This window comes from Camarhynchus parvulus, chromosome 2, assembly GCF_901933205.1.
Source record: "Camarhynchus parvulus chromosome 2, STF_HiC, whole genome shotgun sequence".
NCBI lineage: Eukaryota > Metazoa > Chordata > Aves > Passeriformes > Thraupidae > Camarhynchus > Camarhynchus parvulus.
The window spans coordinates 25770558-25831505 of NC_044572.1; the positions used below are offsets into that span (position 1 = coordinate 25770558).

General features: G+C 36.1%; 1 protein-coding gene across 1 annotated transcript; it reads right to left on the reverse strand.

Moving 5' to 3' along the window:
• Positions 1 to 808: 808 nt before the first annotated feature.
• Positions 809 to 57721, reverse strand: COL28A1 (collagen type XXVIII alpha 1 chain). The gene is given in 36 exon segments (XM_030943571.1): positions 809 to 978; positions 1411 to 1627; positions 3699 to 3886; positions 5093 to 5647; positions 5949 to 5983; positions 6158 to 6201; positions 6292 to 6372; positions 8314 to 8376; positions 12201 to 12269; positions 14441 to 14509; positions 21603 to 21671; positions 23125 to 23196; positions 26992 to 27060; positions 29843 to 29911; positions 30542 to 30613; positions 31177 to 31245; positions 33145 to 33216; positions 34178 to 34246; positions 35554 to 35622; positions 36145 to 36213; positions 36977 to 37045; positions 37974 to 38042; positions 38967 to 39035; positions 40249 to 40317; positions 48521 to 48573; position 48712; positions 48869 to 48913; positions 51506 to 51550; positions 52644 to 52670; positions 53329 to 53370; positions 53864 to 53917; positions 55158 to 55214; positions 55866 to 55886; positions 56552 to 56879; positions 56881 to 57108; positions 57588 to 57721. Coding segments are annotated over 36 exon segments (3501 nt in total).
• Between the last annotated feature and the right edge of the window lie 3227 nt (positions 57722 to 60948).

A 60948-nucleotide genomic window follows, 5' to 3' on the forward strand; every position in this document is an offset into this window, starting at 1 on the left:
ATGCAGCAATCTGGTTAATGTGCAGGCAGTAGTGGGGAAAGCAATAAAGCACAGCAGTAATAATTTCAAGCCAACACATTATTTTGGATTCTTCTCAGTCAGTTCTTCCTCAGCACATATGAACTTCCAGCTTCAAGAGTTCCCAACAGAAGTAATTTCTAGAATAAATAAGAAATTGTTTAATTTTGCTGAAAAGTTTTGAAAAACACGCTCTGCAGCTCAATAAAATTTTCCTATACTGGAAGTTGAAATAGAGTATTTAATGCAAGTTATTTGGCATAAGTTATATGGCTTTTGTAAAGGCAGTTATGCACTACTGATAAGAAACCTCTCTGAAGGCCATGCCTTGCTCACTAAACAGATGTATGAAAGATAGCCAGTGTAGTCTGACTGGATTTCCAAAATGTAATGTCCCTCCCCAAGGGAAAGTCATAGATTTGACAGGGACAGCCTTGTAAGTTGTGAAAAGAATAAAACTAAAATTGGGATAAAGAGTCAGTGGAGAGATGTCACTGGAAGATGAATGCCACAGTCTGTCCTACTCAAGATAATTGATCTAGAGAAGTGAGTAAATAGGGTGGTGACAAAGTTGGAGTTGGTGACAATATTGTGTCCCTCTAAAGTAGTTAAGTACCAGTAGTAAAGTAGTAAAGAAAAGGAGCAACTGAATTGCAGAAGGACCTTGTGATATTGACTGTACAGGCTATGAGTTGAAAAGGAAAACTGAGTTTTGATTAATGTAAAATAAAACATAAGCAAGAAAAGAGGTGATTGAGGGAGGACCAGAAGGAGACGACTTACTTATTCATCAATCAACACAGGTTTCTCGACATTCTTTCTCTGTTTCAAATCTATTGTTGGTACCATTACAACCTCCATACCAGAACTGGCCACAAGAATTGCCAGCCTTGTCATAATACCTTTTCACCACATAGTTCCAACAATCTCCTGGTTTCATAGGTTCCAAGCACCTTGGATCTGAAAGTGCATCAGTAAAAGTTAGCTTGGATTCTGGGAATAAGTTATATTATCTTAAAAGTGCCTCCTTCAGTAAGAAAAGCACCCCTTTTGTTTTCTTTCTTGTAGTGCCTGGCCAAATTCCACTTCCATTAATGACTTACCTGAACAGGCCTAAAAAAATAAAGGATTAGTTGGAAGCAAGACTGCCTAAATCCTGATGCAAGAATCAAGCTGCTATTTAAATACCTAAGCAGGCAGTTGGTACACAAGGGTATCATCTGAGTCCAAAAATCTGTGTCTGACTGCGTGTGATGTCTGTAGACAGAGCACCCAGAAATACAAAAAAGTAATAAAATCTAAATTATACTGGAAGGAGTGAGGTTTGCTCATCTTTTTTTCTTTTGGTACAGACTTGCTACCCAGAACTTGCAGACAGAATTTATTACTCACTTTTTTGGGTTCTTGCTATTTCTGCTTGCCATGCAGCTGGCTGGTGATCTTCAGTAGCAATTCCACCAACAAAAGGATTGACAACTGGACTCAGGGGTCTGATTTCAGATATGTTATAAACTGGGGGAAGTATTGATTGACTGTGAGGAGAGGTGGTCCCTTTGTGGTCCTGAGCAGATGGCAGAGGTTCAGTGTATGTGGATCGCGATGGACTATGCTGCAAAAGGAGTCAAAATCTTAAAATTCTGTCTGGCATTATGCTATGACAAAAAAAAAAAAGATAGAATTATGCAGGAAACTTTTGCTAAGCAACATGTGAAAAAACACTATTAAAAGCTGATTGGTTACTGTGATGATTTAGTATGGAGCCATAATTTTCTGACCATGAGAACGTAATGAAAAGGGAAAGTAATGCCTCTGATTTAGCCACTAAGCTGAATTCATTCAATTTAAGCTAAATTCCAATCCCTTCTTAGTCTGCAATACAAATAAAACAAAAAATGGGAGGAATTTTTGGGGAAGTCACTGCTGCTTAACATCTATTACATTCATTGGGCATGATCTGACATCTTCAATTTGTCCTATTTCTGGTCAACAGCCAGTTGCCAATCATTAGAATTTTAGAATTTACCTTGATAGAAGTGTTAGCAGTCAACCCTGCTCTTCAAATTGCAAATACTATCTAAAGATTTGCCTAATATTTTGGGATATTCAAGAAGATTTGCAAGATCCCTAGTACAGTATAGTACAAACAACTGCCTTAATCAGACATTGATTACCGACTGAGAGCAGAAAGGAATCTGATACTATTCAATATCTTCCCATTTACAGGTCACCACTGACAAAGTCAATTTAAGAAAACTTTTCAGAGTGATTGGAACTCAGTCTAGGTGGAATGTAAAGATGCAGACAATTCATCCAGCCATTTGAATTTTGCATTTCTTCTCTAGGTCTACAAAAAGATTGTGTTTATTATAGTAATTCAACACTTTGAAGATTTATCCATAACAACAGCCAGCCAGAATCAAGTGTGTGAGCATCTAATCCTATCTGATATATCTATGAACCTACCTAAGAATCCTTTCTGATTCTTATCGCATTTTATAAAATCCGCATCTATCTAGGCTCACATTTATTTTTCTTATTAATACAGAATGTCAAAACTGACCCTCAGTGTCTCACAGATCTGTCTAGATGTATTTTAAGCCCAAAACCTAAATTAATCACATTTACCAAAGGAGTTCTTATTCTTGGAAATTAACCTAGATTTTGAAAGTGAACTATTTAATTACTAATATTATATAAACAATACTACAAGGATTGATAGTGGATAATCCATTGGCTCCTCCACAGTAAGACAGGAATACTTAATTATCTGTAATCTGTATTCAATTAATATTTGAATATTAGTATCATGGTCTGCTATATCCATTCCATGCAGCTACAGAGGTTTGTATATCATATATTTCAACCCGTTTATCTGTCTGGTTATAAGAGCAAGCAAAGCTCATTTTGCACAGCTCCAAGTTTTTCTTGACTATTTTAGGTAAAGCAATAAAAATGCCCTAAAGAGTTGACAAATATCCTAAACTGATGCTCCAACAGTGGCTGAAAAATACTGGAGACTTAATAAGGGAGCTAATAAGGTGATCCACACCTGCAGAAAATATCATCTATTGCATTAAAGTTCTCCCTGTCCTGTCTGTGTAGCAGCACTGTTTTGGAGGGAAGAACCTCAATGCAGGTCAGGAGAAATGTAAAGCCAGAGAACAAAGACTAACAAATAATGACTCCTAGAAGTACAGCCCAATGTGGAAAGTGAAAGAACACCAAAGGCTTAATAACTGGGAAATATGGCTGGGAACAACCTGGAAAGTGTGTGACCATGACAAGGATTGTACTAACTAATCTCATCAGCTTGCATATAAATAAATGTGTTATCTACTGTGCACCTGCCACAAAAGAAATGTAAGAGTTTTAACTCACTTCTAAGATGAATAAGACCTATTAAAAACATGTGGATTCTCAGCATTTATTATAACCAAGAGGCAGCATTGCCCTGTTTCTTTTGTAAACATTTGTTCCCAACAAATAAGTTCACTCTAACTTGAAAAGTTTTTTTTAAACACTTTGGTCTAGTCAAATGACATGTTATTTGCATATTAAAAGATGAATGGTGAAATAAAGATGGCAAAATATTAGAATTCAAATAAAGCTGGCAAAAAATTAGAATTCAAATAAAGACACATATTTTAAAAACATTTGACAACTGTTACTAGTTTACTCACTGGGTTACTGGATCCTTCTGTAGGAAGTATATCAATCTCTGAAGTGGTCATTTTAGGTAACAGGCTATTAGCATCTTTCCTGGCAATTTCAGGTTCCGGACTTGGAGAAGGAGATAAAATATTGTAATTTCTGGTGTACACTGCAGACTCATTCTCACAGATTTTTGTGATCAGTTTATTTTCAAGAACTGAAAAGATTAATGAAATAATGACATTTTTAAAGGGTAATGAAAAGAAGTCACAATGATTCAGAACAAGGTTTTAGTGCAGTATTAGTCCTAAAGTTTTAATTACGGTGACTTGTGAAAGATCATCTTCTGTAGTTATGTCAAAACACAAATGATAAGTAATAAAGTAACACAGTCTCTGAATTATTTTACTTTAGTGCCATGTTGTTCTTTTAAGAAAAAACAGATAAAAATACCAAGTCCCTCTAAGAAGTAGAAGTCATAGCAGAAAAGAGAATAAGTTAAAAAAATGAGGGTGAATGAAAGGAAGTGTTTACACATAAGAAAGAAAAAGAAAAACTGGGCGACAGTTTTCTACTTATTTGTAAAACCAAAAAATACCAGGGACTGGGAATATTATTATGTTGAATGCTGGAGTCTCAGTCAAAGACTTAAATTTAATCCCAGTGCGCACCAGACCTTAGCTTGGATTTTTGTCAATGCCTTCAATCCAGACTTAACTTCATTTACAATCTCAGCATAGCAAAATAAGTTGATGCTCAGGAAAAGTATAGGCTGGTCTACAGTTAGTTACAGTTAGATCAATGTACCTTTTTTTTTATGGGTCATTATAGATTTCATCTGGATTTTCTCCTGATTTCACCCATAGTCACAGATATTTTTCAAGCAACATACATTGAAATATACCATGTCTATCATATCCCATTCCCTTCATTTGTGGTTTCACAATTTTTTCACTGAAACTAGGGTGAAAGCACAGGTTTCCTTTTGGCTTTCAGAAGAAGAAAAAAAAAAAAAAAAGAGAAAGAGTCCTTGCAAGAGAAAGTGGAGGGATTCCAAGACTCACAAAACCCAAAAGAAAGAGAGAGTTTGAGATGTTATGTCAAAGTGGAAGGAAACCTGCATCTCTCTAGGATGAAACTATGGCCAAGCACATAAGGACTGTGAAGCAAGGCTGTTACAATCTCTCACAGAAGAAGAGTACCCCAAAGAAGACCTGGGCTTAGAAAACTGATGTTCATTGTAGTTTATTGCCTCTGCAAAGGTAAATTTTGGCAAAGGTTTCATTTGGCCAAAGATGCAAAACAAGAGCAAGCTTTATCCAAAAGAGAAATAGAAGTTGCCACTCAGCTGGCTGCCTTGCCCGGCCATGGGAGAGGCCAAACATTCTTTCCAGTTTCGTCTTACTGAAATAGTTTCTTTTACCTGAAAGCGTTATGAAGTCATCTATCTGGTAAACATGTTCTTCATCAGGGTCTGTTGCAATGAGCTGCATTTCTTTCAGGAAGTCATCAAAATGAGGATCAGTCCTTTGTACAATCCCAATGACAAATATCTCAATATTTGTAGCATGGGCCTCTCTTACTACGGTGTCCAGCCGTACTTTATCCCGATTGTCCGCCTGTCCATCCGTTATGACAACAGCCACCTTCCTGATGGCCGGGCGCACTGCCTGGAATAAGTGAATGGCTTCCTGGATGGCAGAAGCTGTGTACGTGCCTTCTCCGAGGTGGGGCATCTCGTCAACAGCTGATTTCAGGTGCTCCTTGCTGGTGTATTGCTTCAGAGAAGACACCAGGTCCACTCTGTGGCTGAAGTTGATAATGCCAATGCGGGTTGTAGCGTGGTTGGCCAAAACCTTGTTGATGAATGTTTTCATAAAGGTTTTGATAATATTGAAGTTTTCTGGTCCAACACTTTGTGAGCTGTCAATGACGAACACCAGTTCCAGTGGTGTTGTTTTACATTTGATACCACAACCTGGAAGAATAACCATTTCAGACATTTTATGAGAGACCATCTTTAAAAAATGAATTGGACTCACACATCAGATTTAGTCAGTTAAAACTCAATTAATGAATTAATTTCTAGTTACTGGTACTGATCACAGAAACAGAGCTGGACCAAATTACTTCAGGTATAGTTCTGGCAACATAGTGAGCATTGTTTTCATATCAATAGTATCCTGACACACAAACATGCAGAGGAAAAATCCATTCAGTCAATATAAATTCACTGTGTTTTATCAGAACTACTTTTTTTTCCATACTGGAATGCTTACCACATATTTCATGGATAAGTCTGATAACATTTTCTCTTTGAAAAAGAGTATTCATTTGTCGTGTGTTCTAGTGTTAAGAATGCTGAAATAGTTATTTATTTACAAAAATGCAGGCAGTGCAATAGCTCATAAACAGCCTTGTGTAAGATCACATAACCTTTAAATAATTTTCCCAGATAAACTGCTATTGCTTCAAATAATTTATTTGCCTAATTACTGAAAGACCAGGTTCACCTTTTCTTCCCCCAGATGCCTAGAAATGCGTAGAGTGAGATACTTAACAAAAGGCAAATTTGCCTAGTTTCTACTCTGTAAATTTAAGTAACATGAAAATGTGTTTTACCTTTGGCCCTGGAGGTCCTGGGTCTCCAATCTCTCCTTTGGCACCTTTGGTCCCTGTATCACCTTTATCTCCATAGTCTCCCTAATTGAAAACAACTTTATTAAATACAGTCATAACTCCAGTTTTGTTGACTGTCAGAGCTGGAAGTAAGGTTCAATGAGCTTTAAAGATAAATTTTCTGGCACTTTTGGTTGTTTTTTTAATTAATAATTTCTGCTGTGTGTATTATAAGGAGAACATCTGAAAGCAGGCTCTCAGAAAAAGCAAAATGGGCAGTAAAAGCATCTTTATGAAATTTCTGTGAAAAATTACCTTAGTTCTGGAGGGGGAGTAAAGACACCTGTATGCAAATTGCAAGAATATATAATGTTTGCTTCTCTTCAATTTTCTTGAAGTCTAAAACAATATTTATACTGGACCTATGCTAATTTATACTTAAGGAGGGATAACTGCCTCAGATCAGCCACTGTGCTGAAACTCACACCAGCTCTGCACAAAAGCCAAACAAAAACCTGTGAGCTTTCAAAGGACAAACGAAGAGGCAAGTTTGGACTGTTAAATCCATTGGAAAATACAATGATTCACATTTAGAAGCAAATTTACAATTTTCCCTCAACTGATTAGACCTTTTGACATCCAAAAAGTGAGCGGGTTCAACTTTATAAGACAATTTTCACATAATGCAGGTATGAAACATTGTAAATAAGATTCAGGTTCTAAATTAGACATGTTTTTCAAGAAGAAGATTGTACAGGACAGTTCTTTTCTCTGGAAATTACTATCCAGCTTACATTTCACTTGAAATTTTAAAGCTTATGAATTTATCTAGATTACTGTCCATTTTGATATTATTCCTCATCATTGCCCAGCCAATGGAATCACGCAGGTAACTCCTGTGTTACAGCCTTTACTGGTGATTGTTACCAGATTTAAAGAACCTTTTTGACTTTATCAGTCTACTTCTGATCTAATCCAAACTGCTGTAAATCTGAAAATTGTAAATAGCTTCTCCACTGGGTTAAGAAACCCAGTTTCAACTAAGTAAGGTCTTGGAAGAGAGTTCTTATTCTATTTCACAAAATCATAATATCCAGCAAAGGATTTTACTTTTCATTACCTGTCCATGAATTGAATCTAGCATCAACAAAGTTAATGTCAGCATTAATAACAACAGGAAAGCAAATATGATTTGCTGGCTGTGATGGTGTTGCTACTTTCTTACACTTAAATATACTAAAACCTGATCTTTTTAGTACATATACAAAATTCCTGCTGAACTAAACCATTCCTTATCATGTGTGTCAAGTCTGCTATAATAATAGCAAACAAAAAAGTGAGTATTTGGAGAGATTTACATTGGATCACAAAGATTAGTCAATATACAAGATGAATATGACAATTAGTGAAAATTTTCCAGTTATTATTATTATATTGTGGCATTTGGAATGTGAGTGAAAATAGAACTAGGAGGCAGGAATTTGAATCTGTTTGAAAGGGCTTGATATTCACATGAAAGCTCCCAAGCTGTTAGATGTGAATAGCTAAGTGTAGGAAATGCTCAGAACTTTTATAACAACCAGGAAGTTATTCAGTAAGGAAAGATTCAAGGCTGGGCTTCAATCATTGTAGAAAAAACCAAGTCAAGTAAAGCAAAGCCTTTAAATGATGTTAATCATAAAGCAATTCCTTCGTGGTTTTTTTTTTTTTGTCAGAGCCTGGCAAATAAAAGGATATTTTGTAATACCTGAAAAATATGAAAAATAAATGAATACATAATTTTAATGACTTATAATTATCCTCCTGCCAATGGGGATGATCTCATTCTAGATCCTACTTTGTAATCTGATCCTTAATGACCATTAGGATTTTCACAAAGCTGACAATGAGTAGTAAGTACTTACCATGCTAGCTCTATAAGGTAAGGTCTTTGTCTTCTGTTTCTCTTCAAAGACCTGTCATACTAAATAACCAATAAAGGAAGAAAAACCCCTTCTCTTTCCTTACTGCAAACCTAGGATTTACCTTTCGTCCAGGAAGGCCAGTTCCTACTGATCATTTTGGTCCAGGAAAACTTCCTTTTTCTCCCTGAGCAGAATATGAAACTTTTGTTTAACTGAAAATTAATGTAAAATCTATGCTGTTTCTATTCATTTTTACACATTTGTACTATGTGATGAAGCACACAATTTTCAAGACAAAAGTGGTCTCAGATTGGAGAAATAAGCAATTGGCTGTAATTCAGAACATACAATGAGAATCTTATAAAGTATATAATGAAGAATTTATTCCTGATTAATTAAATGAAAATTTGCCATTCCACTGAAAGAGATTAAAGGCAAAAGTAACTTTTCAGAGGCTCAGATAATTATTCATCCTGTCTAGAAGCAGTAAAATGTGGTCAAAACCAAAGTTTCTCTAGAAATACACATTCATGACCTCTCCAGGGCAGACTCTTTATTCTGATCCTAAGTAAATGAGAAGACATCTCTACTCTTCAAAGTGTGGAAAGCAGAACACCTTTCTGCTGATAAGTCAAAAGACAGTATCTGTCCAGCTCAAAATTACAAAGCTCAAAATTGTTTATAAGGATTGCTACACATACACTGCTGCATGTACTTAGACTTAAAAACCAAGTCCATGCTAGCAGTGTGGGCCCACAACGTTATAAAACAGAGCTGTTATATACACACAGAAAATTCTTCATAGCTTCTGGCTTCCAGAAACTTTCTTGCTTTATTTAATAAGGTAACACAAATATTTTTTACAGATCAACTGCTGTATGCATTTTCAACACAGCTAGAAGTGATTATATTTCCTGGTACATAAATGCTTTACCAAAATTCACATTACATACATAATTTACATAACAGCAGTGCCTGATGAAGATACCAAAACCAGTTCCAGAGAACGTCAATGAGATCAGGAGCAGTTACCACATGTATCAAACCTAACTATGATCTTTTTGCTATCATTTCATTTTTAATGCTTGTATTGGTGCTCACAAATAGGTCTAAAGGGGTCATATTGCTCATAACAGACAGAGAAATACGAAAGTATTTCCAAATTTATCCAGCCTTCACCTAAAGTGCACCAGTGCAGCAGGACTGACCACTGACTATTCCTGCTGTGCTGGATAGGGGTTTATGGATTTCTGCAGGCAAAGAAACAGCTGCACACTGCACACCTAAGCCAACCTTCTCTTCCTTGTACCAAGGGCTTCCAGCTGCCACAAGCTGGGAATTCACCAGGAGTTAGGTAATGAGATGCAACTCCTTGAAGACACAGTGCATGACAAGTCATGTCCATGGATGGTTTTCCCTGTTCAGATTCCAGATCTGACAGAGATCCTGCTGAGATGACAGCTTCTGCTTGCATTGGAGCACTGTTTTAACAGCCTTGCCCTGTGAGTATCTCTTGGTCCACTGGTCCCACCGGGGCTACCTATCTCTGACCTGCTAACCAGTAGCCTCTTGCCTCTGGAAGCAGAACTTCCTCTCTCCCCAGTTTCTTACAGCAGCAGCAGTTCAGACAGTATTAGGTAGATGCTAGAGACTGAAAAACAGTGGGTGTATCAAATTCAATAGCTGATCCACTAGAGGGAATTCCTGTAAATAGGAAATACTCCTAAGGTGATGGGATGCACAAGGCAATTTATTTTGCATTGTTGTAGGAACTCACAGTGGCTATTTAATCTAATTTCCTTTAAGTCACTTTTTAGCAGGGTTGTGCTTCTCAGAGCCCTCATTTAGGTATTAGTGCAAATGCCTTTTAAACACAGTGAAACAGTGTGCCAGTTTGTTTCAAGGCTTGCTGTTCAGCACCGGGACAGCCTCTCCTTTCCACTCGGGTCATCACACAGCTTCCTGGTTAACTCCTCTGCAGAGCACATACATATGAACCAAAATCAGGATATGCTGTGTATTCCAGTGATCTTTCACTAGTAATAAATGTCAGACCCAACAAAATAGTAGATTTCTTGCTGCCATTTGTTACTGCCCATTTGACATTGTTATGATGGTTTTCAGGCAATGAAAACTGAATGGGACCTAGTGTTCTAAGTAAACTCATACCCATACAGCTGATATTTCTCACAAGCACACATGTGAGTTTCATCCTTTAAAACATCAACCACAGAATCAATTCCTCCTTCCTCTACTTGTGCAACAAGTATCAATCAACATTAGAAGGGTTTATAATAGATTCCATAACAGTACACTTAGTAAAAAACCCAAGAAGTGTGCTGTATTAATTTAAAAATATTTATGGCTTTGACAGTTTAAATCATGTACATAATAAATTCAGACCTGACCACCAGTATTACCAAAATGAACTGAGCGCAGATCTGAGAATGTCTAGACTGTGGTTTTGAAAGGGAACCAAGCATAAAAAAAATAAAAATCTGTGAATATAGCTGTCAACATAAAGTAAATTGAAAACCAACTCATTTTTGGCATTCCATTCTTACCATATGCAGACTGAGATCTCTCTCTTTATATTAAAACTACTTGGAGTGATATTGGTAGTTAAGCTGCAGGAGTAGAGTAAATTTAATCTGATGAAGAGTGGCCAAAAAGAATGAACTTTGATATGTGAAGAAGTAGAAGGATAAAATAGACAGAAAAAAGTCAACAAGCATTAGTGAGTGGAGGAAACTGGCACTACCAGAACAAGACAGTTGCAAAAGTTGCTCAGAAATAAGCTGTTCCTAAGAATTATATAAAAATAATTATAATTTTTAAAAGCAATTGTTAAAAAAATAGAAATGGCAAGATCGATTGTACCCACACAAGCCATGGAATACTACAAAAACAACAGTAGCTGAGTTTGATCCACCACATCATTACAGCTTTGTTTTCAAATCCAAAGACATTTCATAAACAGGACACATTACTTTCCAAGATCCCTAAATTTCACAGCCTTGTATTAGAAACATGCCTTTGTCTGACGGTGTGTCAGTGAATAGGCAAGTCGTCAACAAAATAAATTCTGAAGGAATCTGTGCTTTTCTGGTAAAGCTTGTATGAAATAATTCCACAATGGACCAAAGAAAGATTATCCTCTGAATCATTTTGCAAACAATATACACTTTTATAAATTTGTTTGTTTGTTTCAGAATGTCACTGTTTTCCAATGAAGACCTGTTTGCCAGTGAATTCTCTGATGTTTTTAGTACCTACAGCCAAAAGCCCAGTATGAAGAGGCACCTTTTCTAACCAAACTAGAACATTGCCCTTTTACTGAATCACTGGTGGTTGACCACCTAGAGTTGGAGACCCGAGCACAATACTCTTGATCCAGGGAAATATTCAATCATATGCTTAATTTTAAGCACATTGATTTAAGGAAAATTGGAGAAACTTGGGTTGTTCTCCACTGGAGCCTCCAGTTTTATTAAATTTTTCCATGCATATATGTCAAGGCAACTTAACTACTGAATGCTCAGAATATGTTTGTGTTTCTCCTTTTAAGGAGACAACTCATGGCTGGAACTGGGTGACTAAAAACCCAATTAAGAGTATGTGGGTGACTGCCTAATTTCATTTATATTCCTACATGTGTTTAACTTACTTTGCCACAGTAGGTCTCTGTTACTGCCTTTTACAAGTGGAACCCAGAGAAAACTATGGATCTAAGTAAATCAGTAAGATGTGGCAGAGATAAGCCTTTTGTCTCCAGGTCAAATATATTTTTAATTACAAGAACAATAGGAGAGCAATTGGATGCAAACAATACTGAAAATCCAGCAAAAAAAGTAAATATTGCATATCCTATGAATACAAAAATTAAGTGTAAAATTAATATTTCCAGGAGTTCACTGATTTGGTGGCAAAGACAGAAAGAAGATAATGAATCTCTTTAAGAAACAGTTTGAGAAGAAACGGAACAGATATCACATTAACCTGAATTACCTTGTCTCCTTGTATGCTGATGCCAGGGGGGCCAGGGGGACCAGGCAAGCCATCACGTCCCATAATACCCTACAACCATCAGCAAAAAAAGCAAAAAAAGAATGGCTGGGAGGTAAACTCCTGGTAACACTAAGGAAATAATCCCAAAGTCACCGCAAGCAAAAGAAGTAAAACCAGATCAAGGATTCTAGGTCTGATTCCTCTTTGGTTTATGGTTTCTCACTGTGGGTGTTAGTAATTATCCTTGGCAAATTCTCAGGAAAGCAAAGGAACAATTAATTTGAAAATAATCAAAGAATAAAATTTACTTATGGCACAGAGTGATATTTTCCTTATTTTTCCCTACATAGAAGACAACAGAAACCATACTTACAGAACAGCTTCATGCAGTCACAAAAGAGAGGCACAACAGCAGAGGCACAAAGGACCAGAGCTGTAAAACCTCGTGTAAGTAAATCTGCCAGGTATTTTAGCTAGTTCTTTGGCACTATAGGCATATGCCAAGCCTGAGGTGCCACAGTTCTAGGAGCACCAGTCATTCAGAAAATCCTAAGTGGGAAGGGATGAGAGACAAGCCAAAGCAGGATGTGCTGATTTGTATCAATACAGTCAAAGTCAGGCAGAGCCCTTGTGTTTGCAGGCAGGCTAATCTAACATTTCAAAGTGACCAAGTGAAGTATATCTTTCTGATTACATCAAAACTAAATGATTGATTTTCCTTTTTCTAAAAAAGTATTTTTAATTGAAAAAGTTTTCAAAAGTTGATCAAGCTTCATAAAAGTTTCTGTCAAACTCAGGCTGAACTTTTGATTACTGTCTTATAATAAATAATCACTGTGCTCCAGCACAGTAAGTGGACATCATTCAGTGATATATTACCTAGATTTTGTATATGTTGAATATTTAGGCAGAAGTACAAGAAAACTTGGTCATCATGAAATAGAAATTTATAGTTCTAAATATTTAACTTCTAGATGTTAATGATGTTTGAAAAGTCATCATTATCATCTCAGGAGACAAAAAGGTTATCACAAGTTTTCACAAAATCTCTTGCAAAAAATACTCTTCATCTCTATATATTTATACACACACACACACATGTACATATACATATACATATACATATACATATACATATATATATATGGATCATCTCAACCACAAAGCCTTCTCTTTGCCTGAACAATCCCAGTTCTTTCAGCCTTTCTTCATAGGAGAGGGACTACATACACGTCCTCACTCTTGAAAACAAAATATTGTTTCCCCACAGAGAACACATTTTTCCTTCTCACAGGCTTTGTGGAAAGAGCACAAAATCCTAGCGTCACACTAGGATTTTGACACTCAGTCCAAACTTACTCTTTTCAAACAGGCTGTGTTAGTATGATTTACCAAAGTACTGAAATTGTTGCAGCTTTCAGAAAGTGAGGTAAAATCAGACCCATCCTGAAAAAGTATTTATGAGCTGTTGTTTGTTGCATATCTGGAGTTGGAAATAGCAATGTTTCTTCATTCAGATACTAGTTTATACAAAATGGCACTGGAGGGTTCTGTTACTCTCTGCTATTATGCAAAAAGATACAAAGGTGTATCTTTAAACTATCAGAAAGTGGAAAAATATATACAACGTTTCTGCTCATTGCCTTTGTAAAAATAGTTGATAGAGAAACCTGTAATAAAGAAATCCAGGCAAGTACTGTTTTTTTTTTTTATCAGTATGTCTTTTTTAAATTATAAATCACTTTAGTGAAGGGAGAAAAAATTGCCCAGATGTTGCCTGCTGGTTGCTTATAGAATTAACTTTTTGTTTTTGTGTTTCTTTCCTAATGGTTTTAATGACAAAATAAATTGGATTTAATTTGATTGAGTAAAAATTGCAAACATAAAATTCACATTTAATGTATTTTCCAGCACAAAATAATATCTTGGAAACAGGATAGATACAAGCAGAAGAAATGCATCATTTAGCTAATTTACCAGTCTGATAGCTCTGTTCAATCTCCAGATGTAATCTCATAAAGTTTAGCTGCAAATGCAATTTTCATCCCATTAGTATTCCTCCTAATCCAGTTGGTAGAAGTGTATGGTTAGTGACCATATTTACATGCTTGATTTCTCCTGAAGCTGCGCAGATGTAAGTCAATAACTGATGAAGATTGTTTGGTTTGATTGAGAGATCAGGGTCTGGCTGCCAGCATCACAAAAGAGCACAGAAAACTTCAGCATAGCATCATACCAACCTTGGGACCCATGTGTCCCCATCCTGGAGGCCCCGGGGGCCCGAGATCACCTTTGATTCCATGGTCTCCCTGAAAATAGTCACAGAAATGTCAGTCATCACCCAGCAAATGTTAATCTGCCATCCACTTATGAAGCAGTCAAACTACTGAGTTTAAAAAACAAGCCAAACAAATGCTACATAAATAAACATCTGCCTAATAGATAGGTATTAAAAAAAAACCAAACCCAAAATACAGGCACCCAGATCATTTAAGCTCTAGGTGAAGAACATTATTTCTCTAGCAAACATCCATGTGATCAAAATCACCAACAGAGTTAGGACTCTACTTTGCAAGCTTATCAGTTACAAAAAAAAAAAAAAAAAAATCAAAACAAAAACAAACAAAAAAACACTAAAAAGCCCAAACAAAAACAACAACAACAACAACAACAATCAAACAACAACAACAACAAAAAAAAAACCAAAAAAAAAAACCAAAAAATGTGCAAGCAAACCCATTTGGAAACACCACTGTTTTCCCATCACATTTTGCAGTGATCACATTACTAGGATGGACGAGGATCTTACTAGTGGAACAATGATCATGATGCTCTTAACTGATACTGTGCTTGTTCTGACACTAGAGAAATTCATCACTTCCAGAACTGTCAAATTTAGGCATTTATGTAAACAGAATGAATTTTAATAGCATCAATATAGATTATAGCACCCTTTCTTTTTTAAAAAAAGCCCTGAGGTACATAAATTTAACTTGACTTCTGAAGGAAATAAAGCTTAAGTGATATACTCTGCCTGTGCTTCTGCTTGTTTGTGTTCGTTCTCTTTTTTTCTTCCAGTGTATTTTGAACTCATTGGTTGATTTCAGCCAAATTGATCAGAAATGTACAGGCCTTGACCATATTAATTTTCAACAGTTTTGGTGATAGCTGGAGGCTAGGTAATGGAGACAACTTTTTGACATTGTCAATTTATGCTTTTACTGAAGAACAAAGAAAATCCAGAGGGGACTCATCCCTTAACCATCAGGCAGAGAAAAGGCAGCAGCCCTCTGGTGAGGAGAAAATGAGAGTAACAGAGAGCAAATGAGAGTAACAGAGAGCAAATGAGAGTAACAGAGAGCCTGGTGCTGCCCCTTGTGCTGCAGAAAAACCCAGTGAAGGAGGTGGGGAGTCAGGGGACATCAGTGATAAAGGGAATGCACAAGGACAGATGAGGCAGTTTTATTTTCCTCAGATCATGAGTGTTCAAGTGAGGGAATAGGTACACATTCAACACATGATTACTAGAAAAGTCCCATCCATTCCTTGAAAAGAAAAAAGTAGTCTATAACTAATAAGTTAGAGATGCAGGATATTCTGATTTGTGTTTAGCTTGATATTCCTAAACCTATTCCTCTGCAGGCAAGTGCAAATAAAGAAATGCACTGAGAAGATGTTGATCATCCAATATATTAAAAACAAAGCAGAAGCAATGGTATTTCTTGACAAAATTTAAAAGAAATCATTATACAAACTCTTAATTGTACTTATTTTTGCACTTGGAAAAGCTGTGGAAAGGGCTGTGCCTGCAGAGGGAGCATTTGATCTAGGACAGAGGTGTAAGTATAAATCACAAATCACAGATGTCACTTGAGTTGTGGTAGGTGAAATGAAGCAGCATATCAAACATATTAAAAAGGAAAAAACAAACAGAATCTTCTACTGATGTTCTTTACATTCTGGGAAGAATGTGTGCAGTCATTATAATGACAGCTTTTAGGTGCAATTCCCAAGGTTCAGTCTCTAGTTATGCAAACATACTAGGGCTCAAATTACACTCAGGTTTGAGCGATTTCGAGAGGTGGGAGCTCTGATTACAAAGGCTAAGGCTCAGACTAAGTTTATAATGCTCTTCTTCCTGATGTAACATTTAGCTTTTGGATTTCTTTCCTGTTTCATCCAAAGCATTAGAGACTGGCCAGTTTGAGTCAGGGCATAGGCATGGTATACGGATGCTCTTAGCTTTAAATTGCTCTGTCAGGGTGATTGGGTAAAACTAAGTGCCATGTTCAGCTGGGAGGAAATTTTTCCCTCAGATGACCTAAGGCATTTTTATCAGACCTTCCTTGCCAATGCAAAGAGCCAAGACATTGGCAATGAATCCATCTTCCTACCTAGTACCTTCTATTATCAAAGGAATATTTATTTGTTCTCAGTGTCCCCACAACCTCAATACAATTTTAAGCTGTTTGTACGCCAACTCTTCATGAGCAGAAGTTATGCAGAGCAGCCAAAGCTTCCCCTGACCAATCCTCCCTCTGAAATCTGCCAGAGATGTCACAGCTAAGAGAAGCAGATATTGCATTAAAAGGTACTTTTTTAGGAGATCCTGGAATACTGAGGCCTGTTAAATAGCCTGTGAGCTGCTGTAGTGGAAACTGAATGGGAGGCTACCAAACATAAATGATTCCTTATGGCCCAGTACCCAGTACACCTAAAACCTGCTCTTAGACCAGCCCTGACCAAAAACAGCCTAAGGGTGACCTGAAGTCATCTGCCTCTTCCTCCCATGGGTAACACCGTCTTCCACAGGGTCGTTGCAGGTGAAGGATTGAATTTTAGCCTCACATGCTTAGTTAATACCAGATGTGCCATTGAAAAGCTCTTTTGTAGAGCTCTATAGTAATCCTCACAGTTTCTGTATTTCTTGGTTTAAAGAAAAAGACTTTTCTTTTGCTTTATGAGTTGTGAAGTGGAGCAGTTCTTTTTCCTAAGGTGTCATACTAAACTGGCCTTCAGGGAATTCATTTCAGAAACGATTAATACCGTTCTTTGATGAGGTCTAATTTATTTCCTGTATTGTGCATGTAGACAAGCTTGACACCATCAGTAAAGCAGTGAACTAGAAAAACACTGCTGAAGCAAGAAATAAAGAGCTGAGTCAAGACACTGTAAAGTGCAGAATTCCAATGTCTATTCTGTACCTTTTATTCAAGAAAAAAAACATTAAATGGCCTAATGGTCAACTGAAAAGTAAATCTTGGATTTCCCAATATATATACCTCATTTACTGTGAAGGATGTGTGTTTGATACTGAAGCATACAGCAGACACTGCAATACTCTCTTTAGTGAGAGTTAATGGATATAACAGTATTTGTAAGAAAAACATATTTTTAAAAAAGGTATTACATCTCTACTTTCCACATTTTAGTTCAAATACGCAAGTCCCAAGCTGCAAAAGTTGTTTATATTGCAACTGGATCCACCCCAAATGTTCATGCACGAGGGACTTTGCTAAGGATTTCAATAATCTTTCTGCTATCCAGTTACTTGCTTTATTTCTAGCACTGGGCTCTTGCTCTTCAATGTCTGTAACTCACCTCCTAGTTGTCAACAGTGCCTTAAAATCAAATTTTTATTATATTCTGACATTATGTGCTTCTGTTTTAATGCTACAGAACATAGGGTTCTGCCAAGACTGAATGCATCCCACATGTTTCAGTTTTGTTTTCATGTGAATTTGACCTCTGATACATAAAATTCCTGTCTAGCAGTGTGCACATATGTGAGCCATTTCCGAAAGCAGAGAGAACAGAGCTTTGATTCAGATGAGTGGAACATTCCTATATAATGATCCTCAAAGGAATTTCAAATTAACTAGTGTGTAAATTTATGAGCCTCTTTTATCAAATAAATGCTCATTTTTTATATGCAGAGATTGTTGCTGCTCTTTTTTTTTTTGGGGGGGGGGTGTTGTATAAGAGGTAGCCAGTGCATTTACATTTCATTTGAAAAAACAGATTTTCCATTTTATGAACTAAGTTCTAGGGGAATTCTTTCAATGCAAGTGAATTCTTTTTCATGTGTCACCTTTGCTACCAAGATGTTATGCAAAGATTAAAAAATCAGAATGTAATATGGGCAAAAAATCAGGGAATGAGAAGAGATGTTTACATATTTAGTTTCTTTTTTTCCAGTTCACTCTTTACTATGTCTGGTATGGATAAAGGGAAGTAAATCAGATAGACATGTTATATCTTGTTGGATAATGCTTGCTTTGGTGCATCACTCATACACTGCAAAAGCTACAGCTGCTCACTCTGCATAGAACAACAAACATTTCACTCAACATGACTAACACACAAATCTAAGGGCATCATCAAAAAGAAACCTACCTATTTTAAAGTAAAAAATGCAAATTGTTTACTAGATGTTTTTAACTCCTGAATTTTTCGTTATCCTGACAGAGTGTTAGACAAGCATTACTTTGAGCAGGCAGGTTTGGTGGGCAATGTCACACTGTAATACAAATAAAACATGTAGATCCATGAAAAATTTTCATACAAAATTTGGTGTAAGCATGATTTGCCTAATTGTGTTGTGTTGCTTGCAAAGACAGCTACTCTTCAGGGTTCTGTTTTTCAGTAACTTGCACCTTAGATTCAAACTACCTAATTCTGACATTTTTTGTGAAAACAGAGATGACTTGATGGAAATAAAATACTTCTAATTTACATGGCAACCCTGATCTGACCTGGAATTGTCAGGAAACACAAGAATAGTGAGAACTATTTATCAGTTTGGTTTTGCCTAAGATAAGGATAAGAGAATCTATTACTAGACATTCAATTGTATTATTAGTAATATTAAATATAATGAAATTATTAGAACTTCCCATCCTGGTCTCAGCTATTTCACCTTGGCTTAGTCAAATCTGGGTCACAGTACCACCGGCCTTTTGTCGAATATATTATTAATTTATAATTTCCACTAACACAACACAGATCATATCCCCTCACAAAAAGATGTTACCAATAAACCCCCTTTACTAGCACCATGAATAGAATTCACTCCACACATCTCAAGGAATGGTGATACTTTTTATGCTGTTCATGGCTGGAGAAGGGACCAACAAATAAGGATTTGATGTCTTTATAAAGGAATATGAACAGCTCTCTCCAACTGGCAATGATTAACATTACTTAGAGCCAAGTTCATCAAGTTTGAATGTCAACCTGGCAGTAGCACAGTAACCCCATAACCACTGAACAACATCACCCAGTGCCAGATCCAGACACCTCTTAAACACCTCTAGGAATGGTGACTCCACCACGTCCCCAGGCAAACTATTCCAGTGCTTGACCACCCTACCAGTGAAAAACTTTTTCTAATATCTAATCTGAATCTCCCTCTCTCAGACTAAGCCATATAACAGCTACCTTATGATTTAATTAAATATATATGTAATTTTATTACAAGGCTTACAGTGATTTAAGAATAACTGTGATAAAAATACTAGATGCCATGTTCACCACTGCAAAAAGTGGGCATATTTACTTTTACTTTGCACCTTTTATCCCTTCATCCCCAATGCATTTCATGATCCCATACTGTACTTCCATCATGCGTGATCTAGGTTGGAAGTTTTCTGATAATTATACAGCTGAAGAGTTTCTTGTCCCAGCAATTACATGAATTCATGGTTGTAAGAACGGAATGGACTTATGACCCACCTTTGAATCTCTGATATAAAACAGGCATCATGATTTTCCAAGTATATTTCTGTATAGCTGTATATTTGTGATACTTTTCAGAAAAACAGCCACAAACACTGACTTTAAAACTTCCAGTTGTGAGAAATTTCACTGCAATAATTCTAGTGGCTTCCTTTCACTTAAAAAAAGGAAATTATTTCTTTCCATTTTGGATTTAACTAAAATTTATTTCTATTACTCCCCTCTAGTCCCACTGAAGTTGTGATATACACTTCTGGACTTCATAATGCTTCAACCATGGCATCATAGTGGGAGATCATCTTTTTTTGATAATATGACTTTCCAATTCCTTTTCACTAAGAAACACTACTTTCCAGAATTATGCATTTAGGAAGCAAGGAATAATTCAGATGTAATGATACCCCTAGATATCCTGAAGTCATAAGTTGTCTTTATCAATATCTGCCTTGATAATTTCATACAAGATTCTAGGATTTTAATGAAATGTTCTGTAGTACCAAGAATCATGTATTATAAGACTACATTATAGCTAGCCTGATATTTCTATTTGGAAAGTACAGTCTCATACAGAAAAATCTAATTAGTGCAGCCATTTTTTGTAAATTTGTATTGAATAACATAACTGAAATCACTTTTAGTTCTTGCATTACTTGATGTGAAATGCCTTGTATTGATAGGCATTAATTCAAAAGAGAAGCATAAAGCCAGGTTTCCCAGATCCTAATGCCATTGGGACCATTCTGTGGTAATTCTAAAGTCAAGTCATTCTAAGAATGAATGTCCTTCAATTTTTTCTTTATTGTGGATGTTTTTGAGAGGTTATTGCAGTTTATTTTAAATGTAAATTCTCCTGTTCAGAGAACTGAAGTTGAAAGTTCCTTCTGTTTGGGAAAAAAACTTGTTTGGGCAATATTTCTTTTGCTTCCTTCTGCAACAGGCTGCCTGTTTTTTATTTCACATATGCAAAGAGGAAATCATTAATAAAACTACACTGGGATATTTTAAAGCAATTTGTTGTATGATTCTAGTCTTAAGTCTCTTTTACCAACTTTTTATAACATAATTACTATGTGAGTTTTTAGCTGATTTACATACTGCTTATAGTTTTATAAGACTTTAGCTATTCTGTGTCTTATGGAAAACCTTGGAAGATTCAGTGTTGTACTTCAAATACCTTTATCAGTTTTTTTGTTTGTTTGGGATTTTTTGAGTTTTACCTCTAAACAAATAATCAAATTATTTTAGATAAAGGTTTATACTCTTCTCTTAGGAATCCAACTTAAAAGATATCTTAGTACTTCCATGTAACCCTTAACCCATTTTTTGGCCTCATCCCTCACACTTCTGCCAGAGAAAGGAAGGGCATAACTATTAGGCAATACTGTTCTTGTGTTGGATCCTGACTTCCACCAGCATCTAGAAGCTTCCTGGGCTTTGGATGTATGGAAAACCTGCAAATTTGTATCCAGTGTGAGGATAAAGTGAAAACTAGTTTCTCTCACATCAGAAAAGTCTATCACAAGCTTTTCTTCTAACAGAAATGAAAAGTGGGAGATGAGAATGCAGCATTTTGTCATATATTTGTCGTTCTCATCCAATGCATTTTTTGGAAGATGCCTACCTTGTTTACAAGTCAGGTCCATTGGTCTACCATTGGACAAATACCTTTGGTCCAGCATCTCCCACGTCTTTTGGTCCTTCTGGTCCTGCAGGGCCTGCTGGTCCTGGCGGTCCCTGGAACAGCAGAGAAATAAAGCATGGTCAGTAGTTGTCTTAAGGTACTTGTGTTTTTCAACAAAGAAGAGAATTTCTTCACATTTCTTTTTAGGGAAACCTGAAAAGACTCAGATTGGTGGAAAAAAGTACAACTCTTGATTTAACATTGTTCTCAGCTCAAGGAAAACAGTGAGAAAGCAGACATTGCTCCATGATTCATATGCTGCAAGCATTAGACAACTGAAATACCAGAGCTAACCCATCTAAATTTAGGGGTTAGGTAACCCTAACATATTTGTGTGTACTTGTGCTTGGTAGTCTATTCTCCTGAACTCCCTGCTCAATTCATCTGCCCCTTCAGCTGCCTTTCACAGTGCTGGAGGCATTCCTAGGCTCCCTTTCAGCATTCATAGGGCAGATGGCTTTGACCCACCCTGCTACCTACTTAACCACATAAATCTTGTCCATATCTGACAGTGCTTTATGAAGTTGGTCTTTCCAGCTCATGGGGCACAGAATGGCAGGGGAAAGATGTTACCATGAGACAGCACAACAGAACCTTTACATGTTACACAACATGAAATGTGTCAGGTACGAGGCATTACACCAGGAGTTTTGAGTCAATGCCGCATGTAATAATTCTGATCCCAAAGGACTTTCTCAGCATCAGTTTGAATGATAGGAAATCGGAGCTGAGTAGGAATTTAGAAGCCCTCAGTTCCCACCTCAGTGCATTTGGGAGTGCTTGGGAGGGCTGTAATTTGAAATAAAGCTGGATTAGACACATAAAGAAAATAGTGCTAGTAGAAGTTTGACATGTGGTGGTTGAAGGACGGCAACAGTATTTCCACTTTCTAGTGGAAAAGAGAGAGGCTGGTCAAACATGTCTATGTGGTTTTGGGTGACTGAAATTTAGGATGATATGTCCTTGTAATGGAACGTGCCAGCTGGAAAACTCAGATATTAATTCCTTCTGAAGCCAAACATCAGAAAAGCAGGAGGTGAAAAAAATCTTCAAATTAGAGGATTTAACTGCCCAGTATGTTAAAAAAACAGCTGAAAATCCAAGGAACCGGAACTGCAAAATTTGGTCAAGCAGATGGTATCAGAAATCTTGATCAGAGAAGAGCAAAGAAAAGGGAGGCAGAAAAATAATTAAAAATAGTGATTATATTTAAACACAAATGAGCAGCCATAAAGATTTTTATGGAATTACATGGTGTCCCTTTCATGACAATGAAATGAGAACCATTTATATCCAGCTCCAACTGCTTGTACAACTGGTACTGTATCTAGAAAAGGGCTTCATTTAAATTCGCTAGAGGATGATTAACTGCACTTAGTTAGGTAACTAAATCTAAGCAACTAAATATTGTGTTATCACATAGTAATTTTGTTGGGGTTTTTTTTTTGTTTGTTTGTTTGGTTTGGTTTTTTTGAACACAAAGTACAGAATTAAAACTCTACTTACAGCTTCACCTTTGTCACCTTTGTCAGCTTTTGGTCCTTCGGGTCCAGGTGGTCCAGGTAGTCCTGGGTGCCCCTAAACACAAAACAGGAAGTCAGAAATTGTGCCACTACCTGGACTATCACAGTATAAAGAATATTAACAAATATGTAAGGAAGCTGTTTAAAATCTTTTTGGAAACATAGAATAGCAGTCACCAGCTCTTAAAATTCATTCACAAAGTTCAGGAATTGCTATGCTTTTTTTATTGTGGTTTCAACTGAATTAATTAAAATTTTAGAAGAATAAGAATTCTTATTAGGAAGTTGTTAATTTCTGGATTTGTTGTTTCAGAGAGAAATTTCCAGAGCATTGACTTTGTATTCAGCCCATACAAAGTTAAATTTATTTTCAAAACCAAACTTTTTATCATTTTGGGGGTAAGTTTGAGCAATAAGAACTGAATTCAGAATACTGAACTATTATATGCCAGACTTAAATTATACGTGCACATTTTTCACTTCCAAGTAATCACATTGGTTCTCTCATACAGGAAAGCAAAACTTCATTCTGCAAGGGAAAGTAGGAAAATAAAGAAATACAACAGTTATAAGAAAAAGAGCAGTCTAAAATGCTCTCTTATCAAGAGACAATCACTCCTTCTGTTGACTCTTCCACCAACTCCCACTAAAGGTTTGTGCATCTGCAAAACCTCAATGCTTCCTTTCATGGCCAGACAAGAAGCAAATAGCAAACTTTCCCTCTTTCCTCACTACAGTGAGAGTTTTTCTGACCTTTTTTGAGAAAATTAGCTGAGCTTGAAATAGACTGTTCACAGAACCCAGAAAGAAAATATGTTGCTTTGAAGCATCTCTGAGGGTATGCTGCTGGTCTGTACTGTAGATGCTCATGTGAGAGCACCAGCAATGGGAAATCCTCATGGATGTGTGTATGTCCCACCTGCACCTCCCTCCAAGCACGGTATGGATATTGTGGCTGTACAGAGAGAGCTGCATGCCCTTCACTCCATCCCACAGAACCAAGAATTGTTGATACACTCTATGAAAGAGCGCTGCAGAGAGCTGTCAACAACTTCTTGAGTGTTGTTAATGTACATAGGTACAACATATCCTCAAGAATAATTACACACAAATATACTAATATTTCCCTGTCTACTCCACTAAAAGGAAAAAACAAGGAAAATAAAACTACAAGGGACAGAAAACTGTTGTTTCATTGTGCATTGTGCCTGTAAATTTCTACAATAATATAATACTTCATGAAATCAAGAAGAGAGACCAGTTAGCAGCTCAGACCTCAGCACCTGGTTTGTCTGAATACAATGTCCAAGTCTGGACAACAAACCAGCTTGTATTTTAGTTGGATATACAACTAAAACAAACTTCTGGCCAAAATCTCCTGTCCCATGAATGTCTCTACCATAGACACAAATAATGTATTCTTATTAACCAAGTTAGTCCTATCAGAAAAATGGAAGAGATGCTTTAAGTTACACATCATAGGTTTAGGCTAGCAGGTAGGTAAATGAAGAAAGACAAGGTAGACTCAATGTTCTGGGTAAGATGAAACCCTGAAATTACTTTAGATGAAATACGGATAGTGATCCAAGCATGCCTCATGCCTAAGTAAATTTTATATAGTAGGTCATTCCTGTATGAATCATGTCCATTCTTGAACCCAATGGGAGAGTTTCACTGAGAGACTTTAAACAGATGCTGACCGCCAGATTCAAACTGTGTCAGCTCTTGAAGATGTCTCTTCATGTCTCCTAATTTTCAAATGATGGAATTTTGGTCCACCTCTGTAAAAATTTACACAACCAGCATTCTTCTAGATCATAAATAGCTTTATAATGGAAAGTCAATTTCACCTCTTCCTGATTCTTAATATCCATAAATCTTAAACTGTGAATAAAATGAGAAATGTTTCAGAAATGTTTGATAACATTTTTATTTAACAAGAAAGGAAAACATAAATCATGGGTTCATATCTATTTTTATGTCTAATCTCACTAGAGTAAAAAAAAACCCAAACAGATGTTTTTGTTTAATCCCAGCAGGCCACTGTAAATACCAAATACATACTAACACATTCTCTTCTGTGAGAATTGGGATTTTGTCATGTGTCTGGGCTAGCTATTAGTAGCATAACCATAAATGCTATAAATCTACTTAGGTCAAATCTACGGCCAAATCATATATAAGAAACAGTTCTCCATCCAGATTATTTTGTTGGGGCTTTTTAAGCAGTCACACAAGAGGTGGCCTAGGAGCAATTCTGGGATTACTGCTTCCCACAGTTCTGTGGTGTCTGGAAGAGAAAATCACAGCGACTCCCTCTAAGTCAGTGCACTGCTAAGAGAGTAAATGCCCCTGATGCCACAGATAGTCTGCTAAATGAATTCATCTGCTTTTCCAGCCTTTCCGGGGCAGGTTCTAAAGTGTAGCAGTGTGGTAAAATGGATGGTGTTTGCTGCTACCTTCCTGAAAGCATCTTCTGAGAAAGCCACCTGGGCAAGTACAGTCATTCAATCCACACTCACACCACAGCTGGGTCAGCAGAGAAAGAGGGAAAGGGTCTCTGTGTAGAACTTCAGCAAGATTTATTGCAGAGTCACACCAAACGAGTCCAGGGACAAAAGCCAAACAAACAGGGCAGGGTCCTGGGTTAAGTATGGGGTCACAGCCAATCATTTGGAGGCACTGGGGTAGTACAAAGGGCAGGGCAAAAGGCAATGACCTATGGGGAAAGGGCAGATTAACATAACACTGCAGAGGATCATGGGAGAAGCCCCTTTCGACTCTCCCTAAGGAGTGAGGCATTCTCCAAGGCTGTGGTAAATTGTTCCAGGGCAATATCCTAGAAGCTTCCTTAATACGCTCAAAGGCCTCCATACTAAAGCAGTTTTCTAAAGTAGTAATATAAAGATAGTTGCTTCTACACCCTTTCAAAACAACAACAAAAATGTATATAAAAGTAAATCTTGCATCCATGGTGATTAAAAATAAAATTAAATAGCTATTATAATCAAAACCTAACTGATTAAGGATATGACTGCACAGATAAGTCATGTTCATCACTTCTTTTTATAAGAATAATAGAGTGAAGTAATTCATATATTATAGACAAAGGAAATTTGGAGTTTTCAAAAATCAGAAATAAAAGTTTCTGAATGGTTCAATGTGCTATTCAGCATCCTCTGGTAGAGGTACTGGTAGGACTGTGTCAAGCCAGGAGTAAATTCTATTACTGGTAAAATATTATCATGCAAAATCTCTTTAATTAAGTGGCTTTATTTTGAGTTACATTGTGTTAGATAGGCATACACTAATTGATTTCTGAATTTGGGTCTATTGTCTATATTTCCACAAAGTGAAGTGATGGAATTGAGCAGAATATTTTACGTGCAGACATGGGAAAAGGAAAAAAATGTTTCTGAAGAAGGTTCCAAATTTTAGTCTGGAAAAGAGATAATAAGAATGGTACCTTTCCCTGAAATACTCCCTTATCAGATGATGCAGAAGTCTTAAAGAAAGTTGCAGCCCAGATGGCAAGTGACAGAAGTATAATATGATATAAAGTGTGTTAGAGGGAAAGAGGTGAATTTGAAGAACTGTGCTCCTGATGAAGACTTCCTATGGGAAGTTGTAGGGTGAGGTACACTGGACTAGCTATCTATACAATTTTGTGTTTCTTCTTTGTAAAGATAAGAAGTTTATTTTAAAAGTAGACATAACCTGGAATGATGAAAAAGTTGAAGAATTAGTGAATTCCTTTACTTAAAAGGTTCAAGTGGTGTCTATATTTTCACGGGATTTTTGTTATGTCTCACACTTATTTACTTTCTATCTTTCATCTAAAAACTCCTACCGTTGGTCCCATTATTGAATTTCCAGGACGTCCATCATCTCCTGGTGGTCCCTGGTATCCTGGATCCCCCTATGCAAAAAGAAACAAATTCAGAATTATATTAACTATATTCAGTTTTAACTTCAAAAGTTTTACAGAGAAGAACAAGTATTCAGTTCTTTCTTACAGAGACAATTTTTGAGCTAGGTAACATGAAACCAGTATTTCTAGAGGAAGGTTTCACTACCTTAATTCTGACCTCTTTCACACTACTGCTTCTCCCCAGCTGTGTAAAAGAGTTTGTTCTACCTTGACAAATAACTTGATGGCTTTAGTTTTCAGATGAAGGTTGAATGTCATAATTCACTTTGAGAGGCCAGATGCACCTGTGGCTCCTGCCTGCTTTTGCCCAAAAGTAGGCTGCATAACCTTGTTTCTGTCAGAGCACAAAGAGAACAGCAAGGAAATTCAAAGACAAGCGCTGAGACAGAGAATGTTTAGAAAACCTATAGATGCGATGGCATAGCTTCAAAGTTGCAAGTTCCATAGTCTGAAGTCTCAGGAAGAAATTCGAGTTTTCCACAAATATTATACAGCTCAACTCTTTGGTAGTCTGTCAGTGGCTTTCCGGGAAAGCAGTCAGGCTTAGAACTCACATTCCTTATGTTAACCCTTCACGGAGCAGAATTTGGCTCCGTCCGGTGTTTAAACTTTGGAAATAGATGTTTCACTCTTCATTAAGGAACTTAGTAAGAAAAGCTAAATTTGCAATGAAACACTTGCAATTTCTCAATTAGAAGAACATGCAGTATTTTAGGAAACATTCACTAGAGAATGCAATTAAATGCTCTAATGCTCTAAACCACTGAGCAGCTGTAACCATGACTAAGAAATATTAGAAAAAACAGCTTTGTAATGTCACTGTCCCCACATTAATAACAGCATAATGATTGTTTAGGGAAATATAACTCCACAAATGTGGATGTAGCTTAAAAGAAACAAACTCCCAATGGACACAACCATGGCTGCCCAGGAGGTAAGACCTCTAGCAATCACTAATCACCATCTCAGATACTTAGAGATGTCCCAAAAAGACCTCAGACCCCCAGAAATTACTCCAAGCTTTGAGAAACATTCTCTGCATTAGAAATTTACTGTGTCTATCTTCTCAATTGCAGACACCAGGATGTTTTAGGAACAAAATCAATAGTTATCATTGTACTTTCCACACCTGAAAGATAAAACAGACCTGTGTACCTGTTACATTATTGATCAACTGTCCAAAATATAGTAGATATTTGTTTAAATCAAAGTAGTTATGATGGAACTGAAGAGACAAAGTTTTTTATATTTTCAAAAAATCAACTTGCATTTTATAATTACCTAAATACCAGCTTTTTCCACCAGCTACTGCCCATATAAGCCCTGCTTTAAAATTTAGTAAAGAATTCCAAAAGACTCCTACAGACTTCATTGGATTTTGGATAATGACCCATCTGCTATGAAAGTTGTATGAACTGTACTGAACAGAATAAAATCATAGGGAAAAAGACAAGGAACTCTACAAAATTATTTTTCAGCATGAATTTATTAATGAACAACCTTGGCTCCCTTACTTGTCTATTTAAAAATGCCACAGTAACTGGGAAAATACAAAGAAAGGAGACTGATTTAATGAAACTTGTCCTCATACAAGTTGTGCCTTTTAGCATGTCACCTGTATTCTCCTCACATAAAGTTTGTCACATTATTATGGCTTGAAACCAATATAGGAGATATGGGCACCTCACAATCTTCTTTTTTTCTTCTACGTGGTTATATTTTTACCCTAGGTATACCCTGAGCATTTTGCATTTTTGTCTTTTTTTCTCCTCCATGCACAAGCAAGTTCAAAACACATAATATCTCTCTGTGATGTCCTATTGCCAGACTGTATATGTCAGATATATTGTATATGCCATACCCTCCTGTACTTGTGGGGTGGGGCACATATATTTTTAAGGAAGAAGAAAAATGGGGATGATATTGCTTCAGAACAATACGATATGCATTAGTGATTCCCTGACTCTAACAACTAACACCAAAAGTGAAAAATATCAACTCAAGTTGAAGCCACCTGACATATTATAAAAATAATTATTTAAGTAACAAGAGTACTTTATTATTTAAATATCACTGAATTTTATAACAGGAATAATTTAAGTAACAAAAGTGCTTTATTATTTAAATATCACTGAATTTTCAAATATTTTTAAAACCTTCAAAGTTAGGGTTTTTTTGCTGAATCCACCTATTTTACTCAGCAGGACAAGTCCCTGATATTTCAAGTACATTTTTCCCATAGAGAAAATGAGATGGATGAAGCCCTAGCTATCTTGTACATGACATTTCAAGTAGGACATATAGGTCAGCTGTTCATTTGGAAGTGACATACAAACACTCATCTCAAAAAAAAAAGAGCATATAACACCCTAGAACTATACATAAACATATTCTGGCAGGATTTTAATGCTAAATTTTAAGAAGCAAAAAGCATCGCAAATTTGGAAAAAAATTCCAACTTCAAACTAATTAATTTCACAGGAGGGACCCAACCAAAACAGAAATCTAATAAGTTTTTGGGTTTTTTAAACAAATGGCTTCAGGAGCAAGTCATTATGTACCAAGTTCAGCACGCTATTAAAGGTCCTGGCCCTCTAACACTGACTGTTAATTTTTAATACTTTTTAGTCCTTAGTTCTGAAATTCAGTATTCTTGTTCCTACAACAAGTAATTTTAAGTTCCTTAAACCAGATTCTTTTAAGTTTGACAAAAATGTACTCTAGAAATTTCCAATCTCTGGTCTCTAGAAAATACGTATCAGATAGTCACCTTTGGTCCAGGAGGTCCCCAAACAGATGATCCAGGTACACCAGGGGGTCCTGTTTCTCCACGATCACCCTGTTACAAAATGGTATAATGTAGACTTAAACAGAGAGTTTGACTTTCTGAACTAAAAGTAGCTACAATATAGATCTACCTGCAAAATAAGCAATAATGTAAAAAATACTTAAATCAACATATTGTCCTCATGAAAGCTGGTCTAAATTTAATGTTTTAAATAACTATTGGTTGAACTGTATATTTGAATTTTTTTAGTTTTAATTTTTTTGTCTGGCTCACAATCCAACAGAATAACAAGAACACATATTATTTCAATTTCCTTATAATTCATTCAGAGCAACACTTACAAAATATTATAACAGAAAGTCAATGATTCAAAGTAAAAATTTTGGAAATACTCATGATTAGAATCACTTGGACAACTTTAGTTTAGCTTATTAATGCTCATGCTTAACTATTTACATATATTTATATATATTATATCTTTAACTATTATATCTTTAACTATTCTTTTTCTCCTTGATACCACTGTGTCATTTAGGATAGATGATGGAAATATTTCTGCTTTCCCTTTGTTCTGTTAAGTCTATAAGCATCAGATGCTTGAGAAATTTTTACACTGCATAAGCTTCATAGCTTTTTAAATAAAATACAAAGAGAAGCATTACCACGGAAGAACAAGCTTACTTTTGGTCCAGCTGGGCCTGTTGGTCCTATTGGACCAATCATTCCTTCGGATCCTTTTTCTCCAGGGTCACCCTGAAGAAAACAAACTTTTTTTCAGTCACAGCAAAGATTCATTCACAGCTGCATCTACAGAAATAGCCCAAACCACAACAAAAATTATTAACCCATAGAGACGTTTAGATGTTCCACTACAAAGGAGATCCTGCTCACTTCTAGAATGTGACCCAAATGTCCCAAATTATATGAAATGGGAGATAAAAGTTGTCTCTCTACTAATACATCTTTCCAGACTTTTAATTTCATATTAAGATATCTAACTATTCTCCTAATTTCTCTAAGTTTCTCTCTCTCTATCAACACACTAAGCTAATCTGTCACTTCTGAACTTTAATGAAAATTTTGTACTGAATTTTTAGGAAATTTCTACTCCCTATTAACTTTAGTCTCTGTGTTTAGGGTCTGATTTTGCTGCACTTGTTCAGGCTACACTACACATTGCTCTCTCTCTTCAATCCTTTTAAATCATCAGCTAAAATAGAATTGATACTTACGATATAATGAATGAAAAAGTAGGTCAGAATCCAAACTCTTACAAAAGTCTGTAGTATTTCCTCAGCATGCACAACAAGTCATACCTTTTGACCTAAAAGTCCTTTGCCAGGGGGTCCTTCTGGGCCTCTTGGACCTTCTTCTCCCTTTTCCCCCTAACAGAGATTAAATTATTAATTACTTTTCACGTAGTTAATTTTACTGATAAAGTTATGAGAAACAATGCTTGCATAAATACTTTCCCCAAAAATGTCAGTAAATATCTGGTTAATTCTTTTCCTACAAAGACTAAAGTATTCTGTCTCTTAAAGTCTTGCAACCTCCTACATTCATAGTCCTTATTTTCACAGACATTTGTAATAGTGCCATTTGCAACTACCTCAATCTTTTGTAGCAAGGATTCCATGCATATACTTAGAAGAGGAAGAGAAATGCTTGCAAACTTAACAGAAAATGTCTTGATGGACCAATTCTGGGAAGTAATTTTAGACCAATCTATAGCCAGTGGCCAATCCAGGCCGAAAATATTTGCCAGGAACATTACATTATATAACTCAAAAATAGCCCACACAAAACATTCTCTTAAGGAACATAACCTACAAAATATTTATGCATAATACAAGCCAGATTAGTATATAGGGATACCTATAGGTAATTTAGAGAGTGAAAGGTAGATAAAAATGAGGTTAAAATCCATTTCTGATTTGAACTGTTGATGAAAGTGATATTACAGAGCCTGTTGTTGATAAGCATCAGTCTGGATCCCACTGTGGTGAGACACTGTCACACCTGCAAATAACTGCTGTAATATCACCATGCTACTTACTGCAGGCATCCAGCTGTTCTGTGCACTGCCCTGAATACCCAGGGTAGCTGCTCAGTTCTACTATTTTAACCTCCAATGGCTTGCAACAGGAAAGGTGACAACAGAATTAATCATCAGAGTAAAGACAATATGCAAGAGAAAACACCAAAAACCCAGCATGATCATCTGTAACTTTAACCCAACATTTACTCTTAATGCTGATGCACTTCTGATACACTGGAATCTTACTTTTTGAGCAGGGGATGATAAAAATTTTTAAAATATAATTAAGTAGCAACAGAAATGCCACATATTTTCTCACAGAGGAAGGCTTACCACTTCAGGCTGGAGCTTGTCTGACTGCACTTTTGGGTGACAAAAACGTGACGTTGCATTCTTAATAGTAATATTTATTACTATTCAAATATTTTCTAATTTACTATTATTATTCAAATATTTTCTGATTTAAAGCCCACAGTCAAAAATGCTGATTTGCTTACTCCAAATTATGTTTAGTTTATCAATTCTACATGTCAGCCAGCTGCTACCCTCTTGTAAGAGCTGCACAGTAGCTGTCTGGAGGCAGCTGGATTCTCAGCAGCAGTTAAAAATGCAAAGCACTGACTTTTGCTTACTCAGCGGTTCATTCATTGTGGAAAGAGTACAATTAAAAGCTTTCACTTAATTTGCTCTAAATTTACCATTTTCGGCACTCTGCTTTGCACCCCTCTAAATTACTGTCTGCCATTTTGAAATTTATGCTTCTTTTCCCAAATGTGGTGGAGTTTCTCCTAGATCCTCAGAGTTTCCCTTGAGAACAAACAGCCCTGGGTTCAGCTGTTTGTGCAGGGTCCTGCACCACAGATGGTAAGTTGCTGCCACAGCTCAGCACCCTGTGAGATGCCCTAAGTCCCACTGATGCAGCATTACTCCTCAGAGTCAGGAAAGGCCCGAAGAGGCCACCAGGAACAGGCTACAGACGTGAGCTACCTTCTTTCCAAGGAGATTGTGACATGTGACAGTAGTCAACTGCTCACAAAAGCCAGGGCTGCTGGCTCAAATGCAGCTCATTTGCTCATTCAGGTGGTAACCACTGTTAGTAGAGTCTGTTGGACACATCTCACCCAGTTCCCTATCCCTGGCAAAAGTATTGGCATACGCTTTCCTCAAGGGTGAACTCCACTGCACTGCTCTTCCTTCATCACTCTTTTTGTACACCTTTTACATGTGGTAAAATATATTTCCTTACCTTTTTCCCTGGCAACCCTTTCTCTCCCTTCACCCCCTTCTCTCCTGGGGTTCCTGGAAGACCTGTAGCTCCCTTAAAGAAGGAAAAATTGTTACATCTGCCTATTTAAAAAAATCATTTTTTTGTAAAATGGATTTGACAGTTTGTGAAAATATTAATTAAAGATAAATAATATTTTTCCTCAAATAAAGGTTGTTATTTCCAGTAAGTTAAATACTATATAGAGACACTAATTTTTAATACCCATAAAGTAAGTATTTGAAATTTCTCTCCAAGTTCCCCACCTATTTCATAAATCTTGGACTTGTATTAAATAAATTTGTATTTATTCAGTGAATAAAACCATGACTGAGTGCTGTTTGTTAGTCTGTGCACAATAACAATGTTATATGAATATAATTTACTTGCTAAGTCAAACATCTGGGACTTAAAGGATGATCAACCAAAAATGTCCAATAATTGACTGGACACTAACCCCTCATCATTTGCACAAACTGACCAAGGCATTACTTTTAACATTTACCAGAAAAAGTTGAAAGAATTTATAAGAAGCAGTCCTGCCAAGCATTGCTTTCATGATCCAAGAAAAAATCATTAAAAATAAGATGTCTGTGCCACCTTACCTGATTTTGGAAGCCCTACTTAAGTCACAAAAGATATGGTTAGCAGTCTTCAAAATGGCATCTGAAGCCTAAGCTTTAAGTTTTTTACATCTCTTCCAACACACAGACGGTAACACTGACAACCCTGTTGTCACACAGACTGGGTTTATTTTCCCATCAGAAAAAACAGGGGGACAGAGTTAGCAATCTTTCTAACAGGCCCTGGAAAGACCCCACTAGTTTAGAAAAGATTAGGGGAAAACTTTGTTCCAGTTATGGTAGTGGCAATGCTTTTACGACCCTCACTGAAATTCCTTCTTATTTTAACCACAGTTCATTTATACCAAAAAATCTTCTACTTGGTTTATCAGCTATTAGTGGAAGAATTAAAAGACCATATAAAGAACAATTAAAAATAAAAGCAGGCTCACTTTAAGTCCTGATGAGCTAATTCCTGGAAGACCTGGTTCTCCTTTTTGTCCAGCTGTACCTGGTTCACCCTAGCAACAAAAAGTCTTTAGTTTAACAGAGAAACACAGTTTGGCTTCTTTGACTTTTGCACAATTTAATTAGCTGCTTACACAGAGAGGAGGATATGATGACATTCTACAATTCTATGATCCTAAGTGGTCAAGATTTCAACTGGAAAAGCATGTTCTTTAAAATCCCCTGTAACTTGTAGGACTGCATCTATTTTATTTAACCCTGCAGTGGGCAGAAAGTCGAAGTGAATCATTCCAACTTTATTCCTTATGCTTCAATGCATTTTTTTTACTTTACAGGACTGCCTCAAAACCTCTTTGGTCCCTGAATGAAAAATGAGTCCAAATAAAGAAAAATCAGAGGTCCTGCTTAAGAGAAAGTTTTAGCCTCCTAATTATTTCCTCCTGTAGTTCTAAAACAGTTAAAGAGATAAGAATTCAATTTTTTAATTTTGCTTTATCACCTGAAGTGAACTGGCCTACCACATAACATGTTTCCCAGACACCTATTTTTCTCTACATTAATATTAAATATTGCTGCTTTAACTGCTGCTTACACGCCAAAATTACACCCAGAATAAAATTACTGGTTTTCTCATGCTTTTTCTACACTGACTAACATCTTTCCTTCAAAAATCAAGGTGATTACTAACAACACTTCTGATTTACAGTTCGTCAGTTTGTTCCATTTGGTCTTGTCATATTTCAGCAACTCCTCTTTCCTCATCTGACAGTGTTCACCTGACACTTTACCACTAGAGGCCTGGACTTTGACAGCAATAATTGTTTTACTCACTTCTGTGTTCTCTTCCAGCTTTCCCTCCTTCTGCAGTGCAGGGTCAGCTAAGTACACTTTATTTCTTTTTTCTGTCCTAGTCTTTCTGTCTTTGGTTTTCGTTCTTTCTCATGATGACCATGGAAGGTTGAAAGCCAGGCTGAAGATGTAGCCTGAAGTTTCAAAACCATCACTGAACTAAAGCTAAACTGTTTGGTAAAGTGATTTACTTGAACACAGCATATATGTGGCACCAAACTCATTGGACACAAAGATGCCTGAAATACCCTCTTCTTAAAAATATGTATTCCTTTAGAAACAGAAGTTCATATTCCCAAAGGCTAAGGGCTAATTCTAAGCAGGTAGAAACCATATATTCCATTTGGGGAAGATCTTGATAACATGGATGGCTTTCTAAGATTCAAAAGGAATTATTATCTCCTATAAAGTTACATTTTCTTCTCATCAAACACATTTTTGAAAAGCCTGGAAAAGATACTTAGCGTTTTGTGACAGCGCTGCTTTTAAAAAACAATGTCTGAACCATCACCTTTGGTCCTGGCCAACCAGAACCTCGAGAGCCTTTTGCCCCAGGGTTTCCTGGTGGACCCTGTGCACCCTATAAAGCAAAATAAGTGAGTTTTAGTGCATCATACTCTTCCACATCTGAAAATCACCGCATGTCCATCTTTCAGTTAATAACAATTTTATCTTACCTTTATATGAAATCTTCCTTCCAAAATTAACAGAACCCAGATCTTTTGGAATGTTTCAGTTTATCCAACTGCTGAAGGGTGTGTTCAAGTCTCAAAGGCCTTGACATTCAGAATTGGTAGGTACTTAGCCTTGTAAAATTCTTATGTATAATATATCACTGCCAGAGCAATGCCATCTGATTTACCTCCTATGCAAATTATTATGCAGATTAGACCAAGTTTACATTTGCTTGATTCTAAGACCATTCAAATCAGTCAAAATCAGTTGTATTTACAAGCTTTGCTTAAAAACTAATTTGATACATTTGAAAATGAAAAATCACTATGAGATTTTTAATGTCTTTACATTAAAATTAGAGCTCTGATAAAATATGAAATGAAAACTTTATGCAAATCCTCATTACATGTCCAAAATGTAGACTTACCTGCCTTCCTTGATGGCTTGGTCCTGGTGGTCCTGGTGGGCCCTGTGGTCCCACCTGGCCTTGGTCACCCTACAGAAAAGGTATTCCCAAGAAATAAATTCCAATAGTCCATGGTATCTGATTAGTATATTTAAACTAAACACAGAGTAGCAGGCCTCAAGCTGTATTATCATGAAGTCTGCTGCTTCTATCTGAATTAAAGAGAACTCTGAATCTCTGCCTATGAAAACTGATCTAACAAAAACAATGCCCCTTCTTCCCTACAAACTCTATCTTGTTTTATAACATTAGATGATCACACCTGTAATTTTATTAGAAGGATCCATAGCTCATCTTTACATACTGAAATCGATTTTAAAAATTTTCTTGTACAGAAATATAGACAGCTTCTTGCACAACACTCAGAAGAAAAACTCACAAATGTAAACACAGGAGCTGCAGAGTATATCAAAAACCTAAAAATATCAGTGTTTCTTTGCCTGTTCCAGGCCCATTAGATTAGAAGACTCAGGGATTTTTGCATTTTAAAATATTTATTTAAAAATTAAAAGATTTTAACTAGGATATTTCTGAAATTATTTTAGGAGAAAAAAATAGCACATTTCTTCCCTCATACTCCCAGCTGCATAGAATACAGTCATTAATGCTCTAAGTTAACGTTAATAGTCTCAGCTACTTGCATTGATGGAGCTGCATGGCACAGTGTCACATAGCTGCTCAAATTCAGGTAAAATATACCTTCGTATAGTTGTGATATTGAAAAAATTAATCTTAATTTAACTATAAATATAATTGATTATAGATACAATTATAAATATACTCTATGCCTCACCTTGTCACCTTTGACTTGGTCATCTTTTGGTCCAGGAGGACCACGGGCACTGTCAGAGCCTTTTTCACCCTAGAAATCAATGAGAGTTTTGAAATTTGTATTTAGAAACTTATAAAGAACACTGTCTTAGACAAACTGGTCATCACAATGTGGATAATGAGGAAAAAATGTATTCCTTTACAAACAAACTAGAAAAATAATCAATGGAATTACAAAATTAGAGAAAAGAAATTGGCTACAATTCATAACATACTTCATCTGCACTCGTGGTTTTGAACATATGACTTCAAAAGGAGAAAATTAAATACTAGGAGGAAGAAAGTTACATTTTGAAAACATGACAATATGCTCACTAGTCAAAGAGATCAGTTCAGAACTGAGTGCAAGGACATGACTGATGCCTTTTCCATAAAAGGAAGAAAAATCTCAGCTTAGTAATTCAAGGCTCTAGAGAATCTTGAAGCCACTAAGACAGAGGGAGATATTTTGATGGGAAGCTCAGTTACGATTTATTCATAATTTTTGTATTGTTTGTACATATTTTTTAAGAAGTTGACATGTATTAACCTAGCAAATGCCCTAAATGAGATAACTGTCCACAGAGACTCATACAACTCATCTTTCAGTCTCCCAAAATGGTAAGGCAAAATGAAAGCAGTTGCTGAATATCTTCTTCCAATACAGAACATAAATAGCTCAGTAGTTTTCTGGAAGACAGTTTGTCTCACTAATGCTATCAAAAGAAATTCTCTTATTAAACACATAAATAAGAGAATCATTAACTTACTACTGGTAGAGGGGACTGTACAATTTTTTTTGTAATTACCTGGATAGAATTTCTGAAATCAGTGGGATATTCTGGGAGTACAGTGATTCAGAAATCCAAGATCCATCATCCAGAGTTTTATACCAATGAAACGATCAGTGGCCTTAAATAACTTAGACACTACTTCAAATTTGGTCCACAATGTTAAAGAAAGTAATTTCCATAAAATACCTTATCTCCTTGAATGCCCTGTCTTGTTGAACCTTTTTCACCTGGTGAACCAGGAGGGCCAGATGGTCCCTGAAAGAAAAGCAAATATATATTCAAACTATACCAGCAGTTCAATTTTCTATAGAAAATTTATGTAATTTGCTAGTAGAGGATTTTGCAACACTTATGAGACTGGTAAGTAAAAATACTTCCACAATATCTGACTGAGCCCTAGCAATTAAAATGAACTGTAGCAACCATTAATTGGGTCATTTGGAATGGAATAAGGCAATGCTGAATTCATATGAGTTACATAATTAATGTCCAAAGACTGTACTCTTACAACTCAAATGAATCTGCAGATTTATTTATAAAAGGATTAGTATTACAGTGAAATGTATTCCCTATAATTTCACATAATTTCATTATTTTCACAATGAAAATCATCAATTTGAACATATTTATTGTACATAATGACAGGTTATATAGGTCACACTAGAGAATGTTAATTTTGATTTAAACAAATACAGAAATAAGTATTTTTCTAACACTTTCTGTCCTCTTGCAAAAGTCAGCTAACTATTTTAAAGCTAGTAAGTATTTTTTAAGGATGATCTTGATTAAACAAAAAGTTTCCACATATTTTTGTGAGAAAAATAGTTTTTCACAAATGAAAGTAACTTTCAAAAATACTACAATTAATCTAACACCCATCTATATTTGTGGCTTCATATGAACAAGAAAACCATACATTTTATACATTTCAGGAAGAAAAAGCAGCCACTGAGCATTAAATCAAGAGCTTGCCAAAGTTCTGTAATTCAGAAAATAAAGACATAATTAAAAGCATGTAATTTGGGTCCTTGTTCTTGATGGGATCCAAATTACACATAAGAGTTGAGGGATGTTTCATCTCTTTTACGTTCATCTTCTTAAAATTTTAATGTAGACAATTTTTAAAGATTATTGTCAACTTAAACAAGCAGGAGTACATATTTTATATCACTGACTTACAGGTAATCCTGGCTCACCAGTTCCAGGAGGTCCTCGCAATCCAATTCTACCTTCTCGACGTTCTGCACCCTTGTGAAAAAGAAAATTAGAAAGTTCAGTCCTAATTCAACTTGGTACTTTTGAAGAGCATAACATTTATATATAGGTGATTTAATGGCATCACCACAAAGGCTTGAAATCTAATGTGCAACTTCTCCAAAAGGAAAAAAAACCCATATATGATATTTTAGAAACATTTGAAAGTACCTTTCTATTAATACTTGAAACACTGGATTGCATTCCAGCACTCAAGCCATAGGGGTAACTGCTCAAAATTGCAAAGCCTAAGAGATGACAAGGATCAGTTAACTCAGACTAAATTTGGCTGCAGCACCAAAGCAGGAATGCTCAGGTGCGAGGGATGCTCACTGTAGCCTCTATCTAGGCTTGAATTGAATTGAATTGAAGCCTGCTTCAGTGGAATATGGGATTGCATGGGAACTCCAGGAGCTGTACAGTTTCTGCCTCTTCTACTTACAAGGCATCATAATCTTCACAATTTCTCCAGTTTACTGAGGACTGGGTGCTTCAAGGATAAGGGCACAGAGGATTTTTATCTTTCTACAAAGCAGTAAAGAGACAGGGGGTGATATTTCTTCTCCAAGAAATAGAGTGAAGTCTAGTTCTGCCCAATTTACATTTCTTGTCTAACTCTGAGATGCAGGTCTCTGACAAAATTCTTGTAAACTAAGGAGCCATGTTTCCTATGCAGATGCTTTTGTAGTTTTCCACTAGAAGATCTGGTTGGCCAGCATAGGCAGACATGACTTTTCCAAGGCTGGATTCCACCTTCTAGTCTTTTGCAGTAAAATAAGATGGAGGAATGAAATGCTGCATGAGAGAATCTTGTAAGAATATCTGTTCCCTAGTGAATGACAAGGCAAATCTCTCACTTGGCCATATATCACAGTGACTGAAATCCATTTCTATACCTTGAAGTGTGGTTTACTCATTAGTGCAAGCATCTGCTAGTGCTTGAAAATTATCTTGCACTCATTTTTTTTAATTACGCCTCATTTAAATGGCATTGTTTATTACTTCTATCAGTAGGATCATCATAGAAGTCAAGAGTTGCTGGAAAAGCAGGTCCATTATCTCTATCCTATGTGAATAAAAAACCATGTCACTCCGTTTTACATTTAGGTGATAAAAGCTCAACTTTGATAAAACTGTAGATGAGAAATTTCATTTAAAAAAATGACTACCCATAGCTATCACTTTAACAAACATATTTCTGAGTTACCTTGGGTCCTGGCGCTCCAATGCCAGAGGGTCCTGCAGGACCATAAGGACCTGGAGGGCCTTGTTCTCCCTAAAGAGAAAAAATGGAAAGAAACTATTCGTATGAATAGAAGTTTAAGCAAATTCTGACAGAGTGTCTTTCCAAAGCCTCATTTAGGGCTAGGGAAATACATTTTTCAAGTAAAAAAACCAAATAAACAAAACAAAACAATCTAAACCTGTCTTGAAGAAATATGTTTAGATTAGAAGCAGGGCCAATATCCTGGTCATACAAGATATAACAATTTTATAAACCACTCTTCCATATGCATCACGAAATATTTAAAAAATAATTTTTCTTGGTCCTTTTTTTGGTCCTGACTTCATCCAGTATTTTAGTACTTCCACAGACTTTTCTTGATAGAAACACAGGTATTTGGAAATGAAGAAGTGCTTAAGCTTCCAACATTGCACTCAAGGTTCTTGCCTCTACAACAAATGCACACACAGCATGACTGTTGCTCCTACTGCTATCTTTGACTGCAGCTCCTTCCTCTCATTTTCTCTTCAGTATACTGTGTTCCTAACAAAGCCAACACAGCCGCATAGTTACTTTTTGTTTTTACCAAAATGTGTTTGTTTTGTAGGAAGGTGTTAACTTTTGGGATTGAAACTTTTATTTACTTATAAATGGTATATGCTGAGTTCTGCAACCTTTCAATAACAATTTTGCACTTAAGAAGTCAATAGAAGTGTAAAAAATTACATTTCCTCACAAAATCAATCCTTTTTTAATCAGCCAAAGAATGAAGCTAAGATGCAGAAATGGAAAGATACAGCAGAGGTAAATATACAGTTTATTCTTGAAGCTGAATTTCTGATAACTATGCACTTGTTGTGCTATTGCTGCAGCTTTAGATCTAGAATAACATGGAACTTGATGTCCAGACTGAAATTCATTCCACTACAGAACAGTATAATAATTTGGAAATATCTAGGAAATTTAAAACTTATTCAAAATGCAAGATTTGCTGGCACATGTTCATAATCTAATAAATCAGTACAGCACCAGGAGAAGTTATGTTTTAAAAGGCACAAACAAAACTGCTATCATTCAGTGGAATGGCATATCTCTACATGGGACACTGATAGGGTATTAACAACATTGATATGCAAAAATACAGAACATAGCTAAAAAGTTTGACTGTCTTCCTAGATAGAACTTATTGTTTGGGTTTCCTAATAATATTTTCATGAAACCTTTGGACCAGAGTCACAATTCAGTTCATTTGTATACAGATTATCATAAATAATGCAATTTTTACTGATATAAAGCCAATTGAAAATTTACCAGTTTTCCTCATACCTGTGCTTTTCCTGATGTGTTCATTAGAAACTGATCAAGCAACAACAAAAATTCCTCAAACAACCCATCTTCTATGCTTCCTACAGCCTGGTGCCTGTGAAGTTTTGACTTTTAGCCTATAGGCTTCCTTGCCTCAGCACCAACTGTGGCTTCAGTACCTTTCCACTTGACAAGCCACATTAAAAGGTTCAGCCCCGTGCAGCTTCAGGGCCTGAAGACAGTTTGGGATGGACAGGGATGGATATACCCACTGCAAGAGGTGCCAGAGAGAGAACAGGCACAGGCAAGGCAAGGCAGTATGCTAAGCATTAGCTGCTCCAATTCACAATCCTTGCTTCTTCAATGGGGAAGGCAGGCTGAAATTTCTGTTGTGCCAGGATATATGAATCCAGAATGAATCCAAAAAATATGTGAGGTTGAAAATATATTTTAAAAAATATCCAACAGGTAAAAAAAATTTCAGCTGTACACAGCACCACTATGCCCTGGGCATGGCAAATGCCACTCAGCACATTGCCTTCAGCTGATAAAACAAAACCTCTGAAATGATTTAGGAACTTGTTGCATGCTGAAAAATGGTGTCTGATAAATACAGGCTCACATCTCAGCTGAAACAATAAGCTAACACCCTTTATTGTGCTTGGAAAGTGCTCTCCAATTTTTTTTTCTGTCACCCAAAAGGACATTGCATTTCCTGTCTGTGTTGACAGCCCCTGACAGAATTTCCTAAGGACAGTAACTCTGAGGGATGCTTCCTATCACAAATAATTCACTTCTTTGCAAGTTCACCCACATACTAGAGACATGCCTTGAATGCAGATGGGAGTCCTGCTGAAGTTAATATTTTTCCAAAAGCTCTATTTTTTAACTGTGATAAAAACATTACACCGTTTTCCTTCCAATAACTGGTGTCATGTGCCTTGCAAGAGCTGTTGCTGCAGGTATGGTACTGTTAGGTGGTGGGGTAGGGAGATAAAAGTAATGTAGGGTAGTATGAAAATATTGTTCTGTGAAACACCTTTTTATGGATAGAAGAGGATGCCTGAATATTAATGGAGAAAGAAACTCAATCTTCTAGCAGACAACATGCAAAATTTGGAAACTTAAATTATGCAGTCTTGTTCTAAAGACTGAATGTTTCAAACTTCAAATGGCTATTAACAAATCTGGGTTTTATCTTCTGTGGTCTTGGTGCAACAGGTAATGTGGAATTTATGAAAACCATTAAGCTCTGGCAATAATATCACATGATGTCTACATGTAAAAAGAAAAGTCTGCTCTTCCAAAAAGCTTTTTGGCAATAATTGTCTTTGTTTAATGCTTTGCTCACATTCTTTCTTCTCCCCTTATTGTGATTTTCCTTCAGGTGACATGTAGTATCATCTTGAGCAATGGGAAGGAAAATTACACTTGATCTGAGCTTAATGTTTCTACATATTGAAATGGTACCATTTTAAGCCTGGAACTTACCTAACAGTCTAACCCAAAAAACTCACAATCTGCGCCCCCCCCCCCCACCCCCAAGTGTTCATTATGTTAGGATGATTTCCAGCTAGTGTGAGTATAAATAATTTCTTTCCTTTTCAGAAAGCCCATACATACTGTAAGGAACACAAACACACTGTATTTCAGTCTACAATGTGATAATGATTAAGCAACAGTAAAAAAAAAAAATCCTTCAAATTTAATTATTTTACCTTTAAAGTAAACATTAGCAACAACAATGCAAATAGATTTAGATATTTTAACAGATATTATTGATATTTTGTATTTCTTAGTTGAGACATCTAGGAACTAAACTTGTTCATAGGAAAATTGGACTTTCTTCCAGTCTTCTGGGAAAGTTGCAACTTGCCACATAAGTGAGGAAAGAATTCATATGTCATCAGAGAAGAAGCAGATCCCTTAGTAGCTTGTTCTGGGAAATGTATTCAGGAAAATATGCAACGATGGATTTTTTACAGAGTCGTCCCAGGATAATTTTATGGGAAAAACTGCTTTGAATGTCCACATTCAAACTTAACCTTTTCCTTAGAAGTTTGAATATATGTCTGATCATAAAACTTTAGCCTTTAATTGAAAATCTTACTACACAAATCAAATTTTCCAGAGAGGTTCCTTACCAGAGCAGTGGATTTTAAGAATGTCATTCTCAGCCTTTCCATTAATATATTGAGATCTCTAGAAACATGTACTTTGTATCTAGTAGCTGCTTCAAGATTTTAGATAAACACAAGGTCAATTCTGAAACAATAACCATAAGTACTCCCTGCTCATCACTTCTTTATGAGTGGAACACAGGTCATAAATGGACTTTATGCCTCAATTTTATAATCTATAACCATATAATTTGGTTTGTAATTTATTCACTGAAATTTATGAATAGTCATTATGATTGTCCTCAATTTAAAAAAAAATCTTCAAAAATTATGTTGAATTTACTCTTATGGAACCTTACTGGTGCAATAGCATAGAATACATTGTTGTTGGCTTGGGTTTTTTGAAATAAATATTAGTTAAGCATCTGAAAATAAATTTAAAAGAGACAAAAAAATGTCAACTAGTCTGAGTAAATCAATAGATATATGCATGTCTAAAATAAATTTTTTATTCAACACTGAGAATACTAGGGGACCCCAATTTAGTTTTGCAAAAATGCTACATTGATTACTAGAACTCTGTTTTCCATTAAAATCATGATGATTCTTTTTCTTTCCTGGAGAGGAAATCAAGATGAATTATGTCCTTCTGTCTTAGAATGTTGGATTTTTCCAAGGTTGTACTGCTATTGAAGGGCGAAGCTGTATTTTAATGAGAACACAACAATATATTGGTAAATCCAGCAAAAGGCATGAAGTAACCAGTTCAGATGCTTTTTAATTGTATTAACCAACTGAGTTAAGAGATATGTAGAACCTAATAGGAAAATGACAGAAATCAGACTAGTGGGAAAGTCAGACAACAGATGGGATTCTCACTGGATAATCTTTATGGTCATTACTGCTTATGATGGACTATATTATATTAACAGAGCAGAACCAACTGTAGCATGGCTTTTCTCTTTGCCAACTTTCCGTTTCTTCTATTTTTAGTATTTTACTAAGTGAGATAGTGTCTTCTGTGTTTTGGAAATTGTTGAATCATCCAGCAAAATTGTATTGTGGGCCACCCGTGAATTCTTAGTGAGACAAGGAACACAAAATTTGAGTTCCTTGCTCATATAAGCTGCAGTATGACAAGAGTTGAATGTCTTTACCTTAGATCCAGGGTTATAAATTGGTGTTCTGCAAATTAAATTAATTATCTCTGTGTGAATTTTTTTCCTATTGGTTTTCTTTGTAATTCTCTTTAAGTTTTATAGCTGAATGAGGTACACTTTGATCCAAGTTTTTATTTTATGTTACAGTATAGATAATATGTGATGGCTGACAAAGTTGAAGAGTGCCTTAAAGTGAAGCAAATGTCCAAGAAAATAAAAAGCACAGGTGTGAACAGTATTTCTTTTGGTATTTCAAGTTAGTGAAACACACAAAACAGCATAGAATTTGGCTTTAAAAATAGTTTTCTTTGATAAATTTAACATCTTTGTATGAAACTTGTCAATGGGCAATAGAAAGTCAGTAAACCAGGAAACAAGCAGAAGAATCTTTGTTCTTTGCTCGGGATTTGCTCCGGAAACAGGACCAAGTTTTCTAGTTCAGAACACAGGATATACACAGTGAAAATTTCCAGTTCCCCATTCCTAATTGTCGGAATGAAGTACCCTGTAACCCTCTAATGTTTTTCTCCTAAAGTCATTAAATACTGTGTTGTAAGTTTACTGTTAACATGTGAACTGTGAACAGTTTAGTATTGGTTAAATGGAAATGTATTTAGTCAGGTAAATTAGTAGTAATAATAATAATCATCATCATCATCATCATCATAATCATCATGTTTTTATGGTTTTTAAAATAAAAATGGAGCTCAAATGTCTCATTTTAAGTGCCTCAGCCTCTTTATGGATAATGTTTTTGTATGGTACTAAGATTATTTAGGTGGTTTTGCAATGTTAGAATTTTGCAGGATTGCGAAAAAAAAAAATTAAAAATTTGCATAATGGCAAAACCTGGTTCTGGTTAATGCCACACTGAGCTGCCTTCTGGACAGGATGTATGTTGTTCAACATATTCACACATCGTTTGAAAAGAAGGTGGAATAAAGTGATTAAATTTGCTTGTATATTAAAGAAATTATTAAAGGTAAGGATTGATTACGAAGTGCATTAGAAAGACTAAGAGGTTAAGGATGCGATTCAGCTCCACATGATAGCTCCTAAACTTTCATGTCTGCACGGTCACAGGTTGGCTGAGCTCCTGTCAGTGGAAAGCTGTTCCGTGCAGGCAGTGTAACTTAGAGAGCTTCAACTCACTACTGTCAACAAAATAAAGCAGTATCACTGGAAGGAAAGTATTGTGCAGTCAGTGAAACTTCACATTGAAAGATTAGCCAACAGCTTGAGAATAAGAAAATGCATATGAAAAACAGAAGCAAAGAATGAGAAGTTCCTTTAAGTAATTTCTTGGATAATATTTCTGGACACCATGCTACCTTGCTTCAGGCAAATTGAATTGAATTAGTTGAAGGTGCAATGCCGCCAAGCCTCTCCTGCTGGTGGCTTCCAGAGCCAGTGGCACCCAGACAGCACCCAGACAGCACCCAGATGACACTGTCCCCACTTGTGTCTGCCACCTGGCACTGCAAAGTGAGAGGATTCATCGATACCCTTAATCCACATTACAGAGGTGTGGGATGCACTGAGCCAGCCAGCTATGTGAGTGGACTGGGCACACCACAACTGAGACCCAAACTATCTGTCGGCTGAGCTTGATCTGGAGTTTGTATTTTGAGGAACTGAATCTATTCTTTCAAACCTCATCATGGCCCAGTAACAGAGAATAAAAGTTCAGCAGCAGTGTTCTGTGTTATGTCACACCAGTACCAATGCCGCTAAGAGGAAGTCACCAGTTCAATTCAAAAAGCAGAAAGTATTAGAATGGAAAGGCCAAGGAACTGTACAAAGAATAGATTAATTTATTTTATCCAAGGCTATTATAAATACCTGCCACTTTTCAGAGATATTGCATTATGTGTCATGAAAACTAATTTTAAAAGAGCACTTTAATAATCCTTCTGTGAGTACAAAAAATATTGGAAAGACTGCTATGTGTCTGAACCAAAAAAGGCCTTGACCTTTACTAGCTGAATGGCTGTTTATTAATCTGAAAACAACCACTGATTATCTGTACTGATCATTAAAACATTTTTCACTCATCTCAAATAAGCTTCAAAATGCCAAAGGCTAGCTTTGGCATTAGGTATGGACAAGAGAAAACCCCTAAACATACATATGATTCTTCCATACTCTTTAAGTATAATTATCTACGTGTATTAGCTAAACATGTCTGGCAGTACTTTTATTATTATAGATGTTTGTGCATAGAAAAATCTTAACTACAGACTTTAAACAGCAGGCTGGGAAGTTGAAGGCTGATAAGAGAGGGAAGTTTCTCATTCTTACTGAAAATCTGCAGCTAAAGCCTAACAACAGACTACAAATATTGTATCCATGTAGACGGATTCTAGAGAAAGATGTATGTATTTTGCAGCCATGAAAATATGTGAAGAGACTGACAGGAGAACATACTAGATTCAACAAATATGGTTTTGCATATAATAGAAATATCTGGTTCTACTGTCTTGGACCCATCAGTGTGAAATGACAGATAAAAAAAATTACAGTCATTTGCTGTGCTGAAGTTAGAGAGAGACATGATTTTTCCACCACATGGATGAATAGTTTCTTTCAAACTTCATCCTATTTCTTTTTCCACTTCTGAAGTACTCTGCAGTGGCTTTCCCAATCAAACAATTTTTTGAGAAGATGAAGAAATGAGATGTATGAAAAAGCATTTGTCAGGAGAAGGAAAATTATGATAGATGACAATATTCCAAACGTTTAATAATAAATGTTTCCCATATCTAAATTTATTTCTGTGAATTTTCTAATTAAATTGTTGACTACGAAACAAAACATGAGTGTTTATATAGTGCATCTTTTACAAAGCAGCTTTGTATTAATTAATTTGTCTTGTATAACTTAGGTTGTTAGCCAGGCGATCAATGATCCTGTCGTAGAAAGTCTTTGTATCAAAATGATAAATGGAAGATCTTTCTGTGCCAAACTTTGATGTTAATAATTCTCCCATGGGCAAGGTAACCATATTCACATAAAGCAATTTCCCAAAATTTTGCAAACCAGAAAACTTCCTAAATTAATCACACACTTTATCCAACTGATTTTGCTTGACAATGTGTAGTCATTAACTCTAAATTATCCATTTTAAATATCACTAAGGCATTAATTGTCATAAAATCTCCTACCTTGACCAATTTCAAAGTTGTCCTGAGTTTATACAGCACACGAGCAATTAAAAATTATTATAAATAAACACTCTGAAGGTCTTAACCGTCATCTAGAAATACTTAAAATCTTTAAACACAGGCATTGTAGGCAAAAATATTCTAGAAAGAATCGCCAAGTGATGGTGAAAGTCAAGACATATTCAGGTGATTGAAATTCTGACATAAGTGCTGGGGCTCTAGGAGGATCCTTGGTTGCATCCTATCGTGGATGTCCTTGGAGAAATGTTCTTACAAAATGTTCTCGGAGACCCAGATAAGAAAGCAGGTGCATGTGCCAACAACACCAAGCCTTCATCACATGATGGTGCACCACCCATGTGGGGACATTATTGCTGTGCAAATAACACCACTAGTAAAAAAAACTACTGAGAAAAAGGACGGTAGACTATAAAGGTTCTATAGAACTTCTGCGTCCTCTCTCCCTATATAAATGACATATTCAATGACACATACACAAACTTACCTTGTTTCCTTGGATGCCTTTTGGGCCTTGCTGACCTGGATCTCCCCGATACCCTATGAAAAAGTCAAAGCAAAGAATGAACTCTCTTTGAAGACACATATAAATGTTAGGGTTTTATTTCCCTTGAATGGAGTACATTATAATATAGCACAATTCTAAGTTCTAAAGGACAAGAGTTTTCTGCATCATACCCTGTGAAGTGCCCAATACATTGAATATTGTTAATATTTAAAAATCAGGGCCAGCAGAAAAACATGGTTGTTTTTCACAGAATTAACAGGTTGTAAGCAGAAGAACCTTACAGAATATAATCTTTCCTTTTTATTTGGTAGCTTTTAGTTCCCTTACCTGAGGTCCCCGAGGTCCTGTAGGGCCCACAGAGCCCTGCAAACCCTGAGGAAATAATAGATTCAATTATCAGATTAAAAGGAAATTCCAATCTGCTTTCAAATGTCAAGCACTTGACATGTACATGTAATGGCTCAAATCTCTGTTCAAGCACTTTCTAGAGACTTTATCTTCTCACCAGAGTACTGCTGTTCTCATACTGTGTTCAGTAATTGTCTGCTACATTCCACCCTCAATATTTGGTTAAAATGCTTTTCATATACAACAAGCATAGTGAATGTCTAATTAACATTTAGTTATTTGATTAAGAAGTTTTTATTTGATACAGTTCTTAAAATTTAATTCTGAGAAGCATATTAGATACAGAATTCTTAATAAAAATGCTGTAATGTCTATACCAGAATAACTTCAGATAACTTTGTCTCACTAACTCAAACTCCTGATTAATCAGATTAATCACTTGCCTGGCAGAATCACACTAATAGTTCACAAAATCCATTAAAAATGCACCCAAAAAGTTTTAAATGCCATTTAAATACATTTAAAATGCTTTTTTATTCCACTAAGTTTCTCCATTTGACGAGTTCTTACCAGTCACGACCACTTCAGATTAGTCAAAAATCTTCCTGCTTCACTGGTTTTTTTTTAGCCACCATAATGCATATTCTACAGAATTTCACTTCCTCTTGAGTCAATATGTAGTTATAATTTACTTTTAAAGCAAAAATAGTTTTGAGCAAATTTACTTTTTTTAATTTCTCTTTTCTTTTAATTAAAAACATCTGTATGGGCAGAGCTGCTGGAAATCGGCTGCATTTTTCAAGATGTGTCACATTTTGAACTTTTAATAGCCTTGACAAATTTAGCAGTGATACCTATGCAGACACTCCATCAACTGCCCCCCCTAGAGATTCAGAGCAATAAATTTTAAACAATTCTCTGCTCCCTGGCCTTTGCTCCCAGGCCAAGCATCAGACACCAGAGAGAGCTATAAGCCCACTCAGCTCCAGCCCATTTCCAGCCTGACTACACAAGCAGTGGATGGTACAAACAACGACATGCTGACACAATGATGGCTACTTTTGTAGCATACAAACGTATGAATCAGTTCTGATTTCAAAGCCAAACAGAAACTGTCTGAATTTCAAGTCTGAACAGCACTTGAAAAAGCCCTGTTATACAGTACCAAAACTACTGGATTCAGTCTGACTAGTGAGATTGGAAAGTGGTAGTGCATAAATGCAACGTTTTCAAATTGGACTCCCAATCATGCTTCAATATCCATCACACCAGTTAAAGATCAGCCTCAGAATACTGAATTTGCTTCTCATACAACTGGCTATAGGTGTTCTGTGTCTGATTTTGTCTAGCCTAGAATGCTTTCTTTAAAAATAAAGCCATAACTTTGTTCTGTCTTCAGGATTTGTGAATGTGAAGGTGGGAATTCTGGAACTGACTGATCCCCATCAGAGGACAAAGTTTTTTTCAGCACGGTCCTCAACAGAAATGAAGCAAGCAGATTTTTGGCAGCCCTGGCACGTTTTCTATATCCAGATTTCTTGGCTGCTTTGATTATGTTCTTTGCCAGCTTCTGAACATCTTCCTTTTACCTCAGTAGATGTTTCACATAATGTCATGCTATTTCTCACGTGCCTGGATAAAAAAGGTATGATCTTTCTTTATTGCTCTGAGAGATGCAGCTTTCTCCTTTTCCATTGATATGTCAGACTCTTCTGATTCACTGAAGTCTGAAATTTGCTGCCATTTTGAACCACAGTATCCCACAAGATACTCTCAGTCTTTAGATTTTCATTATCATATAATGCCTTTTTTTCTTTGCAATAAATATTTTTGGAATGAATATTTATTAATTCTTATTTGAAACTAATCATAAAATAGCCACTTCCAGGAAATCAAAAACTTTTCAATGTGGTCTTTGATAAAGGTAAACATAATATGGATGTTAAAATGGAAGAAATGTGCTTTAGTAGAAGGATAAGTGCAATCTAATTGGTAGTTCTTAGCTATTTGAACTATAAATCAGTGGTTTTCATGACTCATACAAATCTGCTTGTATGAACTCAAGATACATGATTATCTCACTTAGCAATCCGTTATCATTCCATCTTTCAGAATGTAAATAAACCAGGTAAAAATCTGTATTCACTTGCAACACTACTGCACTCTGTACAGGTTAAAAAGAAAGGAGAACTGGCTAGAAGTGTGAATTCATATCAATCAGCACAGATGGACTTGTAGACCTGAAAGTTGTTCATGTCGAATGAGAACCTGTTTTTATTGCAATATACACTCAAATCGAAATTAAACTTTTAAGAAAATAAACTTGGTGCTCTCTGCAAGATGCTCAGTCCTGTGTAAGCAAGGCTTGGGAGTGGTCAGGGCAGCTTCTGTTTTAGGTAATGATCTGTATTTCTTAGGCAAAATGGAAAAAAAGAATGTGGTGAACAGTTGGTTTAGTTCATACAAATCTTCTACTATGAATGTATCTCTACCACCAGGGAATTATAAGGCATTCCAAATTTACAATAGTCTTTTCAAGCTGTGTTTATGAATATGTTCTATGATTTTCTGGTATCTTCATCAACATGAAACAGTTCAAATAAAAATTATACTTACTATTTCTCCTTTTGGTCCTGGGGCTCCACATTCTCCTCTTTCACCCTTTATAAGAAATCAAAGGGTTCACAGCTAAACAAGATGATTTGATTATGCTACAGGCATTAAAGACTCTGCAAGCAGTAGCACAAGAGGTTTAATTGACTCTGAGGACTTAAAAGTTACATCACTATATATGGTCTGTAGAAGATAAGATCTGCTCTACTCAGGATAGGTTGTTCCTGAAAATGCCTGCAAAACATCCAACTTATATCAGAAGAAAATACATTTAATATCTAATAAGTTTTGCTGCAGTTTTCCACCTCACTGCACTGCCTCCAGAGATCCTTTCCATGCTCTGATTTCATTACTGTGATGTCTGAGATTTTCCTGAGTAACAATTGTGAGATTGCACACATGGAATGAAGAAAGAATTAAGTCTTTCACTGATGATTTAACATATCTATAGACACATGAAAAGCAGACCTATGAGTCTACTGTTCCCATTTTCATGAAATCTTATCACAAAATTGACTGAAGCATTTTACTAATAAATACAAAGATTCATAGCGGCACTGCTTTTATTAACAATGTGGAGATATAAGTGTCAAATGAAGAAAAGTCAAAATAGAATTATCTCTGTTTCATTTTTCACTATGATGGTCCCCTTTGCAATCCATGTCTAGAATCCTCCAAGTCACTGAAATGCATAGTTTTTTTAATCTTCTTGGAGAGACTATATTGAAAATTTTATTGATCGTGCATTAGCCCTTGCAAATTATAAATAGGTTACAAGCAAACTTCCTTCTGATAAGTTTTTTCAAAAGCTGATGGCTGTCACATTGTGTTTGCAGTAAGCGTTTTCTCTTTCTTTCCACTTAACTTCTTATTCAACCCACAACTTCCTTTTCCTTCCAAAAACTCTTTTTCAGGTCGTTGACACTTTTTTTATCTTTAGATTACAGTCTCTGATTTTGTGGGGTTTTTGTTTTATTTCCAGCATTCTAGTCTGCAAGCATTTACATAAATTTGAATTTACTTCTGGGGATTGTATCAGGAGCTTTCATGACAAAAAGACAAGAACTCTTTTTTTCATTCTTTCACATACACTGTCAGCAAGCGACAATTTATTTTCAGACTGCTTCTATAAAAAACTTACCTTGTCTCCCTTGTAGCCAGGAGCTCCCTATTCAAAAACTGAAAAAAGGAAAAAATCATAAAAGAGAAAGCAAAGGCCTAACATACTGCTAATTTAAGTAGAAAAAGCCCCAATCCCCCCCCCCCCCACAGTACAGAACTATGTTTCAGAAGTTTACCTATTCACTACAATAAAATATTTATCTGAAATTGTTTAACATATAATACTCTGCAAATCTGTGTATTTTTTACTCATATATTAGCTGTAAATATGCCACTCAGTTTGCCACCTCCTAGCAGATACATGCTGCCATTTAAATGGGACTTTTCAACTGAGTTATTCTTGTACAGGGAGTACTGTTAATCTTTCTTGGTGAATCAACAAGAAGTCTGAGAATTATCAGGTGTTAGAAGAAACCAAAGAACCATGCAGTGTTTTTATCAGGTCTGTCTTTGGGATGAGTCTAATGCAAGTCAATTCAAAATCACAGAGCTTCAGAAGTTCCTTCTCTCAGTAGCATCTCATCTCTACATTTAAGCACATGGTTAGACAGTTTCTTTCAGTATACATTCTTCTGTAAACCAGGCCTAAGTGTAGGTGCTTTCAATAACTGAATAAAGTAGACATATAAAAAACGAAAATAACATTTTTAGTTCAGAAAATGTGAAAAGACAAAATATGAGTTAGCACTGTAGTAGTCACATACCTCTTCCCCTTTCTCTCCATGGTCTCCTTTTTGAGCATCACCCTATTGGAAACAAAGGAATACAACTGAAATATGTATTTCACTAAAACTAAGAACACTGTTAAACAAGCAAGACTGTTGTTTCCTATTTAGTAATGTTCACACTTCTTCCTTCCACAATCAAAGATACACATTTCCTGATCGTTAACATAGAAAACTGAACTATTGTCATTAGATGACTGAAATCTTAGTTATTAGAGTGAACCACTCTGATCAAGGAATCTGTGTTCTGTTAGAAAGCTCTCAGGAACCTAAAGAGTCTTCAGCTATATTCAGAGACCTCTGCTGTCAGACAAAAACTGGAATGATAGGCAGTGTTTTCTTGATAGCAGTGTAGTTTTAAATTTTTATCTCACATGTCTAAAGCGACTAACTATAAACTAGCAAACCTCAACATTTAGAACTTATTTTAACATACTTTTCCTTTGCTATATGGACCTCTGTAGTTTGAATAACGGGATAGAAATTTGCTTTATTTCTTTTATATTTACATTACCTTGTTTCCTTTTGGTCCTGGGTCACCTTTATCCCCTTTGCTGCCATCACTGCCCTGAAACACAGCAGGAAAATGTTATTATCATTATGAGGATAAAATTCTCCAGCTTGTCTAAGACTATATTTTAGTCCAAAATCATCCTGCAATAAGCTTTGGTAGAATACCCCCACTGATTCAAGTATGGTACATGTGACACAATATTAATTTAGCTAAACCCATTCTGGTATTATAAGGTATCTACAAATATTTTTTAAACAATATGCAGTGATAAATAAATTTTCTACAGAGCATCTGAAAAATCTAATCAGGAAGGCATTACATAAAACAAACACAGTTCTTCCTTCCCATTTCTCAATTAACCACCACTATCTCATCTTCTCTGCTTAGGAAAAAACTGTACAGAACAGTTTAGGGTCAATATTCAGCAGCCCTAAGGAAAAAAATTACTGCACCGTTTTTTGTTACTCTTTGGAGGATCATGATGGTTGGGACTAGAAAGTTTGGAGTATACACATCTGTATAACAGGCTACATCTAAAAATTTTGGATAAAATAACTTAAAAATTCTTGGATCTAAAATTTTAAATTGCAAACAGAGGTTCTAATGCACATTATCCAGATGCACATTATCCACAAGGATTGAATCATAAGCCCTGGTGTCATAACCTGCTAATGGTATGGCTGACCCATTAGAGAATAGGGAGAAAGGAAAAAACTTCTGAATGTACCTTGCCTGTCTCTGGGAGAACTATTAAAGACAGAAAAATGGTCAGAGAGGTCACCCACTGTCTGAACTCACATTTTTCTGTTCCTTACTAGAGCCAAGAAGTATGTGCTGAAGTGTCACAAGAGAAAAGAGAGTGTTGGAGGCAGAGTTTTAGACCTTTCCTCATACATCCATTACCCTCAGACTTTTGAACCTTTACCCCTTACAAAAATAGAAGCTGGTGATGGGTGAAAATCTTTGTCTAATGGACCTTTCCTTCCCCTTTCCTTGCAAGATTCAAGAAGAACTTTTTTATTTGGGCTTGAAAAGCACCTATTTATCCACAGTGTTTTATTACCCAATCATAAAAATATATTTTCAAGATAGTATCTGACTACGGATAGATTTTTTTTCTGACCTCTTTCAACAGTGGTCTTTCACTACCAACACGACATGCTAAAAAGAAATCTTTTTGCAGTGCATGCACAGCTAATATCTTGTTCACATAGTAACCAATTAAAGTACCATGCAGTTTTGATCTTTATTATAATTCAAATTCTTCAGCCTACTCAAATAAACACATACTTACTTTTTCACCTTTGTCTCCTTTTTCTCCCTTTTCACACTCACAGGTCTTCTGCACACACTACAAGGTTAATGGAAAGATAAAGGAGAATGTTTTTCAAATATATTATTGCAAAATTTTAAAGCAAAAAATTTTGGTTTTGCCTAGTCACAGATGAAATAACATAATAGTGGAATAATAGGAAATAAATTATATTCTAATATATTTATTTCTCACATAATCAACATTAAACTTCCATATAGAGCAATGAAAATCCATTACTTGATTTATTTATAACAAAAATAAATCTCTTACTGTAGTGACTGTAGTCACTGTAATAATTACAAATGCTTAAGATAGCATATACATAGTAAACAGTATTGTGAAACCTTACATAATTTTTGAACCATTTTAATATTGCTATTGTTTTCTAACAAGACCACAAATTAATTTGCATATCTTGCATTAGACCTAGACCTATTCCACTCTTGTAGGAAGAGTTCTTTATGTTTTACTGTTGATATTACTCACTAATGAGCTAACATCATAGATTTCTCAGGAGAAAGGACAGAAGAAATGCAGGAAATTTTTAAAAAAATAATCATTGTCAGAAAATTTAACCAGATATGGAAGGTTGATCAATCCTCAAGTATTGTTTTGTTATAGAAGAAGCAGACATTGGGAAGTCTAGTGGCAATAAGAGTAACCAAACACAAAGCTCAAAAGCCCTACCTGCTTCTGTAGCAAAGCTTCCTGAAAATGAAAGAAAATACAAATATTACTTTAATATAAATATGATTTAATTTAACAGAGTACTAATTTTTCCTCTCTAGTTTATAGACTCCCCAAGGTGAATGGTAGAGATGATGAATACCTTCATCCTTCACTCCTTCCTCAAATGGGAGAGAACCAGTCTGTGGAACTACTCACACAGAAAGGAGTTCTTGGTAGGACGAGAGGGTTATTCCAAGTGACACACAGTGATTAGACAAGACATGAGAATTAATGGGATAGCTAAACAGACAGTATTAAGGCACAGTGCTAACAACAGGGACTGTGAAAAGACTTCCTAATCAGAGACCTTCTTTTAGAAGGCCCTACAAACAAAATATGTAGGGGAAGGATCGAGTGATTATGCATGAGATCAAGCTACCTTCTAAAGTATTTTCATACGCTCAGAAACACACTCTGTGTACTGGGATATGTGATCAGAACAGCTGAGTTACTATTATCCAAGCACACAACTCCTTGGAGAGCGGCTGGCAGAAGGAAGCTCCATCTGCCCTGACCCTTGCTGTAGCAGAGATGGCACTGCAAAACCCTCTGCACTGTCTTCGGGGCTTACCTAATCAAAATTAAATTAAGTCTGCCAAGGATGGACACATGACAATATTAACATCAGCATAACTTAAACTTACCAGTTCCAATGCTACATCAACTATCAGATTCTGATCATCCAGGCACAGGACACGTTTAGAGGAGGAATCACCAGATATCATGCGCAATTTTTCTTCTTGGACGGCTTTCTTAGAAAGGCCAATGGTAACAAAATGAATCCCAAGACTTCTAGCTGTTGTGGCTATACCCTGGACATTAGGGCTGTTTGGATGATCCACACCATCAGCCATCAAAAAAGTCACTTTCACACTTCTCTTACGACTTTCAGTTTTAAACAGATGAGTGGCATTTGAAACTGCGTAATAGGAATAAGTGCCTTGGCCAATAAAACCCAGAGAATTGATTTTTAAAATTCTGGACATTTTTCCAGGCTGTAAAGGGATGATCAATGATGACTGTGCTGCTGAACTGCATACTTGCTAGTTTGACACTATACATGTGGGACTTAACTGGCTTCATCTGGAAAATGCTGTCAGTTATGTTTTGAACAAAATCCTTCTGTATATCAAACAACTGATTTTTGGCACTTTCTGAACTGTCTATGATAAAGACTATATCAATGAGACACATATCACCTGTAAGGGAACAAGAAAGTTACATCTATGAATGATGGGAACACCTGCACAACAGATTTCAGATAATTCTCTGCAAAAAATAATTTTCCCAAAGATTCCTCTGTCTTCCCAGTAAAAATTCTAAGGATAAATTCCACTGTAAAAATTCAAGAAATTCTAATGGAAACCGTCAAATTAGGGTCTTGATGGAATTATTTTGGTATTTTAGTTGATTTTGTATAGAACATCTAGCACATGCAAATTCAAACAAAAAATCAGGTTTCTTGTAATTTCTCTTAAGAGATATGCATGTCCATGAAAATCATTGATCAAATTGGAATCCATGTCCAAATAGTCAAAAAGTATTTTCCAGCCCTTATAATCAAAATAAATCACATTTTACATATTCACAGGAAAGTTATCAATTACTAAATAATTATGCTAAAATGCATGGATACATGCAACACAGTCAATCAGAAATTTTAAGAAAATGGTTTTATCTTCATCTTTTGGCATAGGAGAGTAAATATTCTTTCCTCTTTTTCTGTTTTGCCCATGTACTATCTGGTTTGTTATCACAGCCAGAAGTATAGAGCAAAAGAAAAAACATTTTTTCCTCATTTTTTTGACTTTCATCCCAAATAGACAACTTTTCCTTCCTGTTAAAAGTAAAAAGCCACATGTGAATATCTCATTAATAGAAGTAAATAAATAAATGCAGATATTTTAAGTACATATTTGTGGCAACCATACTTCTAGAGAAAATATATAAAAAACAATTATAAAAAGTCATTGTGTAGGTAGTTTAAGCACAGTAACCAGCAATACTTCAACTGTAGCTCACATGGATAGTAGAACCTGTTTATTAAAGATGAAATATGGGTATAGCACTGACTTTTCTTTCTTAACAAAAAGCCTGAAGCATGAGTATGAACAACTTGTTCTTCAAAGAAACAGTAGCTTAATAATGAAATTCAATAAATGAATATATTATTAATATTACATGGATGTTACAGAATATGTGCAGTATTTTTCATAAGGATTATATTCTATTATAACGACAATATATTGATAAAATTAAAATTAGAATATTTAAATGAGTTATTCAACATATTTTTAGAGAATACTGAACTAAATTAAATATTGAATTAAAACTGATTTACACAAAAAAGCATGTGATTTACAAAAATTAATTTTAAATATCATTAATAATGAAGACAATATGTTAAATGTAAAAATCCTTCCTAAATCTTCTTTTCAAGTCCATCAAGCAGTTACATATACAGAAACCATAAGTGCAGTCCTCTAAAACTAGAGAGGAAATAACAAAGTCTCTTACCTTTGAAGGCATCCAGAAAGCAAATTGTGGATTAAAAAAGTTTTCAGTGTAGAAAATATGTCCTGTAGGTCATATTGGAAAATACCATTTGTTAACCAAAATAAAGCAATCTACAAATAAATAGCCTATCCACTTGTAATTTCTCTTTTATTGCTGCTGTTTAGTTGGCCAAAGTTTAAATGAAGACAGCTGGGCACTTGGCCAGTGTTGAGCCAGAGACTGAGCCATTTCATTAAAGGGACAATGTCAGTCTGGGAACACAAGGGTTTTCCCACTTCAAGTAACTGTACTTTTAAATTTAAAAACCCCACTCTTAGACAACCTACATCTTTACCTTTCACTCTGCCTGTCTTCAGCTTGTCTTCAGCTTGTCTGTGTAAATGTTGCAGCACTGGCTAGATCAGAAAAGTGAGAGCAGTGCATCACTTGCAAGCTAGAAGTGAAGTCTGACCTGATGGTTTGAGAGTCTGCCAGGACTGCAGGACTCAAAGGAGAAATTCTTCCTGCTTTTTGAATCCTCTGAGGGATCAGACACAGACATGGTATCTAAAAGGTGGTCATGCAGGCAGCTTTCAGAATGTTGCATGGAAATTATATTTGCTCTATCTACTAGCAGGCTTCAGAGCAAAATTTTGTTATCACAGTGTTAAGCAAAAACATGGGGTGGAGAAAGATAAGTCTCAAGGAATGAAAACACGGCCCAAGTGAGTTAAGTGCAAATGCCCAGCAGAAGGTAGCAGACGTCCTCTAGACAGGCATTACCTCAGCACCTTGGTCACAGGGCAGAATAACAGAATATCTCGAACTGTTAGGGACCCACAAGAATGTAGTCCAACTCCTAACCCTGCACAGGACAACATCAAAAATCACGCCATGTGCCAAAGGAGTTGTCCAAATGTTTCTTGAACTCTTACAGGCTTGGGGTGCAAACACTTTCCCAGGGAGCCTGTTCCAGTGCCTGTTCCTGGCTGCCAGGACACACTGTCAACTCATGCTCACCTTGCCATCAACCAGGACCTCTAGAGCCCTTTCCAGCCTCTTGTTCCCCAGTCCATCCTTAAACACAAAGTTATCCTGTCTCAGGTGCTGAATCTGGGACTTTATCTGAATCTGTTAAACTTTATATAAATGGTGATTGCTAAGCCTCTTATTTGTCAAGGTCTCTCTGCAGGGCCTCTCTGATGGAGTCAACAGCTCCTCCCAATTTAGTAACATGAGCAAATTTACTTAGTATACCTTACAGACCTGTGTCTCAATCATTTATTAAAATGTTGAAGAGCACAGGGCTGAAGATAGAGCCTGCAGAACCCCACTAGTAACAGGTCACCAGTTTGATGTCACACCATTCACTATAAACCTGTGCCTGACCCCTGAGTCAGTTGCTCACCCATCACATGATGTGTTTATCCAGTTGTGTGATTGATATTTTGTCCAAAAGCATCCTGTGAGAGACAATATAAAAAAAAACTTTACTGAAATCCAAAAATATTGTATCAACTGGCTTCCTTTGATCAGCTAGGTGGGTTACTTTGTCATCAAAGGTAATTAACTTAGACAAGCAGGATATTTCCCTCATGAAGGTATGCTGGCTGCGACCAATGATGACTGTATTGTCCTTCAGAAGTTTTTCACTACTTTCCAGAATAATTATCTGTAATCTTACCAGGCACTGATGTGAGACAGACAGACCTGTAGTTACCAGAGTCATTGTCTAGATTTTCTTGAAAATTTGGCCAACATTTGCCAGCTTTCCAGACAACTGAAACCTCTCCAGATTCCCAAGACCATTGAAAAATCATTGAATGAGGTCTCACAAGGACATCATTCCTTTGAGTACCATGGAATGAATCCCACCAGGCCCTATACACTTAGCAGAATCCAGCTGCAGCAGTAAATACCACACTAGTTCAGGGTTGGCTGGGATATATTGACTAGGAGCTTGTGAGTAAGCCAAGTACATTAAACTTTTACATAAGTAGAGGACATTTCATTCTGATTTTAAAAAATGTGGGTGAAAGGGAAAGAATAGGGAGGAAAAGAATGAGGCACAACTGCCAATGAACATAAAGAAAGCATCTGTCTTCATTAAGGTCAATAGAAATATCTTTCATGTAGCCTGGGTGCATGGTCTCTCTATTGATAAACACTTCCTTAAGCACTCCCTTTCTGCTTCTCCAGGGCTATATCCCTTTACAGAGATCTTCAGCTAGAAATACACCTTTGCCAGCACCATTGTCTATTTGTGTGTGCTGTGAGCCATGAGTATGATACCATATGTAACTTAAACTAAATTAAAGGGTGAGACAAATACAAAGGAACTCAAAGAGATCTTAGCTCTTAGCAAAGATGGAGATAACACTAATCTGTTTCTGTTGCTGATTTTGGCTGGGGCAGAATTGATTTTCTCCACAGTAGCTGGTATGGGGCTGTTTTGGATTCATGCTGGAAACAGTGCTGAAAATTCAGGGAGTGGGCTGTGGATGCACAAGGAGTTGGCAGTGGACACAGACAGGACAGCTGACCC